Source organism: Hemiscyllium ocellatum, chromosome 28 (genome assembly GCF_020745735.1).
Source record: "Hemiscyllium ocellatum isolate sHemOce1 chromosome 28, sHemOce1.pat.X.cur, whole genome shotgun sequence".
NCBI lineage: Eukaryota > Metazoa > Chordata > Chondrichthyes > Orectolobiformes > Hemiscylliidae > Hemiscyllium > Hemiscyllium ocellatum.
Genome location: NC_083428.1, coordinates 52,883,615 through 52,955,703, shown reverse-complemented (window position 1 = coordinate 52,955,703; position 72,089 = coordinate 52,883,615).

Sequence of the window (72,089 nt, the reverse complement as noted above, 5' to 3'; positions counted from 1 at the left end):
CAGTGAGAGATACACATGGAGAATGGCAATAAGTCCAACAGGGATCTGAAAAACCCTGTCCTGGCCTGTGCTGCTGCGTCTCTCTGGAGTGAAGACTTCAATTGGCTCAGGATCTGGAGTAGCTGCAAGAGTGAGAGATGCTGACAGAGGCAGCAATTAGACCCTCACAGTGAGGGATACCAGATAGAGAGAGTCTGAGTGATATCACCAGAGGGCAGGAAGATTTTATTATGAAACAATCATGTAGGAAGAGCAGGTTTAGGTTCCTGATGCCCTGGTATCACTGCACAGGAATGAGCAAGCTTCGAGCAGGTGAAGTGATGGCCTCGTGGTCTTATTGAAGGAGCATGTATCCAAAAGCTCACTCAATGTTCAGTGGAGGCAGGTTTAAATCCCACCATCAGAAATGGTGGAATTTGCGATCATCATTTTTTTAAAAAGAAAATTGCTATTAACAATCCATGAATAAGTACAAAATCATTGCTGATGTCCAAAACAATGTTTGTTCATCAAAAATACACTTGGGGACATCTCCCATCCTCACGTGGTCTGTACGACATCCCCACAGTAAAGTGTTTGCCTCTGAAATGGCCGAGCAAGTTACTCAGCTCAAGGGCAGCGAGGGCTGGGCAGGAAAGGCTGGTCAGTCCGAGACACCCACATCCCATACCTGATTTAATAAATAATCCATTCGGATGGTCCAACTGGAACCGTGCTGGGACCAGTATCCTGGCCAATCACATCGGTAGGTTTAGGGACAGGGCTTTAAACTGACAGAGAGGATGCAGGGACAGGGTTCAGTTGAAAGGAGTTTTCCAAATCCAAATAGAAAAGGTAAAGCTTTGGAGCAGCATGGGGATGTGGCTGAAGGCAGGCAGAAAGGAACAGGATAGGACAGAGTTTAACTAAAACTGTACGTCAGCGAATCAATGTGTGACTGGGAATTGTAGGAAACAGTAAATTATGTTTTGTTTTGTGGAATGGACAAAGTCTGTGCCATAAAGTAGATGGATTTGTGACACAGAGATAAAAGAGAGTTAGACACCAGTGTGACGTGGTTACAGGGTGAAAAAAGGTGGACATAAATATTCAAATGGTTCACAACTTTGTGGAAACTCAGGCAAAGTGGACAACGCTAACAATAATTGACAACAAAGGCATTACAGAAAAAGTATTTGGCCGCAGATCATGAAGTAGAGTCAGTCTGAATGTAAATTCTGGCTACTACTTGCCAAGGACACAAGCAGCGGAACAGTTTTAGGCCACTGAACAGCATTTCATTGCTCATCACTGCATCACACAGGATCTCGCAGAAATTTTTAATAAAGGCATTACGAAAAATTCAGTGAAAATTCAAAATTCGCATAAACTTGACAATCACACTGACAACAGTGATATTGGCAGGGAAGTTCGGAGAATTTTTTTCAGTGTTTCTTTAAATAACACATTGTGCAACTGGCTCGAGATGTAACTATGTCAGATCAACTGTTGTGTGATGAAACTTAGTGAATGAGTAATGTCACCTGGAGAGATCGTCTGGAAAATTGTGATAAAGTGCAGTTTAAAGAAATATTAAGTTTTAAAGTGAATCACAGAAAGGACAAACTACAACTAAAAACAAAAATTGCCAATTGCATGAGTTTGAGAGAAGAACTGACCAAGTTAAACAGCCTAAACAGACTGAATTATGTGTGTGCGTAAATGAACAGTGGTAAACATTTGAAGGAACAGTGTAAATCACTGAACAAAAGGATATTCCATTGAAACAGACAAAACCTTAACAAGAAACTCACACCTGTTCCTCACTCAGGACAAAATGGATCACCTTAGATTATGAGGCTGAGAAGATCACCAAAAAGTACTTAAAATCCTGAAGTGCGAGTGTGCTTTAAGAGTAAGTGTTAAAGGGGTTGCAAAGGGTCTGTTAGCAGGAGGAGGGCAATTGGAAGAGGAATCCCTGTGAGGGTATAATGTCACAATAGGAACAGGGAGAGGTGAAGGTGCTGGAGGTGGTGAGAGTGTTACAGAGAGTGGTCTGGGCCTGAAGTGTGTTTCAAACTAAGTACGAGTGTTGCAGCTGGAGGGGTTTGCAGAGGTAGGGAGGGACATATGTATTTTTATTTAATCATTTCTGGGATGTGGGTGTCACTGTCTGGACTTACATTCTTTGACCCCACTCTTAATTACCCAGAGAGCAGCTCAGAGTCAGCCCTCTTGTTGTGGGTCTGGAGTCACATGTTGGCCAGACCAGGTGAGAATATTTGTTGTCCTTCCCTAAAGCAGGGAAGTGAACCTGATGAGTTCTTCCTATTAATCAGCAATGCATTTATGGTGGCCTCACCAATGTGTTGGACAGATACAACATGACATTCCAACTCCTACTCTCCATGCTCTGCCCAGTGAAGGTAACCATCCCAAACGCCTGCTTCACCAGCCTGCCTGTGATGCAACTTCCAAAGAATTGTGTACCTGCATCCCTGGGTCACTGACTGACAACACTACCCAGGGCCCGAACATTAACTGTACAAATCCCACCCTGGTTTGTTTCACCACAATGGAACACTTCACATTTATCTAATTCAACTCCATCTGCTATTCTTCAGCCCACTCTCCCAGCAGTACTATTCATCCTGTTGTATCACAGATAACCTTCATCACTGTCCAGTTTACCACCAATTTTAGTATCACCCAAAAACCTTACTTACCAGGAAACCATTTACCCAAATGACAAACAACAGGAGACCCACTACACCGCTGGTCACATGCCTCCAGTCAGAAAAACAACATGTCTCCCATCACCCTCTGTCTCCAACCATCAAGCCAATTTTGTATCCAGTTCACTAGCTTCTCCTGAATGCCATATCCTTTTACACTGATCTGAGCTCATTACCCATTTACCATACGGAACGTAGAAAACAGAACAGTACAGCATAAGACCCTTCGGCCATGACGCCATGCCAACATTTTATCCGACTATAAGACCAAACCAACTTCCATAAGCTTAATTTTGCTATCCAAGAGTCTATTAAATGTCCCGAAAGTATGTAACTTTACTACCACCACTGTCAGTGCATTCCAACCACCTACCATTCTCTATTCTTTTATCCATCCTCCATTCACCTTAAAATTACGCCCCCTTGTAATATCCATTTATGCCAAAGGAGAAAAGGTCTCTGACTATTCACTCACTCTGTGCCTCTCATCATCTTGTTCACCTCTACCACCTTGGCCCACCCCTTTCTTCACGCCAATGAGAAAAGCCTTAGCTCCCTCAGCCTTTCTTCATAAGAAATGCTCTCCATTCCAGGCAGCATCCTGGTAAATCTCCTATGTAAGCTCTCTAAAACTTGCACATCCTTCCTGTATAGAGGGGACCAGAACTGAACACAATATTCCAAGTGTGGTCTCACCAGGATGCTATAAAGATGCAGTAAAACCTTACTGTTCTTCAAATAAATCCCCTTGCTAAGGAAAACAAACACAACAACCCTATCAACGTGCATGGCAACTTTGAGGAATCTATGAACACGGACCCCTTAATCTCTCTGATCCTCCATACGGCCAAGCATTCTGCCTTTCACCCTGCATTCTGTACTCAAATTCCACCTTCCAGAATGAAACTCCACCAGATTGGCAAACTTACTAACCCACTCTCCAACATCCACATCCAAGTCATTTATAAAAATCACAGAGAGCAGAGCAGAGTCCCAAAGCCGACTGTTACAGAACACCACTGGTCACTGAGCTCCAGGCTCAATACTGTCTATCTGCTGCCATACTCTGTCTTCTCTGGGCCATCCAATCCTGCATCCAGACAGACTGATTTCCCTGTATCCCATGCCTCCTTATTTTCTGTATGAGCTTCAACATATTCTGTCATATCTTCAAAGAATTCAATAAGGTTTGTGAGGCATAACCTGCCCCTGTCAAACCCGTGCTGACTGTCTAAAATTTAACTATGGTTTTCCAAGTAGTCATAAATTCTGTCTGTCAGAGTCCTCTCCAATAATCTGCACACCACAGACATTAGACCAAATCTGTAATTCCCAAGATTCTACCTCCGTAACGTGGCTCGGACTCTACAATTCTTCTCTCCTCTGCTAGCTTCCCCAAATGGGCACTGGCGGGTGGTGGGGGTTACAGAGATAGGGAGGGATATCAGGACAGGAGGATTTGCAGACATTCGGAGGATTGCAGTGCCAAAAGGAGGATTCAGTAATTGGGAGGTTACATGATTATGAACGCATTTGAGGAGGGAAGGAGGGAGGATTGTTGCAAAATGAAATGTTTCACAGTTTAGGTGTTTTGTTAGGACTGCAAGAGGTTACTGAGTTAGGGAGGGTTTAAGCACTGGTGGATTTTACGGAAACATGATTTTGATTGCAATGGCAGGAAGAGGATTCAGGAAGATGGAGAGTATGGGGTCTGAATGAAGTTATACAAATCGGAAGAGTTGGCAGAGATGGAGGCGTTAACAGAGACAGCAATAGCCTGATCTGGAGCAGTGGACGCATATTGGGAGGGATTTGGGGACTGCAGGTCGTTTGAAATGGAGAGGGGACCATAGAGCCTCAAGAGGTTACAGAAATGCAAAGAGCTGTAGGGTCTGCAGGAGTTCATGAATATGGGCAGGTTGGGAGTGATGGAGCAGTTTACAGGGATAACAGTGCGGGTTTATACTGACAGGGACTATTTAGGGAATGGAGCAGATTACAGAGATAATGTAGGTTGTATAGACTGGAAGAAAAAATACATATGGAGGGTAGTTGGGACTGAACAGGTTTAGAGATATCGAAATTCTTAGGTTCTGGTGTTATTTAGACATGGAGGATATGGAATCGGACAGGTTTTCCAGGAGATGAGAACAGCAATTTTGATTGGAGAAAGTTACACAGATAAAGGAGCATTAGTCATCTCCGCCAGTTTGGCCTAAGTGGGCAAGTGTTGTATGGGAGGTTTTCATTAACACAGATAGGGGTGTAAGAGCTGGAGAAGTTTATGCAGATGAGTAGATGGGTGGAAATATTGGAAGAGCTGACATTGACAGGGTGGGTGACAATGATGAGAGCATGTTACACAGATCGCAGGTCCTTGAGGAATTGGATTGGAACAGTCACAGGGACTGGAGTGGGTTCGACAGATCGGAGTGTGGCTGAGGCCTGAGAAGATTATAGGGTCTCCATAGATTCATTTTGTCTTTAGTGCTGGAAGAGGTTCGGTAGATACGGAACCCTTAAACCCAATGTATACCATCTTCATTTGCCACCTCAGAGTCTAAATATCCTTCATCAGCCAGGGATCCCTAAACCTGCCATTTTCCCTTCACCCTAACAGGTACATACTAACCCTGGATTTTCCGTATCACACTTTTAAAAGCTTCCCATTTTCCAGTCGTTTCTTTTCCTTCAAACAGACTCACCCACCCAACCTCTGCTAGGTCCTGCTTCATGGTCCCAAAACTGGCTGTGTTCCAGCATAGCTCTCTAACCTGTGGACCTCTCCTATCATTTTTATAGTTATGTTAAAACTAAGACAGTTGCGGTCACTGGACCTAAAGTGCTCTCTGACTGACACATCAGTCACTTCCTCATCTCGTTTTCTCAGGGGAGATTCAATGTTGTGCCCACCTGAGTAGAGTAGGACCGTCTACATATTGGTCAAGAAAACTTTCTTGGACCCATTTGACAAATTGTAACCTCTATGAGCCTTTTATTCTCTGAGTACACAAGTCAATCCAGGGGAAATTAAAATCTCCAATCAATACTACTCTCTTATTCTTACAGCTATACAATGTCTCTACACATCCGCTCTTCTCATACCCGCTGGCTATTTGCGAGTCTGTAATACAGTCCCATCAAAGTGACCGCCCCCTTCTTCTTTCTAACTCCTAACCATATGGCCTCATTTGATGAATCTTTAGGAATATCCTCTCTGACCACTGTTGTTATGCTCTCCCTTATCAAAAGCGCACTCCCCTCCTCATTTACTTGTCTTTCTGTCACAACACTGAGCTGCCAGTTCTGCCCTTCTCTCAGCCATGTTTCTGTTATGGCTATAACATCCCAGTCCCCAGAGCCAATCCATGCTCTGAGCTCACCTACCTTATCTGTCAGGCCTCACGAAATAAATGCCATTTAAACCAGATGTCTTTTCCCTCCCTTGACTGTGCCCCTGGATATTCTGAATCGGAAACTTGCTCTCGGCGGCTGGTACATTTTCCTCTGACTGGCCGATGGTCTCTCTCTTTTTCAGAATCCCAATCGCCTGGCAAACCAGATTAAGCCCTCCCAGCTAACACTAGCAAATCCCCCTCCCAGGTTGCTAGTACCCCTCTGGTTCAAGTGTAACCAGCCCCCCTTGTCCAGGCCACCTCTACTGCAGAAGAGATCCCAATGATCCAAGATGTAAAAACCCTTCGCCCTCCGCCAGCTCCTCAGGCACTCATACATTCGGCTACTCTTTTTATTTCCATTTTCACTGCGAGCGGCACTGTGAGTAATTTGGAGCTCACTGCCCTTGTCGTCCTGCTTTTTAACTTCTTACCTAACTCCCAATACTCACTTGACCAGAACCCACCTAACTGTATCTATGTCATGTGTACTGATGTGCACAATTACCACTGGATGTTTGCCCTCCCCCTGTAGAAAAGGGCAAAATCTGACCTCCCCTTGGGGAATAAGGTAGGAAAAGGGACTGAGGTGTTAGTTGGGAAGCACTTTGACAAAGTGTGCACAACGACATTAGTTTGAAAACAGTTATGGAAAAGGACAGGTCTGGTCCAGAAGTGAAACATCAAAATTGGCCTGCCCCAATCCAGACGGTATTGGTCAAGAGCTTTTAACAGTTGATTGTGGAGACTATTTGCAGGTAAATGGGCCTCAGGCAGGTGGAAATCTTTCAAAAGAAAGATAAAATGAGAGTTCAGGGTGAGGATGTTTCTGTTAGTGTGAAGGACAATGCTGATTACAAGTAGAAAATTCTGGATGACAGGGATATTGAGATTCTGATCATGAAAAAGGCGGTCCATGTCATATATGCCCAGTTGGATTCCTCAAAGAACATTGTGGGTGCAGTAATACACTGAAGAGGGAGAGCAGTAAGGCAAACAGGAGACCTGAGAAAACTGACGAAATGCTGAGGAAAATCCAAAGGGATTCTATATGAATACTAACGACAGAAGATTAACTAGGCACAGAATGTGTCCCCTGAAAGATCAATGGGATAATCCATGTGTGGAACCACAGGAGATGTGTGAGATCCTTAACGAAAATTTCATATCAGAACTTAAAGACTGGGGAAGTCAGGGAAATAAAGTCATCAAAAGACTCCGCATATCAGAACAAGAGTTGCTGGAGATTTTAAAATGCATAAAAAATAGACAAATCCCTGGAACTAATCATGTATATCCGAGGACATTGGGTTAAAGTCAGTAAGAAGTGCCCTTTAAAGAGATACTCATGTCAGTGACAGCTACGGGTGATGAGCTGGAAGCCTGCACAAGTAGTGTCTCACAAACTTGACTGAGTTGGTTGAAGAGTTGACTAAGAAGATAGATGATGACAGAACAGGAGACTTTGACTATACTGACCACAGCAAGGCCTTGGACAGGGTTTAGCGTGGAACACTGGTTAGTAAGGTTAGATCACATGGGAGCAGGGAGAGCTATCCAACTGGATACAAAATTGGTATGACACTGGGAGACAGAGAGTGGTGGGAGAGGGTTGTTCTGCAGACTATGGGCCTATCACGAGCCATGTGCCATAAGGAACAGTACTAGATCCACTGTTATGCATCATTTACAGAAATCATTTCTGTAAGAGCATAGGAGTCACTGCTAGAAAGTGTGTTGATAAAAGTCCGGATATAACACGGGTTATAGCAGGAAATACATTTATCGAGGGGGATCTCGAACAACTGAGCCAGTGGGACAAGGAATGAAAGATGGAGTTGAATTCAGGTGATGGATTTTGTTAAAACAAACTAGGGAGGACGAACACAATTAATGGTCGGGCCTGGGCAGTATTGTCGAACAGAGAAAGAGACCAAGGAGTACAGTTATATTGTTCCTTGGATGTGGCATCACACATGGACAGGGTGGGGAAAGGGCATTTAGCAGACTTACTCTCATGGGTCACAGCATTACGACATGAGTTGGTACATTATGATATGGCTATATAAGGCATTGCTGGGTCCCCAGTTGGAGTACTGCATAGAATTCTGATCCTCCTGCTTTAGGAAGCATTTCCTGAAACTGTAAATGAAGCAAAGATTGACGAAGATGTTACTGATACTGGAGTGTTTGACAGAAACTGAGAGGCTGGATACGTTGGATAGCAACATAGGGAGAAAAGATAGATTTGGCATTTTAGGTTAAGGAGAATTCAAGGAAATTCTACAGCACACAAGTACAAAAAGCAACTAGAGAGAGAGACTAGGGCCCCACAAAGATCAATAAGGCCATCCATGAGTGGAATAACAGAAGATGGGTGAGACCCGAAATGAACATTTCATGTCAGAAAGTGCGGACAAGTCAGTTGAAGAAACACTGATGGCTTGAAAAGAGTTCTATTTACAGAAGAGGTGGTGCTGGAGGTCTTAGAACACAAAGGTAGAGAACGCACTAGGTCCTGAACAAGTGTATCCCAGAACATTGTGGCGAAGTAGTGGCAGAGACCTGAGCAGAAATATTTGTATCATTGTCCTTCGATGATAGAAATCGTAGGACGATGATTTAAATCACGAGGGAGACAAGGTATGGTGATTAGCCAACGTCTTTACCCCAGGGTAGTGGAGTCCATAACTAGATTGGATCGAAGTGCAGAAGGCGGAAGTGTTAGCAATTCTGCAAAGTCTAAAAATAGATAAGTCCGCAAGGCTGAATGTGATTTATCCTCGGATTCTCTGGGAATCCAGGAAGGAGATTGCCATGCCTTTGGCTTTTAGGTTTATGTCGTCATTGCTTAGAAGAGTAGTGCCAGGAGGCTGGAGGAGAGCAAATGTTGTCCCCTTAGAATAGATTAATTACAGTGTAGAAACAGGCCCTTCGGCCCAACAAGTCCACACCGACCCTCTGATGAGCAACCCACCTCCTTACATTTATCCCTTCACCTAACACTATGGGCAATTTAGCTAACATGCACATTTTGGACTGTGGGAGGAAACCCACACAGACAGTTGGCTGAAGCAGGAATTAAAACCAGGTCTCCGGCGCTGTGAAACAGCAGTGCTAACCATTGCACCAACGTGCAACCCCAAGCAGGGGAGTGTAGACAATCCTGGTAGTTATAGATGTGTGAGCATTAATTTGATTCTGGGTAAAGTGTTGGAAAGGCTTGTAAGGGATAGGATTTACATTCATCTGAGATTAATAAGTTGATTAGGGATAGTCAACACGATTTTGTGAAGGGTAGGTCGTGCCTCACAAACCTTATTGAGGTCTTTAAGAAGGAGAACGAAGACAGAGATGGATGACGGTAAAGCAGTTGATGTGGTGCATAATTATTTCAGTAAAGCGTTTGTTAAGGTTCCCCATGGTAGGCTATTGCCAATAATACGGAGGCATGGGATTGTGGGTGATTAAGCAGTTTGGATCAGAAATTGGCTCACTGAAAGAAGACAGAGGGTAGTGGTTGATGATAAAGATTGATCCTGGAGTGCAGTTGCTAGTGGGAACTGCCAGGATGTGTTTTGGGTCCACTGTTGCTGTCATTTATATAAATGACTTGAATGAAGGCATTGAAGGATGGGTTAGTAAATTTGCAGAAGACACTAAGGTTGGTAGAGATGTGGATAGTGACGAAGGATGTTGTAGGTTACAGAAAGATATAGATAAGCTGCACAGCTGGACTGAAAGTTCGCAAATGGAGTTTAATGTGGAAAGGTGTGAGGCGACTCACTCTGGAACACAAGAGTATTGGGATAATGGTAAGATGGTAGTTAGTGCAAACGAACAGAGAGATCTCTATGTCCATGTACATAGATCATTGAAAGTTGCCACCCAGGTTTAAGAAGCCATTCAGTGTGTGAGCTTGTGTTGGTAGAGGGATTGTGTTTCGCAACCATGAGATCATGCTGCAGCTGTACAAAACTCTGTGTGTGGCCACCTTTGTTCACGTCACTGCATTACAGGATGGATGTGTAAGCTTTGGAAATGATTCAGAGGAGATTTACTAGGAAGTTACCTGGTATGGAGGGAAGGTCTTATGAGGAAAGGCTGAGGGACTTTAAGCTGCTTTTGTTCAAGAGAATGTGTTTGAGGTCAATTAATTGAGGTATATAAGATAATCAGCAGGTGAGATGAGTTGTATAGTGAGAGCCTTTTCTATTGAATGGCAATGTCTAGCACGAGGCAGATATTAATTTTAATACTTGGGATAGATGCCAGTGGTAGGTTCTTTACTCAGAATAGTCACGGCCAACTTTAAAGGCACTTAAACGGTCTTTGGGTAGGGGTATGGACAAGAATTGGAATGGTGTTGGTTCGATTGGCTTCAGATTGGGTCTACAGGTTGGCGCAAAATCGAATCAGAAGGGGCTGTATTGCGCTGTCGTGTTCTGTTTTCCAGCGGGCATAAATATGAGATGGGAGAGGAAATACTTAAAAGAGATTTTAGGAGAAAATTTACTACACAGTCGATGGTGCAGTTATGGAATGAGCTTCCAGCGGAAATGTTAGAGAAAAGGTACATGGGGAAGAGAAGGTTTGAAGAATACGGGTCAAATACAGGGAAAGGCAACTCGTTCATTGACTCTGGTCAGCATGGGCTAGTTGAGTTGAAGGAAAAGTTTCCATGCTGCAAGTCTCTGTCTCCAGTTATTGGAGGAGGAGACTACCTAGATAGGACATGTTGTAAATACTGAAGCAAGTTACAGCGATAGGGATGGTAGTCCATAATGCAGTACATTTCAAATATGCGGGGGGACTATTGGGCTGGGAGGAGGTTACAGAGATAGGAACTGTTATAGAAGTTATAAATTATTGAAGACATAGAGATCTGGAAAATCTGGAGAGAGAGAGAGAGAGAGAGAGAGAAAGTGAGAGCAAGAGCAAGAGTGAGATACTAAGTGATATTACCAGAGTCCTGGAAGATATCAGGAACACATAATTGTGTTGGAAGAACAGGTTTTGCTTCATGATGCACTGGTATCGCTGTCATATAATATCAACTCTGTTAGTCCCATGCCGGATCTCAGCTGCGTTGCTGTATTTCCAAACAATATGTCCCACGAAACCACAAAATCACCAAGCAGAAAGCCTCACCGGCGCACTAAAACATTTGACAGGGAGAGACGCATGACACGATCGCCTTACCCATGATGACTGGTGGATGTTGTCTGCAGCACGGAGAGATTAAAAGGAGATTAGGAGCTGCGAATGACCAAGGGTGAAGCCACTGCTATGTGACAAAATATGTGGGGGATGTGTGAAGCAGACTAAATGGAAAACTGGGGAGAAGCGTAGCAAAGCGGGAAGAGGAGAGGAAAAACGTAATGAAAGAGTGGGAAGCGACAGAAAGAGAGACAATCAAGAAATAAGAGGTACAGAACAGTGAAAAAACACAAATGAAAAAGGTAATTAAAATAATTGAAAATAAAATTATCCGAAGTTGTTTGAATTTAACAACTTCAATAATTTTACTTCATTATTTTATTCATCTCTTTTATCATTTCATCTGCAATATCATAGAACCAATAGATATGGTCAGCACTGGAAACACAGTTTTTGATCGAACTCGTCCATTCCGAACAGATATCCTCAACTGATCAAGCCGCGATTGCATGCACTTGACCCATGTCTCTCTAAAGCCTTCCTATTCAAATACACGTCCAAATTCCTTAAAAGTATTGGAATTATACCAGCCATCACCAGCTCGTCTGGCAAATTATTACAGACTCGCAACTCCCTCTGCGTGAAGCCGTTGTTCCTCACTGCCTTTCGAATTCTCACCCTCCCACACCAGATTTGTACCCTCTCGTTCTGCACTGGCCCACTAAATGAAGATTGCTTTAGAATTATGTGATATTGAACAAAACGTGCAAGTGTGTTCTGCGCTGTTGCTGACACCAAAGCAACTGCCTCGGTTGGGAGCAGAAAGAATCCATGTATATCCTATTTGAGGTGGTTCATGTCTCAGCAGTAGTTGGAAATGAAGAGATCGAAGGCAGATAATAGGACAGCACGGGGTGTCCTGGTGGATGGAGTGCATTGGAGGTGGGCAATGGGATCCTCGGAGGTTGGCGAGTGTCTACATTGTGAAAGTAAGCTCGTAGGCGTCAGAAGAAGTGTTCGACGTCACGGCGTGTATTAAATTCATTAACACGTAGACAGAGGGGGAAGCATTTGAGGCCTTTCCTGAGGACTGGTCATTCATCCTCTTTCTGGGTGAGGTCAGAGCGAATAGTGAAAACTCGCCAAGACTTGGACCTGGGATCTGGCGTGGTGTGGAGCTTGGGGAAGAGACCGAGCCTGTAACTGGAGTGGGTGCGGTGTTAGGGGGAATGGGCGTGGAGTCTTGAGCAGGGTGGTGTTCCCCTTAGGTTTCTAGGGACGGGGATGCTGACAGTGGGACCTGGGGGGTGTCAGCATAATGCAGGTGGTTGTCGTTGATGGGGGTGGACGTGGTGGCAAACACGGCAGTGGGGGCCGCTGAAGTCACTGAGTGTGTGACATCAACGATGATGTGAGGGGCGGAAGTGTTGTCACTTGTGGCATATGTGAAATTGTGAGAGGCGGAAATGGCACTTACTTTATGATTACCAATAATTTCCTGTCACAAATCTGTTTGACAATGTCGTATTTTAATTAAAATCACTCCCTTACTGTTTCTCTGTTTTGGTCTTCATCTAAATCGCCATGGTATTCCATATATTTCAACCTTTCTCTTTGGACTTCCGAATTTCCATTTACGTCAGACCAGTCCCCCTCCTCGTCTGTGTCCGTTTATAGCACACTGCATAATCTTGGTACCACAGGAGCCTATTCCAATAAAATAGCTCAGTCTTCCCTGAGTACTGGTAGCAATGCTCACTGGGCAGAACCACTTCTGATGATACTATTGTGTGATCCTGATACATTCCTGCACTCTGCTGATATCATTCAGTTTCTCTCCATGTGATATCCCTCACTGTGTGGGTTTAATTGCTGCCTCTGTCAGTGTCTCGCCCTCTTTCAGGTACTCCAGATCCAGGGCCAACGACATTCTCCAATCCAGAGGGAAGCAACTGCACAGGCCATTGATGGAGATTAGGATTTTCCAGATCTCTGTTGGACTCAGTGCCATTCTCTATGTGTTGCCTTCATTGCATTGGAATAATTTCCCATTCTGTCTATTTCTCTGTCTCCTGCAGGTATTTTTGATGTCACTGACTCAGCAGAATTCCCAATTCCTGTCTCATCCATCAGCACATTGAAGATGGTTGGTCAGCCAGAGACAGTTGGAGAGTGAGATCTGGAGCCTTCAGTAAATCCTACAGCCGGTAAGATCACTCACGCAGTAAGCAGCACAGGGCGGAGTTCATGGGCTTTAATTCAGAACCTGCGGGCACGATGTCGGAACAATGCTGGGCAAGGAATATGACAAAAATCTCAGGCTTCATTATCACTACCTTGTCTGTAAATTCATCTGTTCCACAGAACCCTCCCTATGTCGGTCAGTTTCTCCACTGTCTGTTTCATAGATACCACCTTCCCCTATCTCTATCAGCCCCTGCAACCCTGTTTATCCCTGTCAGCTCCTCCTACCAGTACAACTCTTCAGGTTTCTGCCGTTGCCTTTAATCCTGGGTTCTGTCACATCTCTCCATAACGGACGAAAAACAACTCTTCAGTTCCTGAAGCCATCCCGGTCAGTGTCGTCCTTTCCAGACCAGAAAAAAGGCCTCCCTGTCTTTGTGAAATTTTTGAACTCCTACTACATTCATGACCTCTGTAACCTTCCCGTCATGACAACAAAAAAGCTCTCTACCTTAGTAACCTCTTCCAGCTGTTAGACTCCTCCTTGTCTCTGTGCACAAAGCAGAGTGACCCTGCTTCTCTCATAAATTAGTTTCTGCATTTCTAATGATGACTATTATCTCTTCCTGTCTCTAAAACGCACTCAGTCTCTGTAAACTCTGTTGGTCCCGAATGATGGAATTTCCTTCGGTAACTACAAATCTTAATGCCTTTAATTTTCTTCAAACGCAACCACACAGTTTATTTCTATGACCTCCATGAGTGACAAAGTCATAGAGATGTACAGCACGGAAATAAATCCTTAGGTACAACCCATCTATGCCGACCAGATATTCCAACCCAATCTAATCCCACCTGCCAGCAGCCAGCCCATATTCCTCCAAACCCTTTCCATTCATATACCCATCCAAATGCCTCTTAAATGTTGTTATTGTACCATTCTCCACCAATTCCTCTGGCAGCTGTTTCCATACATGTACCATCCTCTACGTGAAAAAGTTGCCCCTTAGGTTTGTTTTCTATCTTACCCCTCTCAAACTAAATCTATGCCCTCTAGTTCTGGACTCTCTGAACCCACGGAAAAGACTTCTGTCTATTTATCCTTTTCATGCCCCTCATAATTGGGTAAACCTCTGTCAGGTACCCCTCAGCCTCCGAAGTACCAGGGAAAACTGTTCCAGCCTGTTCAGCTTCTCCCTATAGCTCAATTCCTCCAACTCTGCCAACATCCTTGTTAATCTTTTGTGAACCCTTTCAAGTTTCACAAAATCTTTCTGATAGGATGGAGACCGGAAGGGCACAAAATATTCCAACAGTGGCCTAACCAATGCCCTGTACAGCCGCAACATGACCTCCCAACTCCTGTACTCAATCCTCTGACCAATAAAGGAAAGCATACCAAATGCCGCCTTCACGATCCTATCTACCTGCGACTCCACTTTCAAGGAGCTACGAATTGCACTCCAAGGTCTCTTGGTCAGCAACACCCCCTAAGACCTTAGCATTACGAGTATATTTCCTGCAAACATTTGCTTTCACAAAATGCAGCACCTCACATTTATTTGAATTAAACTCCATCTTCCACTTAGTCCAATGGCCCATCTGGTCCAGATCCTGTTGTAACCCTCTTCGCTATTCACTGCACCTCCAATTTTGGTGTCATCTGTAAACTTGCTAACTATATCTCTTAAGCACGCCTCCAAATCATTTATGTAAATGACAAACAGTAGAGAGCCCAGCAGTGATCCTTGTGGCTCTGCACTGGTCACAGGCCTCCAGTCTGGAAAACATCCCTCCACCACCTCTCTCTGTCTTTTACCTTTGAGCCAGCTCTGTATCCAAATGTCTAGTTCTCCCTGTATTTCATCTTGCTTATCAGGCTCCCATGGGGAACCTTGTCGAAAGCCTCACTAAAGTCCATAGAGATCACATCTATCATTCAGCCCTCCTCAATCTTCTTTGTTACTTCTTCAAAAAACTCAATCAAGATTGTGAGAAATGATTTCCCACGCACAAAGCCATGTCGACTATTCCTAATCAGTCCTTGCCTTTCCAAATACATGTGCATCTTGTCCCTCAGGATTCCCTCCAACAACGTGCCCACCACTGAGTTTAGGCTCACCGGTCTATAGTTCCCTGGCTTGTCTTTACCACCCTTCTTAAACAGTGGCGCCACTTTTGCCAACCTCCAGTTTTCTAGCACCTCATCTGTGTCGACTGATGATACAAATGTCTCAGCAAGAGGCCCAGGAATCACCACTCTAGCTTCCCACAGAGTTCTCGGGTACACCTGATCATGTCTTGGGGATTTATTCGCCTTTAACCATTTCAAGACATACAGTACTTCCTCCCTTGTAATCTGGACGTTTTGCAAGATGTCACCATTTATTTCCCTGCAGTCTATATCTTCCATATCCTTTTCTACAGTAAATACTGATGCAAAATATTCATTTAGTGTTTCCCCCGTTTTCTGCGGCTCCACACAAAGGCCATCTTGCTGATCTTTGTGGGGCCGTATTCTCTCCCGAGTTACCCTTTTTTCCTTAATATATTTGTAAAAACCCTTTGCATTCTCCTTAATTCTACTTGTCAGACCTATCTCATGTCCGCCTTTTGCCCTCCTGAATTCCCCTTAAGTGTACTCACACTTCCTTTTTACTCTTCTCAAGATTCACTCGATCTATCCTGTCTATAACTGACATACGCTTCCTTCTTTTTTCTGAACTAAACACTCAATTTCTTTAGTCATCCAGATTTCCCTATACTTACCAGCCTTCTCTTTCACTCTGACAGGAACATTCTTCTATGGACTCTTTTATCTCATTTCTGAAGACTTCCCATTTTCCAGTTGTCCCTTTACCCGTGAACATCTGCCTCCAATCAATTTTCAAAAGTTCTTGCCTAATATCGTCAAAATTGGCCTTTATCCAACTTAGAACATCGACTTGTAGATCTGGTCTATCCTTCTCCATCACTGTTTTAAAACAAATAGAATTATGGTCGCTGGGCCCAAAGTGCTCCCCCACTAACACCTCACTGACCTACTCTGCCTTATTTCCTAAGAGTCGGTCAAGTTTTGCACCTTCTCTAGTAGGTATATCCACATACTGAATCGAAAATTATCTTGTACACACTTAAGAAATTTCTCTCCATCTAAAACTTTAACACTATGGCAGCCCCAGTCAATGTTTGGAAAGTTAAAATCCCCTACCTTACCTACGCTATTATTCTTACAGATAACTGAATTCTCCTTACAAGTTTGTTTGGCAAATTCCCTTTGACTATTGGGGTGTCTTTAACACAATCCTAATAAGGTGATCATCTCTTTCTTATTTCTCAGTTCCACCCAAATAACTTCCCTGGATACATTTCTGGGAATATCCTCCCTCTGCACAGCTGTAATGCTATCCCTTATCAAAAATGTCACTCCGACTCCTCTCTTGTCTCCCTTTCTATCCTTCCTGTAGCGTTTGTATCCTGGAACATTAAGCTGCCAGTCCTGCCCGTCCCTGAGTCATGTTTCTGCAATTGCTATGAGATCCCAGTCGCATGTTCCTAACCATGCCCTGAGTTCATCTGCCTTCTCTGTTAGCCCTCTTGCATTAAAATAAATGCAGCTTAATTTATTAGTCCTACCTTGTCCATGCCTGTCCTGACTGTTTGGCTCACTTCTGTTCTCATCTGTACCCGTTACAGATCGAGCTCCCAAAATCCTCCCTGTGATTGTTACCATGTCCCATCCGTGCATTCCTCCAAATCCCTGTAAAGTCCCCCCATTCCAAAAACCCTCAGTGTATATGTCACCTGTTCCAGCTTCCGCAAACCTCCCTATCTCTGTAAGACATGCCCCCCCTACCCCACCACCCGTCCCAGTTACTACAGCCCGCTGTATCACCAAATGCCAGTAGTCACTATAATATCAGATTAAGTGTGAAAGCAGGAATACTGTACTGGGTTAGATGATCAGTCCTGATCATATTAAATGGTGGGACCGACTCTGTAGTCAAATGGTCGATACCTGCTCTTCTCTATAAACGTACGATCTACATAACATCCTTCAGTCGCCACAGCTCTCCCTATGTCCATAAATTCCTTCAGTCCCCACGACTCTTCCTATCTATGTACCCTGAATCATTCACGACAAACCTCCCTAACTCCATAGCCTCCAATATATACCACGGCCCTCCTTATCGCCATAATCTCATCCAGACCCGACGACCCTCTCATTCAGAGTAACCTCCTTCAGTCCCCATGATCCTCCTGATCTGTGCAGCCTCCTTCATGCCCAACAGCCCCCCAGATCTCTTTGGCCTCTTTCAGGCCCCACATCACTCCCTATCTCCATCGTGTCCTTCACTCAGCATTGCACTCTCTATGTCCATAATTTCATACAGTCCGCACATTACTCCCTATCTCCATAATGTCCTTCAGTGACCATGAACCTCCCGATTTCCAAAACGTCTCTGACCTGTTGACCCTGTAAGCTACCTTTTCCAGATTGAGAAACAAGAACCCCCATAACCCTTTCTGCTATCAGTCTGAAACCAAACCGTGTTATCCTGACAGTCAGTCGGGATCTGGAATGTGTTAGAAAGGGTATGTCAATAGAAACGCATTTAATAAAAAGTGAACGTGGTTTTGAGCCTGTTGGATTGTATTTTTATTGTTGTGAGTATAAATGGAAGAATAGATACGTGTGTAGGAGTGGCTGTGCCAAGGATACGGTTTATTTGAATTTTCCGAAATATTTACACAAGTTTCAATAAGGGCTATCGAGTAACTTGGTAGAGAAAAGGGCACCTTAACTATCAGAAGGTGGTTGAGAAATTAGACAAAGTAGTGTTGTCAGAATTTACTGTGTAGAAAGACATGGAAGCTCGCGGAAATAAATAGCGATGTCTTGGAAAGAACGGGCAATTTAGCATGGCCAGTTCACCTGACCCGCACATCTTTGGATGGTGGGAGGAAACCCACGCAGACACCGTACAAACTCCACTCATTCAGTCGCCTGAGGCGGTGAATTGCACCCGGGTCTCTGGGGGTGTGAGGCAGTACTGCTCATCACTGTGCCACAGTGCCGCTCACTAATCCTCAACAGAGAAGACAAATTGCAAGAATCTTAAAATAATTAAAGGTAGATCAATCCTCAATAGCTCATTCGAACTATCCTAGAATATTGTGGGAAGCTAGGGAAGAGATTGCAGTGTCCCTAACAGAGATATTTATATTATCAACAGACACAATGAGTTACCAGAAGACTGCAGGGCAGCTAATGCTGTTCCATCACTTCAGGGTTGCAGGGAAACAGCAGGAAATTACAACCCCGTGAGCCCAGTGCTGGGTAACTTGTTGGTGAAGATTCTGAGGGAAAGGAACTGCATGTATTTGGAAAGGCAAGCGCTGATTAGAGATAGTCAGCATGGCTTTGTGAGTGGGAAACCATTTTTCACAAACTGGATTGAGTCTTTGAGGAGTTGGCCAAGCGACAGATGAAGGCAGAGCAGTCAATACAATGTTGGCTGTATGGACTTCAGCAAAGCATTTGACAAGGTTCCAAGGGATGTAGAACATCTCGTCAAGATGAAGCGGAACCAAGGAGCAGAAACAGGGCTTTAGCGAGTTACATGGGCCAGCACGGCGGCTCAGTGGGTTGCTCTGCTGCCTCACAGCACCAGGGACGCGAATTCCATTCCAGCCCCAGGCGACTGTCTGTGTGGAGGTTGCACATTCTCTCCATGTCTGCATGGGTTCCCGACAGGTGCTTCGGTTTCCACGCACTAATTGAAGATGAGCAGGTTAGGTGAATCAACCATACGTTTTTCAAGAAAGGGAGTAGAGATAATCCTGGGAACTACAGACCTGTCAGTCTTCTGTTTGTGATGTGCAGATTATTGGAAAGGACGCTGAGAGACAGGATTCATGATTTCTTGGCAAACCATAGTTTGATTACAGAGAGTCAGCATGGCTTTGTAAGGGACAGATCATGCCTCGCAAATCTCATTGAGCCCTTTGAGAATGTGACAAAATGCATTTATGGCTCATTGAAAAAGTACAGAGCGTGGGATGCAGGGAAACCTGTCTGTCTGGATACAGAAGTCCTGGCCCATAGAAGACAGAGGGTGATGACAGATGGAAAGCATTCATCCTGGAGTTCGGTGACCAGTGGTTTTCTATAGTGAGAGGTTACAGGATCTCTGCTCTTTGTGACTTTACGAATGACTTGGATGCGTGAGTGGTAGAGTGGGATAGAAACTTTGCCAATGAGACGAAGGTTGGCGGAGTGGTGAGTCGTGTGGAAGTCTGTTGAAGGTTGCAATGGGACATTGACAGGATGTAGAGCTGGGCTGAGAAGTGGCAGATGAAGTCAAATCTGGAAAATTGTGAAGTGATTCATTTTGCCGAATACGGGGAAAAATACCGAATACTGGATAGTGTGTAGGAACAGATCGATCTTGGATTTCATGACCAGATATCTGTCAAATTTGCCACCCAAGGTGATAACGTTGTTCAGAAGGAATATATTTTATTGTCTTTCATTAGCTGGGGGATTGAGTTTTAAAGCCATGAGGTTATGCTGCGGTTCTAGAGAGCCCTGTTTAGACGCCACTGAGAATATTATGTTCAGTTCAGATCCCCTTACTGCAGGAAGGATGTGGAAGCTTCAGAGAAGGTGAAGAGGAGATTTACCAGGATGTTGCCTGGACTGGAGAACATGTTTTATGAAGAAAGGTGTACAAGGGGGCATAATTTTAAGGTGATTGGAGGATGTGTATGGGGAGATTTCAGATCGAGGTTCTTTACACACAGAGTGGTCGATGGGTGTAATGGTGCATTTGATAGAATCTTGGTTAGGCATATAAATGATAGTAAAATGAAGGGTGTGTAGGTTAGTTTGATCTTACAGTCGGGTAAAAGGTTGGTATGGCATCATGGCCGAAGGGTCTTGTGCTGTACGTTCTGTGCTCTATGTTCTGTATGGTAAACTGGATAATTGGAGGTAAAATGGACAGTGAAGAAGGCTGTCTGTGGTTCAACAGGATGAACAATACTGCTGGGATAGTGGGCTGAAGAATAGCAGGTGGAGTTTAATTAGAGTAAAAAATGAGGTCTGCAGATGCTGGAGATCACAGTGCAAATGTGTTGCTGGTCAAAGCACAGCAGGTTAGGCAGCATCTCAGGAATAGAGAATTCGACGTTTCGAGCATAAGCCCTTCATCAGGAATAATGGAGTTTAGTTAGATAATTTAGTTTAATTAGATAAATGCAAAATGTTCCATTTTGGTAAAATAACCCAGAGTGCATTGTAAAGTTAATGTTCGGGTCTTGGGTAGTGTTGTCAGTCAGAGACCCATGGATGAGGTACACAGTTCTTTGAAAGTGGTGTCACAGGTAGACAGGCTGGTGAAACAGGCATTTGGGATTGTTACCTTCTTTGGGCAGAGCATTGAGAGTAAGAGCTGGGAAGTCAAGATGCTGCCTGACCTGCTGTGCTTTTCCAATACCACGATTATCTGGACTCTGGTTTCCAGCATCTGCTGCCCTTGTTTTTACCATGTTACATTTGTACAAGAGGTCACCGTAAAAGCATTGCTGATATGTAGGAAGAACTCATCAGGTTCACTTACCTCCTTTAGTGAAGGATATCTGACATTCTAACCTGGTCTGGCTAACATGTGACTCCAGACCCACAGCAATCTGGCTGATCCTGTGCTATCTCTGGGCAATTCGCAGTGGGACAAAGAATGCTTCTCCAATCAGTGACACCCCTATCCCATCAATGAATAAATTAAAATACACGTGTCCCTCCCTATCTCTACAAACCCCTCCATCTTCAGCAGTCTGTACTGGCTTTGTAAGACGGTTCAGACCCGAACCACTCTCTGTCACACTCTCACCACCTCCCGCAACTTCACTTCTCCCTGTTCCTGTCGTATCATTAAACCCTGATCATGATTCCCATTCAAACTGCCCTCCTCCTGCTAGCAGACCCTTTGCAATCCCTCAAACACATTCTCTTACTTCATGATGTTAAGATGTTTTTGGTGATCGTCTTAGCCTCATATTCTAATATAATCCATTTTGCCCTGAGTGAAGGATGGGTGGGAATTTCTTGCTGAGGTTTCTTGTTTCAATGGAATGTCCTTTTGTTGAGTATTTTTCATTGTCCCTCAAATGTTTTCCATTGTTCATTTACAGACACATTTTTCAGTTTGTTTAGCTTGTTTATCTTGGTCAGTTCTCCTCTCAACCTCATGTAACTGGCTTTTTTTGTTTCTAGTTGTAATTTGTCCTATCTGTGATTCACTTTAAAAGTTTAAATTCCTTTAAACTGCACTTTATCACAATTTCCCAGAGGATCTCACCAGGTGACATTACTCAGTCACTAAGTTCCATCACACAACGGTCGGTCTGACATAGTTACATCCACAGCCAGTTGCACAATCTGTTATCAAAGAAACACTGAAAAAAATCTCCCAACCCCACTTCCAATATCACTGTTGTCAGTGTGATTGACAAGATTATACGAAAATTGAAGTTTCACTGAATTATCCCCAAGCCTTTGTTAACAATTTCAATGAGTTCCTGTTTAATGCTGTGATGAGCAATGGAATACTGTTCGTTGGCTAAAACTGCTCTGCTGCTTGCGTCCTTGGCACGTAGTAGCCAGTATTTACATTCAGATTGACTCTACTTCATGATCTGTGGTTAAATGCTTTCGCCTTTGTTATCCATTATTGTTAGTGTTACCCATTTTGCCTGAGTTTGCACAAGATTGTGAACCAATTGAATATTTTTGTTCACCCTGTATCCATGTCTCTCTGTTGTCTAAATCTCTTTTATCTGAGTCTTAACTCCGTCGACGTTGAAGCGACGTTGTCTATTCAAAATAAAACATAACTTACTCTTTCCCACAATTTCCCGTCACGAATCTATTCACTGATGTACAATTTTAGTTAAACTCTTTCCCAGCCTATTCTTTACTGCTTGTCTTCAGCCACATTCCATGCTGTTCCGATGCTACACCTTTTCTCTTGGGATTTGGAAAGCTCCTTTCACCTGAACCCTGTCCCTGCATCATCTCTGTCAGTTGAAAGCTCTTTCCTTAAACCTACGAACATGATTGGCCAGAACACTGATCCCAGCACGGTTCCAGTGGGACCATCCAAATAGATTATTTTTTAAAAAATCAGATATGGGATGTAGGTATCTCTGGCTGACCACCCTTTCTTGCTCAGCCCTAGCTGCCCTTGAGCTGAGTAACTTGCTCGATCATTTCAGAGGGTCATTGAGAGGCAAACACTTTGCTGTGGGTATGTCGTGCAGACCACGTGAGGATGGGCAGATGTCCTTCTCGAAAGGACAAGTGTTTGGGTTTTTTGGACATCAACAATGGTCTCACATTTATTTGTGGATTGTTAATTACAATTTTTAAAATTATTGATTTCAAATTGCACCATTTCTGATGGTGGGATTCCAGCCTGCATCCCTTGAACATTAGCTGAGGTTTGGGATACATGCTCTAGCAATAGTACCACGAGGCCATCACTTCACCTGCTCACAGGTTGCTCATTCTGAACAAATGTGGCCACATCAGAGTTTTGTACAGCTGCAGCATGATCTAATGGTTCCAAAACTCAATCCCTCTACCAATACAAGCTCACACATTGAATGGCTCCTTAAACCTGGGTGGCAACTTTCAACGATCTATGGACATAGAGATCTATCTGTTCATCTACACTACCAACAATCTTACCATTATCCCAGTACTCTGTGTTCCTGTTACCCCCTCCAGAGTGAATCGCCTCACACCTTTCCACGTTAAACTCCATTTGCGAACTTTCAGTCCAGCTGTGCAGCTTATCTATACCTTTCTGTAACATACAACATCTTTTGACACTATCCACACCTCTACCAACCTTAGTGTCTTCTGCAAATTTACGAATCCATCCTTCAATGCCCTCGTTCAGGTCATTTACATAAATGACAGAAACAGTGGAACCAAAACACATCCTGGCAGGATCCAATAGTAACTGAACTCCAGGATCAATCTTTCTCATCAACCACTACCCTCTGCCTTCTTTCAGTGAGCCAATTTCTGATCCAAACTGCTTAACCACCCACAATCCCATGCCTCCATATTATCAGCAATAGCCTAACATGGAGAATCTTTACAAACGCCTTACTGAAATACATATACACCACATCAACTGCTTTACCGTCATCCATCCCTGTCTTTGTTCTCCTTCTTAAAGATCTCAATAAGGTTTGTGAGGCACAACCTACCCTTCAAAAAACCCTAATCAACTTACTCATCTCCAGATGAATATAAATCCTATCCCTTACAAGCCTTTCCAACACTTTACCCAGAATCAAATTAAGGCTCACACATCTATAACTACCAGGATGGTCTCCACTCCCCTGCTTGGGGTGGCACGGTGGCGCAGTGGTTAACACTGCTGCCTCACAGCACCAGAGACCCGGCTTCAATTCCTGCCTCAGCCAACTGTCTGTGTGGAGTTTGCACATTCTCCCCGTTTCTGTGTGGGTTTCCTCCGGGTGTTCCCGTGTCCTCCCACAGTCCAAAATGTGCAGGTTAGGTGAATTGGCCATGCTAAATTGCCCATAGTGTTAGGTGAAGGGACTAATGTAACGGGATGGGTCTGGGTGGGTTGCTCATCAGAGAGTCGGTGTGGACTTGTTGGGCCGAATGGCCTGTTTCCACACTGTAAGTAATCCATTCTAGGGGGACAACATTTGCTCTCCTCCAGCCTTCTGGCACTATTCCTGTAAACAATGACGACAGAAACATCAAAGCCAAAAGCATGGCAATCTCCTTCCTGGATTCCCACAGAATCCGAGGATAAATCACATCCAGCCCTGTGGACGTATCTATTTTTAGACTTCGCAGAATTGCTAACACCTCCTATTTCAGCATTTCGATCCAATCTAGTTATGGACTCCACTATCCTGAGGTAAAGGCATTGGCTCATCACCTTACCTGTATTCCTCGTGGGCATGATACAAATATTTCTGCTCGGGTCCCTGCCACTACTTTGCCACAATGGGATACACATTTCAGGACCTAGTGCTTTCTCTATTTTGTTTCCTAAGACCTCCAGCACCACCTCTTCTGTAAAGGGAACTCTTTTCAAGCCATCACTGTTTCTTTAACTGACTTGTCCACAGTAATTTCTGACATAAAATGTTCATTTAGGATCTCGCCCATCTTCTGTGATTCTACTCATGGATGGCCTTATTGATATTTGCAGGGCCCTAATGTCTCTCTAGTTTTCTTTGTACTTGTGTGCTGTAGAATTTCCTTGGATTCTCCTTAACCTAAAATGCCAAATCTGTCTTATCCCCCTATGTTGCTATCCAACTTATCCAGCCTCTCAGTTTCTGTCAAACCCTCCGGTATCTGTAACATTTTCGTCAATCTTTGCTCCATTTACAGTTTCAGGAAATGCTTCCTAAAGCAGGAGGATCAGAATTCTATGCAGTTCTCCAACTGGGGACCCAGCAATGCCTTCTACAGCCATATCATGATGTTCCAACTCATGTAGTCTTTGCTGTGACCTATGAGAGTAAGTCTGCTAAATGCCCTTTCCTCACCCTGTCCACGTGTGATGCCACATCGAAGGAACAATGTAACTGTACTCCTTGGTCTCTCTCTCTATTTTTCCCAAAACTGCCCAGGGTCCGACCATTAAATGTGTTGGTCCTCCCTAGTTTGTTTTAACAAAATCCAGCAACTGAATTCCACTCCATCTTTCATTCCTTGGCCCCCTGGCTGTTGTTCGAGATCCCCCTCGATAACTCTATTCCCTGCGCACTATAACCCGTGTTCTATCAGGACTTTCATCAACAATTTACAAACAATGACCCCTATGGTCTTAGCGAAATAATTTGTGTAAATAATGCATAACAGTGGATCTAGTAATGTTCCTTATTGCACACTCCTAGCGATAGGTTCGTTGTCTGCACAACAAGCCTCTCCCACCACCCTCTGTCTCCTACTGTCAAGCCAATTTTGTATCCAGTTGGATAGCTCTCCCTGTGATCTAACCTTACTAACCAGTGTTCCACGTTAAACCCTGTCCAAGGCTTTGCTGGGGTCAGTATAGACAACGACTCCTGTTCTGTCACCATGTATCTTCTTAGTCACCTCTTCAACAAACTAATCGAGGAGGAAGTGAGGTCTGCAGATGCTGGAGATCAGAGCTGAAAATGTGTTGCTGGAAAAGCGCAGTAGTTCAGGCAGCATCCAAGAACAGAAGATTCGACGTTTCGGGCACAAGCTCGAATCTCCTGTTCCTTGGATGCTGCCTGACCGGATGCGCTTTTCCAGCCACATATTTTCAGCTCTTCAACAAACTCAGTCAAGTTTGTGAGACACTAATTGTGCAGGCTTCCAGCTCATCCCCCGTGGCTGTCACAGATATGAATACCTCTTTAAGGGACACTTCTTCCTGAGTTACCCCCAATGTCCTCAGATATACATGATTAGCTCCGGGGATGTGTCTACTTTTTATGCATTTTAAAATCTCCAACAACTCTTGTTCTGATATGCAGACTCTTTTGAAGATTGATTTCCCTGACTTCCCCAGTCTTTAAGTTCTGATGTGAAATTTTCGTTCAGGACCTCACTCATTTCTTGTGGTTCCATAAATGGATTATCCCATTGATCTTGAAAGGGGCATATTCTGTGCCTAGTTAACCTTCTCTCGCTAGTATTCATGAAGAATCCCTTTGGATTTTCCTCAGCATTACCAGCCAAATTTTTCTCAGGTCTCCTTTTTGCCTTACTGCTCTCTCTCTTCAGTCTATTACTGTACCCACAATGTTCTTTGAGGAATCCATCTGGCCATACATGACATGGACCGCCTTTTTCTTGATCAGAACATAAATAACCCCAGTCATCCAGAATTTTCTACTTGTAATCAGCATTGTCCTTCACACTAACAGAAATATCCTCACCCTGAACTCTCATTTTATCTTTCTTTTGAAAACTTCCCACCTGACTGAGGTCCATTTACCTGCAAATAATCTCCACAATCAACTGTTAAAAGATCTTGACCAATACCTTATGGATTGGGTCAGGCCAATGTTGATGTTTCACTTATGTACCTGTCCTTTTCCATAACTGTTTTCAAACTAATATAGTTGTGCTCACTTTGTCAAAGTGCTCCCCAGCTAACACCTCAGTCCCTTTCCCTACCTTGTTTCCCAAGGGGAGGTCAGATTTTGCCCATTTCTCGAGGGGGAGGGCAAAAAACCAGTGAAAATTGTGCACATCAGTACACATGACATAGATACACTCAGGTGTGTTCTGGTCAAGTGAATATTGGGAGTTAGGTAAGAAGTTAAAAAGCAGGACTACAAGGGCAGTGAGCCCCAGATTACTCCCAGTGCCATTCGCCAGCGAATACGGAAATAGAAAGATAAACCAATAAATGAGTGCCTTAGGAGCTGGTGGAGGGGGAAGGGTTTTACATCTTGGATCATTAGGATCTCTTCTGCAGTAGAGGTGACCTGGACAAGGGGAAAGGGTTAGACCTGAACCAGAGGGGTACTAGCAACCTGGGAGGGAGATTTGCTAGTGTTACCTGGGAGGGCTTAATGTGGTTTGCCAGATGATTGGGATTCTGAAAAAGAGAGAGACCATCGGACAGACAGAGGAAAATACACCAGCCACCGAGAGCACGTTTCCGATCCAGAATATCCAGGGTTATAGTCAAGGGAGAGAGAAAAAAAGAAAACTTCTGCTTTAAAGGGCATTTATTTCATGAGGCCTGACTGGTAAGGCAGGTGAGCTCAGAAGCATGGATTGGCTCTGGGGACTGGGATGCTATAGCCATAACAGAAACATGACTTGAGCACAGCAGGACTGGTAGCTCAGTGCTCCATGATACAGAAGGTACAGACGTGACAGAAAGACAAGTAAGGGAGGAGGGGGATTTGCCCTTTGGTAAGGGAGGACATAACATCAGTGCTCAGATACGGTACTCCTAAAGAGTCATCAAATGAGGACATATGGTTAGAAGTTAGAAAGAAGAATGGGGTATTCACTTTGTTGGGACTGTTTTACAGACTTGCAAATAACCAGCGGGTATGAGAAGAACAGAAGTGTAGAGAGATTGTAGATTGGATTTGGTATAAGAGCGTAATATTGATTGGAGGTTTTAATTTCCCCTGGATTGACTTGTGCACTCAGAGACTAAAAGGCCCACATTGGTAACAATTTGTCAAATGGGCCCAAGAAAGTTTCCTTGACCAATATGTAGACCGCTCTACTCTACTCAGGTGGGCGTAACATTGAATGTCCCCTGAGAAAACGAGATGAGGAAGTGACTGAAGTATCAGTCGGAGAGCACTTTGGGTCCAGTGACCGCAACTATCTTAGTTTTAACATAACTACAGAAAAGATAGGAGAGGTCCACAGGGTAAGGAGCTATGCTGAAACACAGCTAGTTTTGGGGCCATGAAGAAGGAGCGAGCTGAGGTTGAGTGGGTGAGTCTGTGTGAAGGAAAAGAAACGACTGGAAAATTGGGAAGCTTTTAAAAGTGTGATACTGAAAATCCAGGGTCAATATTTTCCTGTTAGGGTGAAGGGAAAATGGCAGGTTTAGGGATCCCTGGCTGGTGCAGGATAGTGAGGCTCTGGTCTGGCATATGAAGATGATATACATTGGGTTTAAGGTTTCTGTATCTACCGAACCTCTTCCTTCCTAAAGACACAATCAATCTATGGAGACCCTATAATCTTCTCAGGTCTCTGCCACATTCTGATCTGTCGAACCCCCCCCCCCCCGCCCCAGTCGCCGTGACTGTCCCAATCCAGTTCCTAAAGGATCTGTGATCTGTGTAAAATGCTCTCATCACTATCACCCACACTGTCAATGTAAGGTCTTCGCGTATTTCCACCCATCTACTTATCTGCATAAACTTCTCCAGCTCTTACACCCCTATCTGTGTTCACAACAACCTCCCCTACAACACTTGCCCACTTAGGCCAAACTGGAGGAGGTGACTAATGCTACTTTTTCGCTGTAACTGTCTCCAATCAAAATTGCTGTTCTCATCTCAAGGGAAATCTGTCCGATTCCACATCCTCCATGTCTAAATAACACCAGAACCTAAGAATTTCGATATCTCTAAACCTGTCCAGTCCCGAATACTCTCCGTATGTGTGTTTTTCCTTCCAGTCTATACAACCCTCTTTATCTCTGTAATCTGCTCCATTCCCTAAATAGTCCCTGTCAGTAAAACCAGCACTGTCTTACCACTTTCCGTATCCCTATAAACTGCTCCATCCCTCCCAACCTCCCCATCTCCATGAACTCCTGCAGGCCCTACAGGTCTCCACATTTCTGTAACCTCCTGTGGCTCGATGGTCGTCCCTCCCTTTCAAACCACCTGCAGTCCCCACATCCCTCCCAATCTGGGTCCTCTGCTCCAGATCAGACCATTGCTGTCTCTGTAAACACCTCGACACCTGACAACTCTTCCCATTTGTGTAACCTCGTTCAGACCCCATGCTCTCAAGTTTCCTGAATCCTCGTCCTGCCATTGCAATAAAAATCATGGTTATGTAAAATCCACCAGTGCTTAAACCTTCCCCAACTCAGTAACCTCTTGCAGTTCTAACAAAACACCTAAACTGTGAAACCTTTCATTTTGCTACAATCCTCTCTCCCTCCCTCCTCAAATGCGTTCATCACCATGTAACCTCCCAATTACTGAATCCTCCTTTTGGCACCGCAACATTCCGAATGTCTGCAAAATCCTCCTGTCCTGATATCCCTCCCTATCTCTGTAACCACCGCCCCCCCCCCACCCTCCAGTCCCCTTTTGGGGAACATGGCAGAGGAGAGAGGATTTGTAGAGTCCGGGTCATGTTACGGAGGAAGAATCCTGGGCATTACAGATTTAGTCTTATGTTTGTGAAGTGCAGATTATTTGAAAGGACTCTGACAGACAGGATTTATGACTACTTGGAAAACCAAAGTTAAATTTGAGACAGTCAGCACGGGTTTGTGAGGGGCAGGTCATGCCTCACAAACCTTATTGAATTCTTTGAAGATATGGCAGAATATGTTGAAGATCATTCAGAAAATAAGGAGGCATGGGATACAGGGAAATCTGTCTGTCTGCATACAGAATTGGATGGCCCAGAGAAGACAGGGTATGGCAGCAGATGGACAGTATTGAGCCTGGAGCTCAGTGACCAGAGGTGTTCTGTAACAGTCGGCTTTGGGAACCTGATATCTGTGATTTTTATGAAAGATTTGGATGTGGATGTTGGAGAGTGGGTTAATAAGGTTGCCAGTCACACGAAGGTTGGTGGAGAGGTGGGTAATGTGGAGGGCTGTTGTAGGTTGCAATGTGACATTGACAGGAGGCAGAGCTGGGCTGAAAATGGCAAATGGAGTTCAAGCTGGAAAAGTGTGAAGTGATTAATTCTGGAAGGTAGAATTTGAATACAGAATACAGGGTGAAAGGCAGAATGCTTGGCAGTGTGAAGGAACAGAGAGACCATGGGGTCTGTGTCCATAGATCCCTCAAAGTTGCCTCGCAGGTTGATAGGGTTGTTAAAAAGGCATATGTTGTGTTGGCTTTTCTGAGCAAGGGGATTGATTTTAAGAATAGTGAGGATTTACTGCGTCTTTATAGCGTCCTGCTGATACCACACTTGGAATATTGTGTTCAGTTCTGGTCCCCTCTTTACAGGACGGATGTGCAAGTTTTAGAGACCGCACACAGGAGATTTACCAGGATGCTGCCTGGAACGGAGTGCATTTCTTCTGAAGAAAGGTTGAGGGAACTAAGGCTTTTCTCATTGGAGAGAAGAAAGGGGTGGGCCAAGGTGGTAGAGGTGAAGAAGATGATGAGAGACACAGAGAGGGTGAGTAGTCAGAGATTATTGCATAAATGGCTATTACAAGGGTTTCAATTTTAAGGTAAATGGAGGATGGATAAAAGGATAGAGAATGGTAGGTGGTTAGAATGCACTGACTATGATAGTAGTAAAATTAGATACTTTCGGGCCATTTAATGGACTCTTGGTTAGGCACATGGATGATAGTAAAATGAAGAGTATGGAAGTTAATTTGGTCTTACATTCGGATAAAAGGTTGGCATGGCATCATGGCCGAAGGGTCTTGTGCTGTACTGTTCTGTGTTCTACGTTCCATATGGTAAATGGGGAATAAGCTCAAATCAGTGTAAAAGGATATGGCATTCAGGAGAAGCTATTCAACTGGATACGAAATTGGCTTGATGATTGGAGACAGAGGGTGATGGGAGACATGTTGTTTTTCTGACTGGAGGCATGTGATCAGTGGTGTAGTGGGTTCACTGTTGTTTGTCATTTGGATAAACAATTTGGATGGGAATATTGGTTTCCTGGTAAGTAAGCTTCTTGGGTGACACTGACATTGGTGGGAAATTGGACTGTGGAGAAGGTTATCTGTGATACAACAGGATGAACAGTACTGCTGGGATAGTGGGCTGAAGAATAGCAGATGGAGTTTAATTAGATAAACGTGAAGTGTTCCTTTTTGGTGAAACAAACCAGCGTGGGAAATGTACAGTTATTGTTCGGGCCCTGGGTGGTGTTGTTAGTCAGAGACACGGGGATGCAGGTACACAGTTCTTTGAAATTTGCATCACAGGCAGGCAGGCTGGTGAAGCGGGCGCTTGGGAAAGTTACCTTCATTGGGCAGGGCATTGAGAGTAGGAGTTGGGATGTCATGTTGTATCTGTACAGGACATTGGTGAGGCCACCATAAGTGCATTGCTGATCAGTAGGAAAAACTCATCAGGTTGACTTCCCTGCTTTAGGGAAGGACAACAGATATTCTCACCTGATCTGGCCGACATTTGACTTCAGACACACCGCAAGAGGGCTGACTCTGAGCTGCCCTCTGGGTAACTAAGAGTAGTGTCAAAGAATGCTAGTCCAGGCAGTGACACCCACATCCCATAAATGAATAAATAAAAATACATATGTCCCTTTCTACCTCTGCAAACAACTCCAGCTGCAACAATCTGTACTTAGTTTGAAACACACTTCAGGCCCCGACCACTCTCTGTAACACTCTCACCACCTCCAGCACCTTTAACTCTCCGTGTTCCTATTGTGACCTTATATCCTCACAGGGATTCCTCTTCCAACTGCCCTGCTCCTGCGAACAAGCCCTTTGCAACCCCTTCAACACTTACTCCTAATGTACTCCCGCACTTCAGGATTTTAAGTACTTTGTGGTGATCTTCTCAGCCTCATAATCTAATGTGATCCATTTTGTTCTGAGTGAGGGGCAGGTGTGAGTTTCTTGTTCAGCTTTTGTCTGTTTCAATGGAATATCCTTTTGTTGAGTGATTTACACTGTTCTTTCAAATGTTTACCACTGTTCATTTACGCACACACATGTTTCAGTCTGTTTAGATTGTTTAGCTTGGTCAGTTCTCCTCTCAAACTCATGAAATTGGCAATTTTTGTTTTTAGATGTAGCTTGTCCTTTCTGTGATTCACTTTAAAATTTTATATTTCTTTAAAATGTACTTTATCACAATTTCCAAGAGGATGTCTCAAGGTGACATTACTCATTCACTAAGTTTCATCACACAACGGTCGATCTGACATTTTTACATCACTAGCCAGATGCACAATGTGTTACTTAAAGAAACGCTGAAAAAAATCTCCGAACTTCCCTTCCAATATCACTTTTGTCAGTGTGATTGTCAAGATTATATGAATTTTGAATTTTCACTGAATTGTCATTCTTAAAAATTCCAGTGAGTTCCTGTTTAATGCAGTGATGAGCAATGAAATGTTCTTCAGTGGCCTAAAACTGTTCTGCTGCTTGTGTCCTTGGCAAGTAGTAGCCAGAATTTACATTCAAACTGTCTTTACTTCATGATCTGAGGCCAAATGCTTTCTCTATAATGCCTTTGTTACCCATTATTGTTAGCGTTGTCCACTTTGCCTGAGTTTCCACAAGGTTGTGATCCATTGAATATTCATGTCCACTTGTTTTCACCCTGTAACCACGTCACCCTGGTGTTTAATTCTCTTCTATCTCTGAGTCACAAATCCATCTACCTAATGGCAGAGACTTTGTCCATTCCAAAAAACAAACATAATTTACTGTTTCCTACAATTTCCTGCCACAAATTGATTCACTGACGTAGTTTTAGTTCAACTTGGTCCCATCATGTTCCTTTCTGCTTGTCTTCAGCCACATCCCCATGCTGTTCCAAAGCTTCACCTTTTGGATTTGGAAATCGCCTTTTACCTGAGCCCTGTCCCTGCATCCTCTCTGTCAGTTTGAAGCCCTGTCCCTATACCTACCCACATGATTGGCCAGGACACTGGTCTCAGCACACTTCCAGTGGGACCATCCGAATGGTTTATTTTTAAACTCAGCTATGGGATGTGGGTGTCTCTGACTGACCAGCCTTTCTTGCCCAGCCCTCGCTGCCCTTGAGCTGAGTTACTTGCTCAGCCATCTCAGAGGCAAACACTTTGCTGTGGGGAGGTCGTACAGACCACATGAGGATGGCAGATGTCCCCGAGTGTACTTTTGATGAACAAACATTGTTTTGGACATCAGCAATGATTTCGTACTTATTCATGGATTGTTAATTGCAATTTATGATGTTGAGATTGAAACTTGCCTCTACTGAACATTGGGTGAGCTTTTGGATACATGCTCTCGCAATAGTACGAGGCCATCTCTTCACCTGCTCAAAGGTTGCTCATTCCTGAGCACTGATACCAGGGCATCAGGTACCTAAACCTGTTCTTTCTACATGATTGTTTCGTTATGAAATCTTCCTGCCCTCTGGTGAGATCACTCAGTCTTACTCCATGTGGTATCCCTCACTGTGAGGGTCTAATTGCTGCCTCCGTCAGTGTCTCTCACTTTTGCAGTTACTTCAGAACCTGAGCCAATTGAAGTCTTCACTCCAGAGAGACGCAGCAGCACAGGCCAGGGATGGAGACAGGGTTTTTCAGATCTCTGATGGACTTAGTGACATTCTCCATGTGTATCCCTCACGGGATCAGTCTAATTTCCCATACTGTCTATTCCTCTGACTCCTATGTGTATTAGGAAGGGCCTGACTCAAATAGACTTCCCAGCTGCTGGGTGTCTCTTCCATCGCCACATTGAAGGTGGTTGATCAGCCAGGGAGACAACGGGAAGGGAGATTTTGAGTCTTCAATAAATCCTGCAGTGAGGTAAGATCACTCACAGTGAACAGAACAGAGATGAAAGACAGAACTCCAAACATCGGCTAACAAAACATGACATAGATACAGTGCTGGAAGGGGAGCACATTACAGACACACCCCAGGCTCAATCAACACCCCTATTGTAAGTTCTGTTGTGCTAATACTCGCTACTCTGCAACACTCTATCTGTGGCATGTCTTGGTGACTCGTGTCTTCAATAATTTGTGACTCCTATAACAATTCCTGTCCAGGTAACCTCCTCCTTTCCCGATACTCCCTCCACATATTTGGATTGTACTGCATTCCAGACTACCAACCCTATCGCTGTAACTTGCTTCAGTGTCTATAACGTGCCTTATCTGAGTGGTCTCCTCGTCCAATAACAAGAGACAGGGTCATGCAGCACGGAAACGGTTCCTTCGATCCAACTAGTCCATGCTGACCAGAGTCCCTGAACGAGTTGCGTTTCCCTGCACTTGACCCATATCCGTTCAAACCTTCTCCTCTCCATGTACCTGCCCAAATGTCTTTTGCATATTGTTATTGTACTTTTCTCTACCACTTGCCCTCGGAACCCATTCCATACCTACACCATCCTCTTTGTGGAAAACATCTCCTCCAAACCCTTTTAAGTATTTTCCTCTCCCATCTCCTTCTTATGCCCTCCAGAGCACACAACATAAGAACATGACAGTGCAGTACAGGCCCATCGGCCCTCAATGTGCGTCAACCTATGGAGTCAATCTGAAGCCCATCTAACCTTCCCTAATCCACTATCTTCCATATTCCTATCCAATGACCGTTTAAATGCCCTTAACGTTGGCGAGTCTACCACTGTTTCAGGCCATGTATTCCATGCCCTGACTATTCTGAGTAAAGAACCTACCTCTGGCATCTGTCTGATATCTATTAATTAATATTAATATTATTTACTACCTCAGCATAAAGCTATTTGCCCTCGTGCTAGGCATCTCCATCTGAGGGAAAAGGCTCTCACTGTCCAAACCATGTCATCCTCTGATTATCTTATCTATCTCAATTAATTGGCCTTCAACTCTTCTCTCAAACAAAAACAGATTCAAGTCCCTCAGCCTTCCTCACAACACCTTCCCTCGGACCCCTTTCCAAATATTTTAACATCTTTCTTCTAATGCGGTGACCTGGACAATAGGCAACACTCCAAATGCGGCCACACCAGGTTTTGTACAGCTGCAGTATTTTCACATGGTTCCGAAACTCAATCCCTGTACCAATAAAACCTCACATGCTGAATGCCTTCTCAACAACAGTATTAAACTGGGTGGCAGCTTTCAGCGATCCATGTACATGGACACAGTGATTGATCTCTCTGCTCATCTGCACTACCAAGTTCTGCTTTACCCACAGCCACCTGTTTGGTCACCTCAAAAAAGTCAACAAGGTTTGTGAGGGATGATCTACCCTTCACAAATCCGTGATGACTATGTCTTATCAACGTATTCATCTCCAGATGACTAAAAATACTAGCTTTTACAAGCCTTCCCAACACGTTACCCAGAATCGAAGTCAGGCTCACAGCTCTAGAATTACCAGGTTTGTCTCTATTCCCCTTCTTGGTCAAGGGGACAACATTTGCTGTCCTCCAGCCTTCTGAAACTATTCCTGAAGACAAGGACAGCATAAAGGTCAAAGCCAAAGGATCAGCAATCTCCTTACTGGCCTCCCAGAGAAGCCAAGAATAAATCCCATCTGGCCGAGGGGACCTTTCTTTCTCTTTCCAGAATTGCTAACACCTTATGCTTCTGCAGTTCAATCCCATCTAGTTATGGACTCCACTACCCTTGGATAAAGACATTGGCTACCTGTACCCCTCATGGTTTTATAAACCATTATAAGGTCACCCCTCAGCCACCTACGCCCAGTGGAAAATGTGAAGGGCAATGATATAAATATTTCTGCTCGCGTCCCTGCTAAAACTTTGCCACAATGTTCTGGGATACACTTGTTCAGGACCGAGGGATTTCTCTACCTTTGTGTTCTAAGACCTCCAGCACTACCCCGTCTGTAATGGGAACTCTTTACAAGACATCACTATTTCTTTCCCTTTTTTTTCTTATGTTTGTCCACAGTACGTTCTGACATGAAACACTCATTTAGGCTCTCTCCCATCTCCTGTGGTCGGTAATTGGATGGCTTCACTGATCTTTGAGGAGCCCTAGTTTCTCTCCAATTGCTTTTTTGTACTTGCGTGCTGTAGAAATTTCTTCGCATTCCCCTTAACTTTATCTGCCAAATCTATCTCACTCCCGCATGTTGCTTTCCAGCTTATCCAGCCTCTCCGTTTCTGTCAAACCCTCCAGTATCAGTAACATCTTCGTCAATCTTTGCTCCATTTGCAGTTTCAGGAAATGCTTCCCAGATCAGGATGATCAGAATTCTATGCAGCGTTCCAAAGCTGTGCTGATTATCCCTAATCAACTCTTGTCATTGCAAATGCTTGTAACACCTGTCCCGCAGAATCGCTTCCAGCAATGTCTGCATCGCTGACATCAAACTAATTGGTGTTGATGTCCCTGACTTTCCCTTGCAGCCTTTCCTAAGTACTGGCACAACCTTAGCCACCCTCCAGGCTTCCAGCTCATCACCCATGGCAACCAGTGATAGAAATATCTCTTTATGGGACCTCACAATTTTTTCTTGAGCTTTCCGCATTATCCTGAGATATACTTGATTAGTTCCCAAGGATTTGTCCATCTTATATGCATTTTAGAACGTTCAGTACCGCCTGTTCTTTAAGTGGTGTCTTTTGAAGACGTCACTGTTCCTTATTCCCTGAATTCCCCAGTATTTCTCCAAGTTAAGTTCAATGTGAAATTTTTGTTCAGGATTTCACCCATCTTCTGTGTTTCCACAATTGAATGGCCCCATTCGTCGTCAAGGGGCTATATTCAGCCCCTAGTTAAACTCCTGAAGAATATACTTGAAGAATCTCTTTGGATTTTCCACAGCCTGATCTGCCAATGCTTTTTGTGTTCCCCTTTGAGCCCTCCGATTTCCCTCTTAAGTGAATTACTCCACCCGCTATGTTCTTCAATGGATTCCCTTAATCCAGCTGGCTATATGTGACAAGTGCCCCCTTTTTGATGACCAGAGCGTCAGTGCCCCCAATCATCAGTGTATCCCACTTGTGTCAGCATTGTCCTTCACACTAACAGAAATATGGTGTCCCTGAACTCTCTTTTTATCGCTCGTTTGAAAGCTCCCCTCCTGCCTGCAAATAGCCTCCACAATCAATTGCCAAAAGCTCTTCACTAATACTTTCTGGATTGCGGCAAGACGAATTTTGATCTTTAACTTCTGCACCAGGCTTGTGCTTTTCCATCGCTATTTTCAAACTAATACAATTGTGCTCACTTTGCCAAAGTGTTGCCCCACTAATGCCTCAGTCCCTTTCCCTACCTTGTTCCTCAAGGGGAGGTCAGGTTTTACCCCTTCCTGCAGTCCAACCATTTACATTCTGACTGAGACAATTTTTCTTCTACATGCCTAACAAATTTCACCCATTCAAGCTCTGAGCACTCTGGCAGTCCCAGACTGGGTTTGGAAAGTTAAAATCCCTGACCATTCCAACCCTATCATTCTTATAGATACCTGAGATCTCCAGACATATTTGCTGCTCAACATCTCGCTGACTGTTGGGGCCTGTAGCACAGTCAGATCAAACTGATGGCCCATTCCCATTTCTCAATTGAACTATTATAGCGTCAATGGGCGTGCCACAGGAATATCCTTTCTAAGTGCTGCAGTGATGTTTCACTGATCAAAAACTCCACCCCGTCCTCTCTCACCTCCTGTTCTATCCTCCGTATGGAATCTGTACCCTGGAACATTGAGCTCCCAGTCCTGTCCCACTCTCAGCTGTGTTTCTGCCATATCTATGGTATTCCAGTCCCATGTTCTCATCCATGTGCCGACTTCATTTGCCTTAATTGTTAAGTCTTTTATTTTGAAATAAATGCACTTTAATCAATCAGTGTTCCCTCAATGTCTGCACAGATCCCTGTTGTACACCCGTTGGTGAACGAATTTCAATCGTAAAACAGCCCTCAACTAGTTGTGGATCCTGTTTGCCAAATCGCCTTGGATCCCATTGGTCTTTTGGACCAGACTTCGATGTGGGACCTCGTCAAACGATGGAATGAACTTCATGTAACCCATATCATCTGCACAGCCCTCATCAAAATCCACAAACGTAATTTCAAATAAAAATCTCAGCTGAATTTGGGAAAGGATCTTACTCTTGCAAATCAATTACGAGTATCCCTAATCGATCTCTGCCTTTCCAAATTTTGATTCATTCTGTTCCTCAGACTTGTTCCAAAAAATTTCCCTCCCACAGCTGTCAGACTATCTGCTCTGTAATTACCTGGCCTATCCCTGCTGCCCTTCTTGAACAAAGGAACCATATTAGCGATCTTCCAGTCATTCAGCACTTCACCTGTGGCCAGCAAAGTATTAAATGTATCCACCGGGCCACAGAAATCTCCTCCCTTACCTCCCATAGCAGCGTAGGATACATTTCATTGGGCACTGGGGATTTCTCCAACTTTAAGCCTGTGACAGCATTAAATGCCTCCTCCTTATTGATCTTAATATGTTTGAGAAATTCCCCATCCCAACTGAAATCTCCGGCTACAATACCCTGCTCCTGTGTGAATACAGATGGGAAGTATTCATTGAAGACCTCACCAACTTCCTCTGGCTCAATGTACCGATTGTCCTTTTGGTTTCTAACAGGCCCCACACTTTCCCCAGTAACTCTCTTATTCTAACTATCCTGCTAAAATACCTTGTGGCTTTTCCTTAACACTATCTACCAAGGATGTTTAATGGCCATTGTTTGTCCTTCATTTTTAAGGAGGCCCCTTGCACACTCTATACTTTTGAATGGCTTCACCTGAGTTTATTGCACTGTATTTTCTTTATCAAACTCACGATATCGCTTGACCAGTATTCGCTGGACTTGCTGCCTTTACTATTTCCTTTTCAGGACCACACTGGCCATGAATTCTCACTGTATCACTTTAACATACTCTCATTTTCCAAATATATTACCAACTGCAGATTGTCCTCCCAGTCTCGCTTTGCCAGATCCTCTCTAATGATAGTGATACTGATAGGAGACTCAGTTGTGAGGAGGACAGACAGGAGGCTGTGTGGCTGCAGAAGAGACCCCAGGATGGTGTGCTGCCTCCCGGGTATCAGGGTCAAGGGTTTCTCAGAGCAGTGACTGAACATTCTGAAGTGACAGTGTAAATACCCAGAGATCATCGTGCACATCGGTCCACATGACACAGTTAGTCAAGAGGATGGGATCCTGTGAAATATATACAGGGAGTGAAGAAAGGAGTTAAAAAGCAGGACCTCAAGGATTGTGATCACCGGATTACTCCCAGTGCCACGTGCCAGTGACTATCGACATAGAAGCATAGGCCAGGTGGAGGTGTTGCTGAGGAGCTGGTGGAGGGGTAGAGTTTTCAGTTCTTGGATCATTGGGATCTCTTCTGGGGTAGAGGTACCCTGAACAAGGGTGGACGGGTTTGACTTGATCCAGAAGGGCACCAGTCTCCCTGGGTGGAGATTTGCTTGTCTTACTCTGGATGGTTTAAACTAGTTTGACAGGGGTTTGGACTCTGAGTAAGAGAGGTACCATTAACCAGTCAGGGGAAAATACAGCAGCCAGCGAGAGCAAGTTTCCTTTCCCGGATATCCGGGGCAGTGTATAGGGAGGGAAAAGACTTCTGGTTTAAAGGACATTTATTTTAACACACGAGACCTGACTGGTAAGGCAGACGAGCTCAGAGCATGGATTGGCTCTGGGGACTGGGATATTATAGCCATAACAGAAACATGGCTGAGAGAATGGCAGGACTGGCAGCTCAGTGTTCCAGGACACACAAGCTACAGGCGTTACAGAAGGACAAGTAAGTGAGGAGGGGCAGCTGCCTTATTGATAAGGGCGGACATAACAACCGTGCTTAGAGAGGATACTCTTTTGGGGTGATCAAATTAAGTCATATGGTTAAAAGTTATAAACAAAAAGGGGATGGTCAGTCTGCTGGGATGGTGTTCTGGATCCCCAAATAGCCAGCGGGTACGAGAGGAGCCGATGTGAAGAGAGATTGCAGGTACCTATAGAAATAATAGAATAGTATTGGTTGTAGATTTTAACTTCCCCTGTATTGACTGGACCACCCGGAGTGTAAAAAGCCCGTATGGGGTGACATGTGTCAAATGTGTCCAAGAACGTTTCCTAGATCAATAGAGAGGTCCCCACTCTACTCAGGCAGCTGAAAACGAGACCTCCACTCAGAAAACGAGTTCAGACAAGTGACTGAAGTGTCAATCGGAGAGCACTTTGGGTCAATGACCACAACTGTCCTCGTTTTAACATATTTATGGAAAAAGATCAGGCAGGTCCACAGATTAAGCTCATAAACTGGAGCAGGGCTAATTTTGGGGCTATTTTGCAGGATCGAGCAGAGGTCGATTAGGTAAATTAAAAATCACACAACACCAGGTTATAGTCCAAGAGATTTAATTCAAAGCACCAGCCGTCGAAGTCCAGGTGATCATTCTGAAAGACGAAAACTGAAGCTAAATTGGTTTGTTATTACATTCCATGACACTGCAATCCTGTTGCTATAAATTCTGTGCCTGTTTATTGTGCTCCACAACCACCTGATGAAGGAGCAGCGCTATGAAACCCAGTGCCTCCAAATAAACCTGCTGGACTGTAAGCTGGTGTTGTGTGATTTTTAACGTTGTCCATCCCAGTCCAACACCAGCTCCTCCACATCATGCTTCCATCCGCTGGGTGAGTGTGTTTGAAGGAAAGGGAATGACTGGCAAATGGGAGGCTTTTAAAAGTGTGATCTCAAGGATTTAATACGTCCCTGTTAGAGTGAAGGGAAAAGCTGGCAGGTTTAGGGATCCCTGGCTGATGGGGGATATTGAGGCTCTGTTCAAGAAAAAGAAGGCGGCACATATTGTCTTCAATGTTTCCGTATTTACGAAACCTCTTCCAGTCTTAAAGACACTATCACTCGATGGAGACACAACAATCATCTCAGGTCCCTGCAGCACTCCCGATCTGTATAACCCACTGAAAGCCTGTGATTCTCCCGATCCAGTTCTGACGAGACTCACTCTCTGTGTAACATCATCCCATCGCTAACACCCACCCATTCAATGTAAGCCCCTCCTGTATCTCCATCCATTTACTTATCTCCATAACCTTCTCCAGCTCTTACACCTCTACCTGTGTAAACTCACCCTCCCCTACAACCCTTTCCCCTTTGACCAAACTAGAGGAGGTTACTAATCCTTCCTTATCTGTGAAACTGTCTCCAACCAAAATTACTGCCCTACTGGAAAATCTGTCAGACTCTACACCCTTCATAACTAAATAATCTGCAAAAGTAAAACTTCCTATATCTATAATCATCTTCAGTCACAACTACCCTCCACATCTCTGTTTGGTCCTCCATTTTATACAATCCACTTTATCTCTGTCATCTGCTCCATTCACCGAAAATCCTCCCTGTCTGTGTAAACCGCTCCATCCTACTAGTACCCTTCTCCCTGTAAACTGCTCCATCCCTCCAAAACTCTCCATCTTCATGAACACATGTAGACCGTACAGCTCTCCATATTTCTGTGACATCCTGTGGCTCTATGTGCATCCTGTGAAACCACCTCCGGTCCCCACAACCCTCCCAGCCTGGGTCGTCTTCTCCAGATCAGACCATTGCTGTCTCTGTTACCTCCGACAATCCCAGTAAACCCTTCCTAATGTATCTATTCATTCAGATACTATCCTATCCAGCCTCCTGAAACCTCTTCCTGCCATTGTAACCCTCTCTATTTAAAGCACAGTACAGGCTTTTCAGCCCTCAGTGTTTTGTCAAGCTTTTATCCTACTATTAGATCAATCTAACTTGCAGGCCATTGAAAGAACAAGAGAATCACAGCACAGGAACAGGCTTTTCAGCCCGCTCTAAGCCTCCGCTGATCCAGACTCTCTGTCTAAACCCGTCCTCTATTTTGTGAGGATCTGCTCCCTGCCCATTCATGCATCTGTCTGCATACATCTTAACTGACGTTATCATTCCTGCCTGTACCTCTTCCGCTGGCAAAGTGTTCCAGGACCCATCACTATCTGCGTAAAGATATTTCCAGGCAGATCTGCCCTAAACATTTCCTCTGTCACTGTGAACTCGTGACCCCGAGTAATTGAGTTTCGCACTCTGGGAAAAAAAAGCTTCTTGCTATCCACCTTGTCTATACATCCCATGATTTTGCAGACCATAATCAGATCTCCAATCAACCTTCAGCTTTCTAATGAAAATACTCCAAAACTTTTCAATCTCTCCTTATTGCTAGCGCCCTCTATACCAGGCAACATCCTGGTGAACATCCTCTGCACACTCTCCAAAGCATGCACATCCTTTTGGTAATGTGGAGACCAGAACTGTACGTAATATTCTAAACCAAAGTCCTATACAACTGTAACATTACCTCCCAACTGTTGTACTCAACACCCCGTCCAATGAAGGAAAGCATGCCGTATGCTGCGTGACCACTTTACTGACCTGTGTTACCACTTTCAAGGAACAATGGACCTGAATACCCAGATCTCAATTTTCCCCAAGAACTTCCCATTTACTATATAGTTCACTTTTGAATTGGATCTTCCGAAATGCATCACCTCGCATTTGCCTGGATTGAACTCCATCTGCCATTTCTCTGCCCGCCTCTCCAATCTATCTATATGCTGCTGTATTATCTGACATTCCCCTTCACTGTCTGCTACTCCACCAATCTTAGTGTCATCTGCAAACTTGCTAATCAAGGAACTGTTACCTTCCTCCAAATCATTGATATGTATCAGAAGCAACAGTGGGCCCTACACGGATCCCTGTGTAACACCATTGGTGACAGGTCTCTATTTTGAGAAATAAATTTTACTATCATTCATGTGCCTATCGAAAATTTACTGAAATGTCCCTAGTGTATCCAACTCTACCAACCACACTAGCACTACACTCCACTCATCCAGCATACTCTGTGTAAAGTAGCTACCTCTGACATCTCCCCTCAACCTTCCTACAATTACCTTACGATTTTGCCTCCGAGTTATAGCCATTTTGGCAATGGGAAAAATCTCGGGCCACCCAACCTATGTATGACTCTCATCTTCTCGTACACCACTACCAAGTCACTTCTCATTGTTTTTTTATTCCAAACAGAAAAGCCCTGGCTCCCTCAATCTTTATTCGTTAGACCTGCCCTCCAATCCAGGCAGAATCCCGATAAATCTCCTCTGCACCCTCTCTAAAACTTCCACATTTAACCCTGTAAAATCTTTCTGCAGAATCCTTCAATCTTAACCTCTCCCTAATTTGGTATTTTCCTGCAGTCCCCACTGCACTCTTAAACTGTGAAACCTCTTACAGTCCCTACAATCCTCCTTAGCTCTGGAACCTCTGTAAGCATGTGAGTAGTCGTGTGGTTTAGGCGAGGAGTGTGAAATCCTTTGGGGTTTGCCCACATAGGTTCCAATCCTGCGCAACAGGGCAGTGGTGTTGATTGATGCAGGTGTCCGGAGATGTGTTCAGGGTGTGGAGGTGAAAGATTTGAAAGGGACATAAGGAGCAACTTTTTTCACACCAAGGGTGCTGTATGTACGGAATCAACAGCCAGAGGAAGTGGTCGAGGCTAGTAAAATTACAGCATTTAAAAGGCATCTGGATGGGTATATGAATAGGAAGGGTTTAGTGGGATAAGTGCCGGTAAATGGAACTAGAATGGTTATGATGGCTGGTTGGCGTGGACGAATTGGATCGAGGGGTCTGTTTCTCTGCTGTACAACTCTATCACTCTGTGACTCTAATTGTTTTCCACTGTTCATTTACAGCCTGACATTTCAGTCTGTTTCCCCTGTTTATCTTGGTCAGTTCTCCTCTCAGACTCATGTAATTAGCTTTGGTTCTGATGCTCAGGTGTGCATTATGGCCTAAAAAAAAGTTCTGCTTGTGTTTGTGACACATAGGACCCAGAATTTACATTCAGGCTGATTCAGCCACATCATCTGAGGCCACATGCTTTCTCTGTAATGCCTTTGTTATTGATTACTGTCAGGGTTATCCATCCTGCACTCCCATTCTGCCTGAGTTTCCACAAGGTTATGAACCATTGAATATTTATGTTCCACCTTTTGTACACCCTGTAACCACACCTCTCTGGTGACTAAATCCCATTTATCTCTGTGTCACAAGTCTATTACCTTATTGCAGATACTTTGGCAATTCCAAAAAAATATATAATTTATTCTTTCCCACAATGCCCTGTCACAAATCGATTTGCCGACGTACAGTTTTAGTTAAACTCTGTCCTTTCTCGTTCCTTTCTGCTTGTCTTCAGCCACATCTCCATGCTGTTCCGATGTGTCACACTTTCTCTTTGGATTTGGAAACTCCTTTCACCTGAACCCTGTCCCTGCATCCTTCATGTCAGCTTAAAGCTCTGTCCATAAACCTCCTGACATGATTGGCCAGGACACTGCTCCCAGCAGGGTTGTTTTTAATTCACTCGTGGGATATTGCTGTCTCTGGCTGGCCAGCATTTCATATCCACCCCCGAGCTGCCCTTGAGCTGAGTGCCTTGCTAGAACATTACAGAGGGTAGTTTAGAGTCAACTCCATTGCTCTGGGTCTGGAGTCATGTGTACGTCAGACCAGCTGCCTACCACTGGTTTCCTTCCTGAACGGATATTGAGCATTCAGATGCTTTTCTCTGCCACTGGCATTAAATTCTGGATGAAGAGGCTAGTGAGAGTAACATTAGGCCATCGCCTGGCCCACTGATAGCTCCCTCATCACTGAGTACTGATCCCAGTGCACCATGAATCAAACCCCTTCTTCTGAACCGTGGTTTGATCCTGACACCTTCCTGCACTCTGGTGATTGTCACTCAGTATCTCTCCATGAGATATCTGTCACTGTGAGGGTCTAATTGCTGGTAGTGACTGCAGCTTTTGTAGTTACTCCAGATCCTGAGCCAATAGAATTCTCCACTCCAGGGAGACGAGGCAGCGCAGGCCAGGGATGGAGAGTGGGATTTTCCAGATGTCTGTGGGACACAGTGCCATTCTCCATGTGTAACCCTCACTGTATCAGTCTAATTTCCCATTCAGTCTATTTCTCCGTCTCCTGCATATATTCAGGACGTTCCTGACTCAATAAACTTCCCAACTGCTGGGTGTTTCACCAATCATCTTATTGAACACAGTGGGTCAGCCAAAGGGCAGGGAGATCTGGAGTCTTCAATAAATCCTTCAGCGACGTAAGATCACTCACAGTGAACAGTGCAGAGCGAATTTAAGTGATCGAAGTTTGGTCTGGAAGACCTGACACAAATACAGTGCTGAAGGGTGAACACAGAGCATGACGTTCCCAGGCTCAATATCGACTCCTGATGAAGGGCTCTGGCTCGAAACGTCGAATCTCCAGTTCCTTGGATGCTGCCTGACCTGCTGTGCTTTAACCAGCAACACATTTTCAGCTCTGATCTCCAGCATCTGCAGACCTCACTTTTTACTCAATCTCCACTCTCTTGTTAACTTTCATCACTGCAGTTCTGAGCCTTCCTATGACAATATAAGAAGTTCACAGTTATCAATCCAGGTCTGTGCTGTCTTAGTGAGCATCAGGACAACATAGAGTAAAGGAGGCCTGCCTTCAGAAGGTGGTATTGAAACCTGGGATCTTTCTGTTCCCTATACCCCTCTCACACGGTCTCTCGTAATGTGATCGGTTCATACAGCAAGGAAACACACCTTTTGGTCCATCTCATCTGCACCAGTGTCTTGATGGTTGTAATTGCCAGAAAAGTTCCTATTTCTGTAAGCTCCACCCCTCCCATTAGCCTGCTGTATATTTGAAACCTACTCCAATGCTGAAGACTCTCGCTATTTGTAAATTGCTCCAGTCTCGACAACATGCCCATCTCAATAATCCCATCCTGCACTTAGTACAATAATCTCTATTTCTGTAGTTGTCCACATTAATTGCAGTCCATCCTGTCTCTGTAAAATCCTCCAGCCTGGATCAAAATACTCACCTATGTACCTTCCTCAAGCCCCAAGAGAACATGATATCACTGTAACCTTCTGCTGGCCCGATCACATTCCTGCCTCCTGGCCTACAGCAGCACACGACCTCTGTAACCATCTACCATGCCTACCGACCTTCTTATCTGTGTAAACACCTCCAGACCTTTTTCCAGTGGCGACAACACTCCCCATTTCTGTGCGCTTCTCCCTTCACCTCAAACACCCTCTCTTTGTGTAGTTCTGCAGTTTAGAATGGCATGGCGGTTCAGTGGTGAGCACTGCTGCCTCACAGCGCCAGAAAACCAAGTTCATTTCCAGTCTTGGGAGACTGTCTGCAGCAAGTTAGCACATTCTCCCTGTGTCTGCATGGGTTTCCCCCAGGTGCCCCATTTTCCTCCCCAGTCCAAAGACGTGCAGGTCAGGTGAATTGGCCATTCGAAACTGCCCATAGCGTTAGGTGAATTAGTCAGAGGGAAATGGGTCTAGGTGGATTACTCTTTGGAGAGTTGGTGTGGACTTGTTGGGCCGAAGTGCCGTTCCATACTGTAGGGAATCTAATAAATTCTAAACTCTCCATTTGCATTCCATATTACTGTCCCTAAAAAATATCCTTCTAACAATTAAACAGCTGCAAACCTCCCAGTCTCTGTAAACTACGACAGCTCCAACGTCCCTCCTTATCGGTGTAACCTCTTCCTGAAACCCTCTGAGCATGTGGAGACCCCACAATCGTCCCTATCTGTGTAAACCTCTCAGGTCACTGCAATACTCCCGATCTGTAGAACCCAGTCCAATGCCTGTGACTCTCCCAATCCAGTTCCTACAAGAGTCACTATCCGTGTAACATTGTCCCGTCACTATCACCCACCCTGTCAATGGAAGCTCCTCTTGTATCTCTATCCGTCTAATCATCTCTATAATCTTCTCTAGCTCTTGGAGGAGAAAGTGAGGACTGCAGATGCTGGAGATCAGAGTTGAAAATGTGTTGCTGGAAAAGCGCAGCAGGTCAGGCAGCATCCAAGGAACAGGAGATTCGACATTTCGGGCATAAGCCCTTCTTCAGGAATGAGGAAAGTGTGTCCAGCAGGCTAAGATAAAAGGTAGGGAGGAGGGACTGGGGGAGGGGTGTTGGAGATGCGATAGGTGGAAGGAGGTCAAGGTGAGAGTGATAGGCCGGAGTGGGGTGGGGTCGGAGAGGTCAGGAAGAAGATTGCAGGTTCGGAAGGCAGTGCTGAGTTTGAGGGGTTTGACTGAGACAAGGTGGGGGGAGGGGAAATGAGGAAACTGGAGAAATCTGAGTTCATCCCTTGTGGTTGGTGGGTTCCTAGGCGGAAGATGAGGCGCTCTTCCTCCAACCGTCGTGTTGTTATCGTCTGGCGATGGAGGAGTCCAAGGACCTGCATGTCCCTGCTGGAGTGGGAGGGAGAGTTGAAGTGTTGAGCCACGGGGTGGTTGGGTTGGTTGGTCCGGGTGTTCCAGAGGTGTTCTCTGAAACATTCCGCAAGTAGGCGGCCTGTCTCCCCAATATAGAGGAGGCCACAACGGGTGCAGCGGATGCAATAGATGATGTGCGTGAGGTGCAGGTGAATTTGTGGCGGATATGGCTCTGAAGCTATGCCCTTGGCCCCTAGTCTGTCCCCCCCCCCCCCACCCACCGTCCACTTCATCCAGGTCCCTCAGTATTCTGTTAGTTTGAATGAGATCCTGCCACCGCCGCCTCTGAAACTTCGTCAAGTACAGACCCAAATACTTCTCTTGCTCCTCATATGGCAAGCATTTCATCCTGGGCTCTTTCTTGTAAAACTAGTTCTTGGACCCCCTCACATCCTTTGTTCAGACTGTTAATGTATAACATGTACAGCGTGATCCCATCACTCTCCCCTGCTGAGTTCCCCTCGTCACCAGTTCCCATCGTGAAAACGACCCCTTTATACCTGCTCTGTCTTCTGCTAATCAGCCAATCCTCTATCCGCACTAAGCATGTCGTTCTGAAACCGAAATTTCATTTCACAAACACGGCTGGATTTGTTTTCCTGTCTGGCTGTGAACAAGCAGGGTAGATAAAAGGGAGGAATGGTTTTTCGGGATTTTCAGAAACCTTTCAACAAGGTCCCACTGAAGAGGTGGATAAGCAATACAAGCAAATGTGGGATTGAACGGAATGTACTGGCATGGATTGGGAATTCTTAAACAGAAAATTAAGTGGGAATAAATGGATTAGTGCTTGCCCCCAACTATTCACAAAGGGATTTGATGCATTTGATGGATGGACAAAATCTACTGCTTCCATGTTTGTTGCTGAGACAGAACGAGATGGGAATGTGGGTTGTGTGGAGGAAGCAAAGGGGACATGGACAGTCCATGAGTTTCCCGTGTACAAATTAATTGATGGGATGTGGCCATCACTTGCTTGGCCATCAGTACCGTCCCATCTGTAATTCCCTGGAGAAGGTGGTGATTGGCTGCCTCCCTCACCAACTGCAATCCTTTAGGTGTATGGCCAGACAGAGTGCTGGGAGGATGGAGCGTGGCTTGGATGGCACCTCGGAATTGCTGATGCTCATGTGCAGCTGGAATTCCTGTCATTCCAGGGTATAGTGGTTCCAAGTTTGTGATTGGCTGTTGAAAGGGCCTTCCTAAGTGACCTCAGTGCTGCTTGCAGATATTTTATTTATTCACTCGTGGTCATGAGCATTGCTGGATGTGTTGTTGATTTGGAGTTGTCCCTGAGAAGATGGTGGTGAGCTGCCTTCCTGAGCCACTGCACCAGCCGTTGGAACTGTTGTTATCTGTGTACCCTCTAGCAGGCGCTACAACACTCCCCACATCTGTAACTACATACAGACAATGCAGCTCTTCCTGTATATGTGGCATCCTTCTCTGCCAACAACTCTTATTGTTCACCAGCATGTCTCACCACCTCCATTCCCATCTGTGCCAGTGACCTCTCAAAGTTCTGTATTCTTGTTTACAGTTCTGATCACCTATAACCTCTTCCTTTCTAAATTTGTAACCCCTCAGTATCTGTAACTCTGCATATAACTGTATTCAATGACAGCACAGGTCCCCTTCCTTAAATCTCTGTGAATCACAGTGGCTGGTTGTGCTAAATTTATACTTTTCATCCTCCTTATCCTTCTTATATTTATTTATACTTTTCATCCTCCTTATCCAGCCCCTAAAATCCCCCTATTCTCTGTACCTCCTTATCTCCTGAGGGTCCTTGAATACCATGAGTGCTTCAAACATCTGTAACCCCCCCTGTTACTACGTGTCTTCTAACTCTGTAATATCCAAAAGTCTCCAGTACCACACAACACTTCCTGGGTGTCAATTTGCACGTGTTGAAGTCTTCACATCAGAGTAAGCAGCTCACAAAAAGCCATTTAGACTCTACAAGGCTCCGTCACCAACAAGACACCGTCTCACTATTTCCTTTGCCTCCCTCAGTGCCTGCAACTCTCCCTGTATCTTCCAATAACCTGCTTTAGACACTGCAGGTCTGCCTACTTCTCCAGATAACCTGTTCCATCCCCGACAGATCACTTAATCACTCTAACACCCTCTGCACACTCTCATCCTCCTCTTTTCTACTATCTTCCAGGCACAGCGATGATCCTATGAGGGAGCAGTGTGGAATGGCATGTTACATATCTCAGCTGAGACTTGAGGCCTACCATTACCTGGGAGTCACAAAGGGAGAGAACCTGACAGCGAGCAACACAAAGTGGGAGAATATAAATCAGCAGCGAGGACCAAGGCCTAGCAGGACTTGCGTTGGAGAAACAGCAGAGCAGGAGACTCAAAATCAGCACCGAGTCACAGAGGGGGTGACCATGTGAGGGAGCAACTTGAAGCAGGTACATGAGGCTCATTCACACCTGGGAGTTACAGAAGAACCAAAGTGGGAGGATATAAATCAGCACTGAGGATCGAGGCCTAGTCATACCTGTGAGTCACATAGACGGTGACTCTGTGAGGGAGCAGAGTGGAGGGAGATTTGAATAAGGGACTTAACCACTTTGTTATTTCCCCGATGTTAACTTCAGTCGAAGTAATTAATTGAGTTACTCTAGACATGTTGTATTTTAAGACATAACAAGACATGTTTGTCAGATGGAAAATGTGTTCTGTTACATTGAAAGCCATAGCCCCCTGCTCGTGTCCTAGATGGACACGGGGTCTTGGAGCTCAGACAGTGACTAACGATTCTATGGGACATCTGTGATGCTGAGGGTTAGGGGGATAGCACACACACAGAGCCGATCACCCTGCAGACATGACGGCCTGGAAGAATGAAGGGAATGGGGGTACTACGCAATCGAAGATAAACGGTCAGGGAATCCAGGAATAGCCTGCTGTCTCCCTCCCAATTCAGTTTCCTGGTTTGGAGCTGATGAAGGTATTGGCTGCTCAGGGGAGGACAGTCAGAGCCATGCCTATGGCTCCACAAGCAGCCTGACTGTACAGGAGGGGAGGGAAAAGGAAGGAGGAGCAATAGTCACAGGGGAGTCAGGAAATTGAGGGAATCACAAGCATTTCTTTAACTGTCAATGTAATTCCAGGATTGTGGGCTCAAGATTGGCACTGTGTCTGCAGCATATTGGTCTGGGAGGTGGTTAGCAGCCAGAGGTCATGGTCTGCGTTGGTCTCAGTGACTTGGGTGGGAATTGTGCTCTGGGAATCAGAATTTAGCGAGCTAGATGGAAGGTTAGCAAACAGGGCCTCAAACGTAGCAATCCCTGGAATACTCGCAGTGCCGTGTGCAAGTCAGTGCAGCACTAGGAATATTAAGTAGGCGAGAGTGTGACTGGAACGTTAGTGTAGCAGGAAGGGCTTCAGATTCCTGGTACATTGGGACTGGTTCTAGGGAAGCTAGCAACTGTACAAGCTGGATTGGGTAACTTGTGACAGAACTGGGACGGATTTCCTTGTCCAGTGTTTGGATAATGCTATTGGAAGGGATTTAAACTGATTTGGCAGGGATATGGTAACCAAACAGAGCAGTGGAGGAAACTACCGTTCCTCAGCCACACATTCATCTGGTCTCTCTTTCTATTTCTATCCTCACTGGCACGTGGCACGGGGAATAATCTGTAGATCACTGCCCTTGAGGTCCTGCTTTTCCACTTCTTACCAAATTCCCTCTCTACTCAGGTCCCTGACAATATGTACAGCCTGATCAAATCTCCTCTCAGCATCCTCCGTTCCAGTCTTTCTCATAACTGCACTTCCACTGTCCCATGGTAACGGATGTCCTCTGCACTCTCTTCAGTCCAATTCCATCCTTCCATGTCTTGGGGTGACCAGAACTGCACACATTCACCAAGCTGCGACTGCGCTCATTATTTATACAGTTCCAGCGTACACTTACGGCTGCACCAATGTTTACATCTCCCTTAATACCTCTTGCTAATTTTCACATCCCAGAATGAACCATCCCACAATAGGAGAGAAAGTGCCAAGAGAGGCGTGGGTCTCCCCAACATTTATCCTCCTCATCTCGTCACAGGAGAAGGATCCTGACCCTAACAACCACGAGAGGCTGAATGACCGTGTCCAAGCTCCCAGACTGGGATCTGAGAGTCCCCTTGTCTCACTACTGGGCGCCATGACTGACTGTGGACAATGATATTCAGCTTCCTGTGCTAAACACCAAGACAATACAGCAGGAGGGTAAGCCTGGTAACTCTGACTTAGGAGAAATACTGCTGAGGGCAGGGTAAGGCAAGGCAATAATTCTGTGAACACTCAAGGCATATCAAAGTGAGTGTGTACAAACACGGAGTGAGCAGCCCAGAGGGACAGTCCATGAGCTGGGCGTGCGTCCCTGAGCACAGTGTCCTTGCAGCAGCATTGAGTGTGTACAAATACGGAGTGAGCAGCCCAGAGGGACAGGCCATGAGCTGGGTGTGTGTCCCTGAGCATAGTATCCTTACAGCAGCATTGCAATGAAAGTTGTCAGTGCACCCTGAGCTGCAGCATTGAAGTACTGAAGTGTACTGTAGTGGGTTGGAGATGTGCTGGGATGGCATGGTGACGCTGGCGTGTGACAGATGCCAACATTGGTGGGTGTGGAGTACATGCAGTTTCTATCAGTGCAGTGTTCCCCAAGACGTTGCTGTCCAAAATAGAAGGCCGCAGGATCGAGGGGCGAGATGGAGTCACCAGTTACCAGCTCTGACTTTCATGTCAAATTCTCCATATTGAGTTTCCCAAGAGTGGGAGGGAGGGTATGAAGCTGAAAATTGATGAGGAGCGATCTCCGTGAATTTGTTTGTTAATCATATGGAATCATTCATTTAGCATTTCGCCACTGCTGCACTCAAATCTTGTCTTAAAGAATAGTCCAGTACAGGAACAGGCCCTTCAGCCCAGCAAGCCCGCACTGACACATGATGCCGTTCTAAAGTTAAAATGAAAGTTCTTGCTTCTACACATTCTATGTCATTCTATTCGCTGCTGCCTCTTCTCTGTGCCAAGATCCCTCTTAAACCTTGCTATACCAGCATTTCCCCTCTATCAGTGCATTCCAGGCACTTGCACATTCTGTCTATAAAAGCAAAAAATAAAACTTACTTATCAAATCCACTGAACTTTCTCCCTTTTACCAAAAACCTATGGTCCTGAGTAATTGATACTTCTACTCTGGGACAAAGCCTCTAACTGTCTTCTATCTATGCCTCTGACAGTTTTGTAAATATCTATCAGGTCGCCCAATAGCCAATGATGCCCAGGTGCACACAAAACATGTGTGTTCGATTTCTCCTTCTGGCCAATACCCTCCAAACCAGACAACATGCTGATAAAACTTTTCCATTCCCTCTCCAACACTTCAATACCGTGTGACAACCAGTACTGTACACAATATTCCAAATGTGCCCGAACTAAGTTTCTCTACAGCTGCAATATGACCTGTTAATTTTCATACTGCATGCTCCGATGCATGTCTGCAAGTTTGCCATCAGTCTTCTTGATCACCCTATCCACCCGTGTTACCACTTTCCGGGAACTGTGGAGCTGTTCACTAAGATTCCTTCGGATTTTGATTCAATCAGTTTTTTCCATCTACTGTATACTTCTCTCCTGCATTAGACCTTCTAAAATACGTCACGTCACAACTGTCCATATAAAGTTACATCTGTGTTTTCTCTGTCCAAGTCTGCAGCTGACCTACACCCTGCTGTATTCTCTGGCAATCATCTTCACAATCTGCAACTCCGCCAATCTATGTACAGATCTCCAGTCACAAAAACACTGTTCCACCACTACTCTGTCTTCAATGGCCAAGCAGTTCTCTATCCATCTTACTAAGTGACCGCTGATCCCATTTCAATTCACTTTCTATATGACCCTGCCATAAGGAACCATATCAAAGGCTTTGCTAAGGTCCTAACGGCCAACATCCAGCCCCATGTCCTCATCAATCAATCAAGTTTTGAACATAATCCTCCCCACACAACTGTGTTGCCTGTCGCTCGTAAGTCCATACTAGAGCTGCACTCATTCAGATAAGTGATTATTCCATCATATTCCTGACATGAACCTTGGAGAGTAGATTAGATTCCTTACAGTGTGGAAACAGGCCCTTCAGCCTAACCAGTCCACACCATCCCTCCGAAGAGTAACCTACCCAGACCCATTTCCCTCTGACTAAAGCACCTAACACTGTGGGCAATTTAGTATGGCCAATCCACCTTTGGACTGAGGGAGGAATTCGGAGCAACCGAAGGAAACCCATACAGACACGGGGAGAATGTGCAAACTCCACACAGACATGAGGCCAGAAACAAACCTCAGACCTTGACGCTGTGAGGCAGCAGTGCTAACCACTGAGCCACAGTGCCGCTGTTGACGGTTACTGTACAGTGGGATGTATGTCGGGCCGTGACGGTTACTGTACAGCGGGTGGTATGTCGGACTGTGATGGTTACTGTACAGTGGGAGGTATGTCGGGCCGTGATGGTTACTGTACAGTGGGAGGTAGGTCGGGCCGTGATGGTTACTGTACAGTGAGAGGTATGTCTGTCTGTGACGTTACAGACTGTATGAGTTGTACAGAGCATGATTCTGCTCCTGCCGATGGCCCACTGCACCTCATGGATGCATCATCATTAGTTTCTCAATCTGTTTAAAGTCTGTACCATTCTCTGCTAAGGGGGCTACATATCATGGTGAGGGGAGTCTGGAAAATGTGAAGGCCGCCCTTATTCCCCACAAGGACTGTGCAGTGATCATTCTTACCGATGTATGAAATGGAGAGGTCTATCTGCAGTAGGCAGATCGGTGATGATGTGATCAATTATATGTTTCCCTTTTATTGATTCCCCATAACCTGCCGCAGAGCAGTCTAGCAGCCACAGGATCCAGCATCGATACTGACTATACACCACAAAGCTGTCCCCCTCTGCCTGGCTATGTCCTGTCAGTGGGATAGACCTTAACAGAGAGGGTGGTGATGTTGCCTGCGACATAGTCCTGTTCACAGAATCCTGCTTTACAGATAATATCTGACTGTTGCTCGATTAGTCTGTGGGATATATTCAACAGGTCACTTTTACATTTTGTATAATAAAGAGTTAATATCACTTTGTTTCTTACATATTTTAAAATAGACCAAACATCATTATTTTTCAGTTGAAAACAATTGAAGTGAACAATAATTTAATTATCAGAGCGCACAGCTAACTATTACACAATTCAGTGAATGTAGTGAACAGCTGATTGATGTTCAGATCAGTGAACACACCACCTTGCAGGCAGCAAAGCTGTTGAAGATGATTTTGAGGAAAAGCCTGAATTCAGACACAGTATTATTGGGCCTCACCATGACCTCCAAAACACTGGCCATCTCCAAAATCTGTCCAGTGAGCTTCCAAACTGGAGCTGGACAGTTACTCACACAATCCCTCACAATAGACTGGTTAGAGACATACCTGAACAATGGGGAGATGTGTGGAGGGCAGACTGGTCAATGGACTAGCACATGGCACTGGTCCAGACGCAGTTCATATTAATAACAACGACCTGTAAACAGCCATGTCTTGCAAGTATATCTCTTCTTGTGTGCCACCTAAACTCTGTAATTCTGCACCTTGGACCTGATCCTGACTGAATGTGTCATAAAGGTGATGGGCTCCTGCATCACATGGCATCTTACATTGAATCCCTCATAAACCATATCCAGTGAATGTTAGCTCCACAATGTCAGTATCCAAACAGAATTGTACAGCTCCATTGATGGACAGTGTGATGCCAGCCTGACGTCCTTGTGTATGAGTTGAGCTGGAAATCTCTGTGTAAATGTTTGCAGCGTTGTTCTAACCATTAACAGCAAACTCTCTTTACTGAAGTTTTGATAGCCTTTCATAATACCACCTTTTAGATTGCCCAATAAGCAGTATATTCCCCCCTTTATTCTGTTTACTTTTATAACAACAATATGATGAAAACAGTGCACAATTAACAGTAAGGAGCATTGGAATGATTAATCTCATTCCCACACCCAATACCAAATTATTATTAAGTACAAGGACTTTGAAAACATACAATTATTTTCCCTTGTATAAAATATTTTGAACTAATAGTCGACTCTCCTGCTCCTCAGATGCTGCCTGAACGGCTGTGCTTTTTCAGAACCACACTTTTTGACTCTGATCTGCAGCATCTGCAGTCCTCACTTTCCCCCGCTAATATTCACTCATAATCATTTTCGTGGTAACAATATCACTGTGTGTTTAAACATGTTCGTCAGATGTAAGTATATTTTCAATTGTTTTTGTCTATCTCAGAGCTCAGTAATGTGGGATGTGACGGTCAGTGTCTGTGTGATGCTCAGTATGTAGGCCATGCCTCTGAGAGATTGTCTAATTGTTTCGAACAGCATATTCCTTCAGCTGTTTACAACAAATAGCTTACTGCCTGGACCCAACCAGCCTGAGCTCACAAAACCCAAAGCACAGTGTCTAGATTGGGCAGGTCTGGACAATATTTTTCATGTTAATTTATTCATGGAATATGATAAGACCAGTATTTATTGCCTGTACCTTGTTGTCCTTGAGGAGGTGGGGGTGAGCTGTCGCACTGCTGCAGCCCATGTGCTGTAGGTAGACTTAGAATACCATTAGGGAGGGAACTTGAAACAGTGACACTGAAACAACGGCAATATACTTCCCAATCAGCTCGGTAGATGGCTTGGATTGGAACGCGAGCATAGTGGTCCCATGTATCTGCTTCCCTTGTCCTTCTTGACGGCCATGGTTTCAGAGGTACGTTGCAAGGAGCCTTGGTAAATTTCTGCAGCGCACCGTGTAAATGGCAGGCATTGCTGCTCCTGAGTGTCAGTGGATGAGGGGTGAAGCTGCACTCACATAGGGAAATGGAGGTATTTAATCACACACACATTCAACGTTAGCCTATTTGATGGAAGACAGGCTTTCCGAAATTTTGAGGTGAGTCATTCTTGTAGGATTTCTTCCCCTGACATATTCTCGTAGCCAATGAATTAATATGTGTTAAAGTGTGGCACTGGAAAAGCACAACAGGTCAGGCAGCATTTGAGGTACAGGAGAGTCAGTGTTTTAGCATCAGCCCTTCACAGGAATGGGTAAGGAAATTATCTGGCCAGTCCAGTTCTGGTTAATGGTAATGCCCAGGATATTGCTAGATGGGTGTTCAGTGATGGTGGTGGCATTGAAAATTAAAGGATATGGTACACTTTTCTATTGTTAGAGGTAATTGTTGTCTGGCATGTGTGTAATGGAAATGGTACTTGTCACTGTTAAGCACACACCTGCATATTTCCAGATCCTGTTACATTTGGGTAAGGACTGCTTCAGTATCGGAGTCAATCACGAATGGTGTTGACCATTGTCCAATCATTGGCTAACATCCCCAGATGTGACTTTACAGTATAGGGATGGTCATTTATGACGTAGCTGAAAATTATTGGGCCTAGGGCAGAGAGCACTCTTACAGCTCAGTGATGGTGTCCCTCTCTCTGAGCTAGGAAGCTGGCTTCTAGTTCCACCTGCTCCAGAGGTGTCTAACAACATATCTGAATGGGATAATGTTACAGTGTCTTCCCCAAGGAGCTGAGCGAGGACTTGGTTAGCTCAATCAGTTGGATGGCTAGATTGTAATACCGATTAATGCCAACAGTGTGGGTTCAATTCCTGCACTGAATGAGGTGTCTGAAAAAGGCTGTCTTACTCAACCTCTCCCTTGCTTGAGGCATGATGACTATCTAGTTAAACTGCCTCTACTCGCATCTATCTAACAAAAGAACAACCCTGTCATCCTGTTGGAGTATGGTGCCCTGCCTTTCCATTTTTGGTCTACAGGTTTACTCAGAAACCCGTCCCCTGGGGAACTACTGCGGAGATGGCTGCTCCCCACCAACCCCAGCCACATTCCTTTGTTCCAGGTATAACTTCAGCCAGTGCAAACAAATCCGATTTGCTCCAGCTTTGCTGTTAATCCTGGATATGACACTTGGTCAAATGCAATAATGATGATGTTAAGTGCAGTCACTTCTAGAATTCATCTTGTTGTACATCGTTAAACCAAGGCTTCAATGTGCCCAAGGGATGAGAGCTCAAACTGAGCTTCATTGAGCAGGTTGGAGCTGAGGAAGTGCTGCTTCACCCCACTGTAGATGACATCTTCCATCACTTTTTTAATGTTGGGGATTAGAGCAATGGGGCAGTCATTGATTGATTGTCTGATGTTTTGTCTTTGTGTGTACAGGACACACCCTGATAGTTTCCCACATTGTCAGGCAGGTGTCAGTGCTGTATCCCAGCAGGAACAGCCTGAAAGGAATGTTCTCAGGGCCCGCAGCCTTTGCATTCCCCATCCCTCCAGCCGTTTGAAGTTAGCACACACTGAATCAGATTAGCTGATGACTGCCATTTGGAGAAGACTAAAATAGATCATCCCATTGACACTTCGGTCTGAACATGGGTGTATGTTTCAGCCTTAGCTTTTCTATTGTAGTTCTTGGCCCTTCCATCATTGAGGAAGGCGATATTTGTGGATCCTACTCCTCCAGTGAGTTGTTTGATTGACCACACAATTTACGTTGACAGCATGTGATCGGATTGCAGAGATTAGGTCTGATTTGTTGGTTAGATCTGTCTGTCACTGGCTGTTTACGCTATTTGATAAGTAAGTGGTCCTGTTTGGTAATGTCACCTCATTGTGAGGTATACCTGGTGCTGCTCTTGACCGGTCCTCCTGTGTTCCTCATTGAACAAGGGTTTATCCCCTGGCCTGATGGTCAGGGTAAAGTGCAGCATATGCCAGGCAGTGACAGTGAAAATTGTGCTGGAGTACAATTCTGCTGTTGGTAATGATCCGAATCACCTCACACAGGCCAGTGCTGAGTTCTAGATCTCTTTGTAATCTGTGCCGCTTAGCATGGGGATTGTATCTCTCACATGTGCGCATATGCGTGTGGGTGCACACACCCACGCACACACACTATTGACAATGTACAAGTGGGACTTTCTCTATAGAAATATTGTATGCCCTGTCACCGTTCCCAATGTGGTCCTCGATCAATGTGTCTGCAGCCGGTAGTTTGGTGAGGGTGAGGTCAAGTATGTTTCTCCCTGTCAGTCGTACCCTCTCGATCCAGTGCTGACCCAGTCTCGCAGCTAGATCCTTTTGGACCAGACCATCTCGATCAGCAATGCTGCTGCTGAGCTCCTCTTGGTGGTGGGTTTTAAATGGCTCACCCAGTAGACATTCTCCAGCTCATTCACTCTGTGAGTACGTCCTCCAAGAGTTGTACAATGTAGAGGAACACTGATTCTTCAGCTGAGGGAAGGGAGTCAGCAAGAGGTTTCCATGTCGGTGTTTGATCTGACACCGTGAGATTTCGTTATGTCACATTGTTGCTTGAGGAGTCTGTTGAATGCCTCTCCCACATCTCGCCCTAGCCCCCAGACGTTAGGAAGGAGGGATTTCCAGTATCTGCAGTGCTTTTAATTTTTTTCACTTTCAATCGAATGGCCTCTTCTGTACTGAATGGCACTCACTCTATGACTCTTGTGATTGGAAAGTCCAAGGTCTTACTCCTTCAGTTCCTCAAGTACCTTTTCTATTCCACAGATTTCTAAAATATTTTCTCTATTAAGACATTGCATAATTCCATTTTTAAACTATCTACGTATTTCTCTGCATCTTTCCCTGTCATCTCCTCCAGCCGCTGCATCCATCTGTATCTCAGTAACCCTCCGTATCTCCACAATCTTTATCTCATTCTCCAGCTCCATCTATCACTGTAAATTCCGCCTGCCCCTACACCCCTCCCAATCTCTCTAATATCCAGCTGCTACATCTCTCCCCATATCCTGTGAATGAATTATAAAATATCTCTATAACATGTTCTAGCATGCACAGGTCACACTATCTCTCGACTATCTCCAGCCTTGATTTCCTATCTCTGTAACATCTCCAGCCTTACTTTCGCATCTCTGTAACATCACCAGCCTTGCTTTCCTATCTCTCTGTAACATCTTCAGCCTTGCTTTCCTCTCTCTGTAACATCTCCAGCCTTACTTTCCTCTCCGTGTAACATCACCAGTCTTGCTTTCCTATCCCTGTAACATCACCAGCCTTGCTTTCCTATCTCTGTAACATCACCAGCATTGTTTTGCCCTCTCTGTAACATCTCCAGCCTTGCTTTCCTCTCTCTGTAACATCTCCAGCCTTGCTTTCCTATCTCTGTAACATCTCCAGCATTGCTTTGCCCTCTCTGTAACATCTCCAGCCTTGCTTTCCTCTCTCTGTAACATCTCCAGCCTTGCTTTCCTATCTCTGTAACATCTCCAGCCTTGCTTTCCTCTCCTGTAACATCTCCAGCCTTGCTTTCCTCTCCGTGTAACATCACCAGTCTTGCTTTCCTATCTCTGTAACATCACCAGCCTTGCTTTCCTATCTCTGTAACATCACCAGCATTGCTTTCCCCTCTCTGTAACATCTCCAGCCTTGCTTTCCTCTCTCTGTAACATCTCCAGCCTTGCTTTCCTCTCCCTGTAACATCTCCAGCCTTGCTTTCCTCTCTCTGTAACATCTCCAGCCTTGCTTTCCTATCTCTGTAACATCTCCAGCCTTGCTTTCCCTCTCTGTAACATCTCCAGCCTTGCTTTCCTCTCTCTGTAACATCTCCAGCCTTGCTTTCCTCTCTCTGTAACATCTCCAGCCTTACTTTCCTCTCCGTGTAACATCGCCAGTCTTGCTTTCCTATCCCTGTAACATCACCAACCTTGCTTTCCTATCTCTGTAACATCACCAGCATTGTTTTCCCCTCTCTGTAACATCTCCAGCCTTGCTTTCCTCTCTCTGTAACATCTCCAGCCTTGCTTTCCTATCTCTGTAACATCTCCAGCATTGCTTTCCCCTCTCTGTAATATCTCCAGCCTTGCTTTCTTCTCTCTGTTACATCTCCAGCCTTGCTTTCCTATCTCTGTAACATCTCCAGCCTTGCTTTCCTATCCCTGTAACATCTTCAGCCTTGCTTTCCTCTCTCTGTAACATCGCCAGCCTTGCTTTCCTCTCTTTTAACACTCCAGCCTTGCTTTCCTATCCCTGTAACATCTCCAGCCTTATAATCCTCTCTTTCTGTAATATCTGCAGCCTTGCTTTCCTCTCCGTGTAACATTTCAAGCCTTGCTTTCCCCTCTCAGTAACATTTCCCGCCTTGCTTTCCTATCCCTGTAACTTCACCAGCCTTGCTTTCCTATCCCTGTAACATCTCCAGCCTTGATTTCCACTCTCTGTAACATCTCCAACCGTGCTTTCCTCTCTCCCTGTAACATCCCCTGTCTTGTTTTCATCTCTCTGCAACATCTCCAGCCTTGCTTTCCTTTCTCCCTGTAACATCTCCAACATTGCTTGCCTATCTCTCTGTAACATCTCCGGCCTTACTTTCCTTTCTCTGTAACATCTCCAGCCTTGCTGTCCTTCACACCTCAGTGAATTGGTTATATATCTGCTCTTATATTTTTATCTTCCTTGGGGTCTATAAAATATCCCCAGCAGTGTGTCTGTCATCGTTTGGACCCTCTCCTTGACTCATAAAGCCTCATTTGAAGATACGTCCAAGATATTGTCCCTCCTCACTGCAGTAACTGTTCCTTAATTAACAATGCAACACCACCTCCTCTTTAAGACCCTCTCCTGTCCTGCCTATAGTTCAGTACAACAGAATATTGACTTGTAAGCCCTGACCTCTCTCAAACACACCTCTGTGATGGCAAAAACATTCCACCTCCACATGTCAACTCATTCCATTATCACAACAGTCTGTCTGATGATGCTCCCAACATTAATGTAAGCTGGAATATAACACCTGGAATACTCTGTACCTCGGAGTTCCTCAATCATTCACTATTTGTTATCAGGCTGCCCTAACCATGAACCAAAATTGTAATTCTGGGACTGAATGAATATTTGTTGAATTGTAATATGTTATTTCAAAAAATGTGTTCATCAAGTGCAACTTTCCAGAACTGTCAGCTCCACATACAATGAATTTCTGATGGTTAATTCCCTGCTCAGTGTGCAGAGGGGACAGCCCTCAGTAATGGAGAAACTGAGGACTGCTGTTGATGGAGATAAAAGTAGAAAAGTGTGGTACTGGAAAAGCACAGCATATCAGGCAGCATCCGAGGAGCAGGAGAGTCGATAGTTCAGGCATGAGCTCTTTATCAGGAAGGCATTGGTGCATTCCTTTTTCTATGATTCTGTGATTCGCAGGACATTGGGAATCATACTTGCTCAGCAAGGCAGCACTGTATATTGCATTGAAAAGGAAAGCAGTCAATCAGTTGGTTGGACAGGGTGTAGACAGGCTGAGGGGAAATGATGGCCCATCTGTGGTAGCAGATGGAAAGTATTCAGCCTGGAGCTCAGTGAGCAGTGGCATACCAGGGATCGATTCTGGGACCTGTACTCTTTGTGATTTTTATAAATGACTTTGATGAGGAAGTGGAATGGTGGGTTAGAAAGTTTGTCAATGACATGAGGGTTGATAGACTTGTGGATAGTGTGGTGGGTTGTTGTAGGTTGCTACAGGATATTGACAGGATACAGAGCTGGGATGATAAGTGGCAGACAGAGGGCATATTGTTGGAGGGAATCCTGAGGGACAGGATGTACATGTATTTGGAAAGGTAAGGACTGATTAGGGAGAGTCGACATGGCTTTGTGCGTGGAAAAATCATGTCTCACAAACTTGATTGCGTTTTTTGCAGAAGTAACAAAGAGGATTGATGAGGCAGAGCGGTGGATGTGACCTATATTGACTTGAATAAGGTGTTCGATAAGGTTCCCCATGGGAGACTGGTCAGCAAGATTAGATCTAATGGAATACAGGCAGAACTAGCCATTCGGATAGAGAACTGGCTCAAAGGTAGAAGACAGAGGGTGGTGGTGAAGGGTTGTTTTTCTTATTGGAGGCCTGTGACCAATGGAGTGTCACAAGCATTGGTGCTGGGTCCACTACTTTTTGTCATTTATATAAATGATTTGCATGTGAGTATAATAGGTATAGTTGGTAAATTTGCTGATGACACCCAAATTGGAGGTGTAGTGGACAGCAAAGAAGGTTATCTCAAACTACAACGGGATCCTGATCAAATGGGCCAATGGGCTGAGGAGTGGCAGATGGAGTTTAATTTAGGTAAATGCGAGATGCTGCAAGTTGCGAAAGCAAATCTTAGCAGGCGTTATACTCTTAATGGTGAGGTCCAAGGGAGTGTTGCTGAACAAAGCGACCTTGGAGTGCAGGTTATTGTTCCTTGAAAGTAGAGTCACAAATAGATAAGATAGCGAAGAGGGCACTTGGTATGCTTTCCTTAATTAGTCAAAGCATTTTACAGTGGTTGGAAGGTCATGTTGCGGCTGTACCGCAAGTTGGTTAAGCCACTTTTGGAATATTGTGTGCAATTCTGGTCTCCTTCCTATCGGTAGGATGTTGTGAAACTTGAAAGGATTCTGAAAAGATTTACAAGGATGTTGCCAGGGTTGGAGGGCTTGAGCTATAGCTGGGGGTTGAATGGGCTGGGGCTATTTTCCCTGGAACATTGGAGGCTGAGGGGTGATCTTATACAGGTATATAAAATCATGAGGGGCATGAATCGGGACATAGACAAGGTCTTTTCCCTGGTGTGCAGAACTCGAGAGTGCAGGTTTAGGTTGGGAAGGAAAAAATATAAAAGAGACGTAAGGGGCAACCTTTTCACACAGAAGGTGGTATGTGTATGGAATGAGCTGCCAGAGGAAGTGGTGGAGGTTAGTACAATTGCAACATTTGAAAGGCGTCTGGATGGGGATATAAATTGAAAGTGTTTGGAGTGATATGGGCTGAGTGCTGGCAGGTGGGAGTAGATTGGGTTGGGATATCTGGTCAGCATGGACGAGTTGGACCGAAGGGTCTGTTTCCACTGTATATATCTCTTTGACCCTGTGACTATAATTTAGAAATGACAATAAGTTGACATGCACTGTTAAATAAGTAAATGTTGATATTATAAAATTGTAGCATACAAAAAGTTGAAAACTTGCTAGTTTTAGAATGAATGATAAAGAACAAAGAACATTTCAACACAGGAACAGACCCTTTGGCCCTCATGGCCTGTGCTGATCCAGATCCTCCTATTTTCTAAACCTGCCACCTATTTTCTAAGGGTCTGTACCCCTCTGCTCCCTGCCCATTCATGTATCTGACAGATACATCTTAGATGACGCTATCATTCCTGCCTCAACCACCTCTGCTGGCAACACGTTCCAGGCTGCCACCACCCTCTGTGTAAAGAACTTTCCACATATATCTGCCGTACACCTCTCCCCTCTCACTTTGAACTCATGACCCCTAGTATTTGAGTTTCACAATCTGGGGAAAAAGCTTCTTGCTATCCACCCTCTCTATATTTCTCTTGATTTTGTAGACCTCAATCAGGTCCCACATCAACCTTCGTCTTTATCATGAAAGTAATCCTAATCTGCTCAATCTTTCTTCATAACCAGCAACCCCATACCAGGCAACATCCTGGTGAATCTACTCTGTACCCTATTAAAAGCATCCACATCCTTTGGTAATGTGGTGACCAGAACAAATGCAGTATTCTAAATGCGGCCAAACCAAAGTCCTATGCAACTGTAACATGACCTGCCAATGCTTGTACTCAACATCTGATCCAATGAAGGAATGCATGCCATATGCCTTCATGACAACTTTACTGACCTGCGTTGCCACCTTCATGGAACAATGGACCTGAGAATACCCAGATCTCTCTGTACATCAATTTTCCCCAGGACTTTTCCGATTACTGTGTAGTTTGCTCTTGAATTGGATATTCCAAAATGCATCACCTCGCATTTGCACAGATTGAACTCCATCTGTCATTTCTGTGAACATCACTCCAATCTATCTATATTCTGCTGTATTCTCTGACAGCCCCCTTCACTATCTGCTACTCCACCAATCTTAGTGTCATCTACAAACTTGCTAATCAGGCAACAGATACCTCCTTCCAAATCATTGATATATATCACAAACTACAGTGGTCCCAGCACGGATCGCTGTTACACACCACTGGTCATTGGTCTCCATGTTGAGAAATCCCCTTCCACTATTACTCTCTGTCTCCTGTTGCCCAGCCAGTTCTCTATCTATCTAGATAGAACACCTTGGACCCCTTGCAACTTCACCTTCTCCATCAGCCTACCATGGGAAATCTAATAAAATGCCTTACTCAAGTCCCTCAGTATCTTCTCCAGCAACTTCCCTAAAAACTAATGTAAGGCTCACCAGTCTATAATTACCTGGATTATCCCCGCTATCCTGCTTAAACAGGGGACAACATTATCAATTCTCCAGTCCTCTGGGACCTCACCCATGCTCAAGGATCCTGCAAAGATGTTAAGACCCCAGTTATTTCCTCACTCACATCCATCAGTAACCTGTGGTAGATCCCACCCGGTCCTGGGGCTTGTCTAACTTAATACCTTTTAAAATATGAAAAACTTCCTCCCTCGTTATGGCGACTTGACCCAGAACGCAAAGATCTATCCCGAACCTCAACATCCGTCATGTCCTTCTCCTTGGTGAATACAGATGCAAGATACTTGTTAAGAATCTCACCCACTTTCTCTGACTCCATGCATAACTTTCTTCCTTTGTCCTTGTGTCTTCCAAACATTTCTCTGGTTACCCTCTAGCTCCTTATATATTACATTAGATTAGATTACTTACAGTCTGGAAACAGGCCCTTCAACCCAACAAGTCCACACTGACTCGCAGAAGCACAACCCACCCAGACCCTACATTTACCTCTTCACCTAACTCTACGGGCAATTTAGCATGGCCAATTCACCTAACCTGCACATCTTTGGACTGTGCGAGGAAACCGGAGCACGCGGAGGAAACCCACGCAGACACAGGGAGAATATGCAAACTCCACACAGACAGTAGCCTGAGGCGGGAATTGAACCCGGGTCTCTGGCACTGTGAGGCAGCAGTGAGGCCACCATGAATAAAAGTTCTTCGGGTTTTTTCTCAACCCTGTTTGCTAAAGATATCTCATGACCACTTTTCGTCCTCTTAGTTCCTCGATATTTATTGTGAAATGTGGTTAGTGAAAAGAACACAAACATTTGTTTGTATGAGTGGGAACTCAGACCTTTACGAGGTGTTTTGCTCCAAAATATATTTGAAATCTGTCTCAGTGCAAATAAAAAGCAGGAGAAGAAACCTCTTGGGAAGAGTAATTTTCAGCCACTGTCCCCCCAAAGTGCTTCTAAGGTAGAAAAGAGTGAGGATATGGAACAAGGGCACAACAGTAACTATGGGTGGTCTGAATATGCAAATTGGCTCAATTAATTAACTTGACAGTGATATCTCAAACAAAGATTCGTGGAGTGTATGAGAGACTATTTCTGAGAGCAGGACGTCATGGAACCAACCAGAGAATGGGCTAATTTAGTCTTGATATTATATAACAAGGAAGGATTGGTGTATGAGCTTTGCCTTGGAAGGAGTAACCACAACATGCTCGAGTTTCACATTCAGTTTGAAAGCGCAAAGACTGAGTCATAAATGGAGTTTTAGTGTTCGGCAATAATAATTATACTAGACGAAGGAAGGATTCACCCTGGGTGGACTGGGGTAGAAAAGAACAGTCAAAGGCAGTACAGATGAAGACGTTTGGCAAAAAAGTTAGGGAGATATTAAAGACCAAAGAGGAATTGCATGACAGAGAAAATCATCCATATCTTGATAAGGAAGTCAAGGATAACATGAAGGCAAATCCCAGGGCATTTCTTACTGCACAAGTTGGTCACACTGTGGAGGATCGGGCAAGTCAGTGGCCTCTTAGAGTTATGGCTGAATTCTTATGTGATAAACCCAGATAATGTTTGAGTGAGAAAGGTTCAAATCCTGCCATAGCAAGTGGCAGAGCTTGACTTCAAATCTGGAATTAAGAGACTGATGGTGGTTATGAATCGATTGCCAAGCAAAACTCACCTGGTTCACTCATGTCCTTTTGGGAAGGAAACGGCCATTCTACCGTCGATTCACCACTCTCAGGCTGAAGGCATTTCCCATTTACTCCGTTCTAAAAGATCTTCTCTTGACTCTCAGGCTATGACCTTGAGTCCTTTCTCTCTTAACAGTTGATGAATCTTCCCAACATCTACTCTGATGCGTCCAGTGAAGAGACCCAGTCCAGGTGGGAGTCGATCTCGGTCATGCTGCAGAAACATGACGGAGAGATCGAGAAATTCGGGCAGCGTGTCAGGGGAGCGAAGCAATGGGCCGCGGCCTCCGAGACCACTGCTGAGTCATCCATGGGTCAGGTCTGGGCCCTTGGACATCGAGTCCCGACCTTATTGGAACATATTAATGACCTCGGAAATCGAGGTCATCGGGAAAATATTCGGTTGCTGAGCCTTCAAGAATGGGAGGAGAAAGGGCAGCTTGTTGATTTCCTGGAGCAATGGCTCCCACAGCTGCTGAAATTGGAGTCAGAGCTGGGCTGGTTGCTGGTTGAGCGGACCCATCAGGTTGCTGTGCGCCAGCTCAGGTCGGCCCAGTGCGCCCGCCAGATCCTAGTTCAACTTCAAAATTAGAGGGAAAAACAGATGCTGCTAGAGTCCACCAGAGAGTTGGAAAAAGATCCCCTTGCCATCATGTACAAGGGCTCCAGGATAATGTTCTTCTCTGGCTGTGGTCCGCAAGAGGAAGGCATTTGATGAGGCAATGAAGCATCTGAGGGACTTAAATATTCAACATTCTATGCGATATCCGGCAATGCTATGGTGCAGTCATGGAGGATCTGTATATGACTTCAGATCACCGGGAAAAGTAAACGAATTTCTGGATGCTCTAAACTGACTGCAGGATTTGAACTGTATGGATAATGACTTTATTTTGCCCCTCTTTTCTTCTTTTTTCCTCCTCTTTTCTTCCTTTTTTCTCTTTTCTATCTTTCCCTGGTGGTGGTGAGGGAGGGGAAGTGTTAGTTCCTTAACGTTTCTATGGACTCTTTTTGTGTGGTTTATTTGATTATTGGGGGACGTTTCTGAATTGTTTTTATTTGTTTGATTATTACTTGCTGAGATTGTAATTTTATAATTTTATATATTTTCATCTTGTGTTGTTTTGCTAAGTGTATCGAGGTGTTGGTGTGGGGGGGGTCGCTTCTGTCTTATAAAATGTTGGAATTTATTTACTCTACTTTGTAATGCCTGGGCCGAGGGCATGCCTCTGGCTAGGAAATGTTCTGGTGGGATTATTGGAAGGTAGTAGTGCCTCCTCTGAAGAAGGGGGAAAATCTCCTTTTGACTATGTTTAATGTTATTTGTTTTTAGGAATAGTTCTTAGTTGTTTTGATTCAGCTGTTATAAGGAGTGTTTTATGTGTGAATCATTTTTGTTTTTTATTCAATGTATTTTGGGTGGTGTTCTCCCTCCTGGAGGACATCGGGCTTACTCGGACTATCATGGCTAGTCATTCGTATAGGTGGTGCACCTGGAATGTCAAGGGGAGCCACTCATTAATCAAAAGGAAAAAGATATTATCAAGTCTTAAAAAAAAGACAGGGTGGATGTAGCCCTTCTACAGGAGACACATCTACTTGATAAGGAGCATTCGAAGCTGCAACAGGGTGGATTTGGCAAGGTGTTCTTTTCATATTTCAGCTCAAAAAGTAGGTGAGTTGCTAATCTTACTGGTAAGAATCTCCCTTTCCAAATGCTAAGCCAGATAAAAGATGACTGAATGATATATATTAATTAAAGCCCTAATATATGGAGAGGAATATGAGATTTTGAATCTCTATTGCCCGCCGGTGACCCACTTACATTTGTAATGGAAGTGATCTCCAAGTTGATGGCTCTTGGGGTGCGCCATACTATTAGAGGGGGAGATTGTAATTGTATCATTGACATGGGTGGACAGAATACCTAAGAGCTCTGGGCATATCTTTGAGATCTAGGTGTTGGCAGATCTGAGTAGGGAGTTGTGGCTGGTAGGTGTGTGGAACTGTCTTCACCCCGAGGGTAGAGACTTTACTTTTTATTCTTATCCACACAAGTGCCATACCAGAATTGATATGTTTCTTTCCCCTCGACCCTTTTGAACTCAATATTGTTTTATAAAGTAGGTAATATAACTATTTTCAAACATGCCGCAGTATTTTTGAAGGTTAAGATTGGTGATGATAAAATAGCTTTCCGACACTGGCGTATGGACCTTTCCTATTGAAGGATAGTAAGTTCATAAAATATTTCTCGCAGGAATTTAAAACCTTCCGGGATATCAACTCAAACACAGCCAGTAACCTTTTGGTGATGTGGGAGACGGTTAAGGCATATGTGCGAGGCTTGGTTATCTCATATTCTGTGAGTCCGAAAAGACAAAAGGGAGAACAACAGTGTCTGCTCGAGGCTCGCCTGAAGGCGGGTGAGACAGCGTATGTGGATAGACCTTCCATTACTAAACTACAGCTGATCACAGCCCGTTAGGCAAATTTGAATACCACACTTAGTCAAACAGCAAAGAGGGAGATATTATTTGCGAAACAGAGATTATTTAAATACGGTTACAAGCCTGGCAGGTATCTAGCACACGTTGCCAGAAAGAAAAAGGCTTCCCAAGCCAATACGCCTATTAGAAAGAGTACTGGTACCCTCACCTGTGATCGTGAAATGAGCAATGCAGCCTTTGGAAAGTTCTGTTTCAAATTGTATAGGCCAAAGGGCTGTGAGGATAGAACGAGGAAGATAGAGTCTTTTTTAAAAAAGATTTGGCCCTCCAGGACCTAACCTCAGAGAGGGTGTTGTTCTTGAATGCCCCCCGGCAACCCAGGAAATGCAGGATGAGGTAAGGCCGCTCCAGAGTGGCAAAGCGCTCGGACTAGATGGATTCCAAGCTGAGTTCTATAAAGAATTTATTGGGGAATTAGCCGGGCCACTTAAAAATATATATAATTATTCACATAGTCAGGCCTGCCTCTCGCCTTCTCAGAGAGAAACAAATATTTCTCTCATTCTTAAGAAGGGAAAGGCCCCAGATGACTGCTCTTCGTACAGACCTATATCCTTGTTGAATGTGGATTTTGAAGTTCTCACAAAAATATTGGGCATTAAGACTGGAGAGGGTTCTACCATTTGTTATAAAAGAGGACCAGACGGAGTTTATAAAGAGCCACAGATCAACTAATAACATTAGAAGAGTCTTAAATATGGTATAAGCCTGCCAGGAGGGAGCGATACTTGTATTAGTTATCTCCCTAGAGGCAGAGAAGGCATTTGATTGGGTAGAATGGACATATCTCTTTTAAGCTCGGGAATGGTTTCATGTTGGAGAGGTCTTTACTAAATGACTTACTTTATTAATTAATGATCCCAAAGCAGCGGTTTAAGTTTGGACAGTGTTAGCATTGGGAGAGGTTGTCGACACGATTGCCCTCTCTCACCATTATTATTTACACGAGTGATTGAGCTGTTGGTGGAAGCTATATGAGCTGACCCTAATACAATGGTTTTGGAGGTTAGATCGGGTAAGCACAAAATTACTCTCTATGCAGATGGTGTCCTCCTTTTCTTAAATGGTCCATTGACACCTGCGCCCTGCTTAATTCAAGTGGTTAACTTATTTGATTAGATTAGAACCCACCCATACCTCTAAATTTACCCATTACCTAACATTACGGGCAATTTAGTATGGCCAATTCACCTGACCTGCACATCTTTGTGACTGTGGGAGGAAACCGGAGCACCCGAGGAAACGCACGCAGACACGGGGAGAACTTGCAAACTCCACACAGTCAGTCGCCTGAGTCAGGAATTGAACCCGGGTCTCAGGCGCTGTGAGGCAGCAGTGCTAACTACTGTGCCACCGTGCTGCCCACTATGTTCTCACGTTATAAAATCAATTTAATGAAATCGGAGGCCATGCTGCTAGGTGCTCTTGCCAGTATATCCAATTTTCCGGATAGATCCCGTTTCCCCTTTCGGTGGTCACTGGTAGGTTTTCTTTACTTCGGTATTTTTAATACTCCAGCATTCGGTCAGCTATATAAAGCCAATTATACACATTTGTTTTAGAAAGTAAGATAGGACCTTCAATGCTGGGAAGATCTCCTGATAGCCTGGATAGATAGAATAGCTTTGGTCAACATGAATATCCTACTTGGCCTTTTGTATGCTGTGAGAATGCTCTCCTTGATGCTGCCGAGACAGGCGCTGCATAAGCTTTATGGTTGGCTCGGCTCCTTTACTTGGAGTAATAGACGGTCCCTTATTAAATTAGAAAAGCTACAGCTTCCACAAATAAGGGGTGGGCTGGATTTTCCTGATTTTAGGAGGTACGAATTGAGCTCTCTATTATCCTACGTTCGTGATTGGGTCTCTTGTGAACCGCAATCAACCTGGTTACATATTGAAGCCTCACTAGCAAAATATCCCATCATCAATCTACTATTATGGACAAGATGAGAGTTATTATGGATCATTGTAAAAATTCTATTGTATTAAATACAATCAAAGCCTGGAGGATACTGCGACAGGATGAGGGTAAACTACAAAAAAATCTGCCTTACACCCCTCTGGTGGGAATGTTGGGGTTCCAGCCAGGGCTGTGTGATGCTGTACTCAGAGCCTGGGAGTGCAAAGGTATCTCCTGTTTGGGAGATCTGTTCGATGGGGAGGTCATGATGTCCTTCGAACAGCTGCATCAGAAGTTTGGGCTGCATAGCAAGATCTTTTTCGATATTTTCAAATCGGAGACTTTTTACAAAAGAAGACCACATTGATAATTAATCCTTATAAATGAGATAGGGAAAGGAGGGTGCATCGGCCAATGTGTCCACCCGCGGTCAGTACTCTCTACCAAAAACTATTTAATAACTTATCAAAGGACATGGAATGGTTGTATAAAACCCTAGAGACAAGAATTGGGAATGGAAATCTTCTTAGACGTGTGAGAGGGCATCTGGGAAAACACCAGGAAGATCTCTGTCTGTAACAGAATTCATACAGCTCAGATGGCACCTGAGTGACTTGCAAAGTTCAAGGCAGGAGCATCTCCAATGTGACCCATATGCAAAATAGTAGTTAGTAATCTCACGCATTGTCTGTGGACCGGCCATAAGATCTGCAGGTAGTGGGGCAGAGTAGCGAATGCCTTGGCAAAGATTTTGGTAACGGAGATTGGGTTGGACCCACTGTCTCTACTTTTGGGCTCCCCAAATTTCCCCTCTTTGGAAGTACACGGAAGGAAATTATTCACTATCCTTTCCTTTTGTTCGAGAAAAGATGTTTTATTGAATTGGGTATCTGAAGGTTCCCCAGGAGCTTCAAATTGGTACAGGATAGCCATGGTATATATCCCCCTTGACTTCCTTATGAATATGGTGCACCAAAAAACGTAATTTTTTTATACAACATGGCAGCCCTTTTTGAACTACATTGACACAGATATATCAGCCACATTGTTCAGGGCCTTTGCTTAGCCATGGGGATGGTTCTGGCTGGTTCGGGGGATCCTGGGAGGAGGAATCCCATATAAATATCAGTTCTGTTATGATTTAATATACATTTATATTGAATTTGTATCTAGTTATTTATTTACTTATTTCTTTTCTATTCTCCTTTTGTCTATTGTTAGTAATGCAGGATATCCTATTTCATGTTTTGGTAGTTTGTAGAATAGATTAATAGTTTTTTTT